Source organism: Elephas maximus, chromosome 1 (assembly GCF_024166365.1).
Source record: "Elephas maximus indicus isolate mEleMax1 chromosome 1, mEleMax1 primary haplotype, whole genome shotgun sequence".
NCBI lineage: Eukaryota > Metazoa > Chordata > Mammalia > Proboscidea > Elephantidae > Elephas > Elephas maximus.
The window spans coordinates 77,154,262-77,226,350 of NC_064819.1; the positions used below are offsets into that span (position 1 = coordinate 77,154,262).

General features: G+C 40.3%; 8 non-coding genes across 8 annotated transcripts; 3 read left to right on the plus strand and 5 right to left on the minus strand.

Moving 5' to 3' along the window:
* Positions 1-15,585: 15,585 nt before the first annotated feature.
* TRNAI-AAU (transfer RNA isoleucine (anticodon AAU)) lies at positions 15,586-15,659 on the minus strand. The gene has a single exon. It is a non-coding gene; the product is annotated as a tRNA-Ile (tRNA).
* A 7,137-nt stretch (positions 15,660-22,796) lies between these two features.
* On the minus strand, positions 22,797-22,869 carry TRNAV-UAC (transfer RNA valine (anticodon UAC)). The gene has a single exon. It is a non-coding gene; the product is annotated as a tRNA-Val (tRNA).
* A 605-nt stretch (positions 22,870-23,474) lies between these two features.
* On the plus strand, positions 23,475-23,547 carry TRNAV-UAC (transfer RNA valine (anticodon UAC)). The gene has a single exon. It is a non-coding gene; the product is annotated as a tRNA-Val (tRNA).
* Positions 23,548-31,868: 8,321 nt separating this feature from the next.
* TRNAV-AAC (transfer RNA valine (anticodon AAC)) lies at positions 31,869-31,941 on the plus strand. Its single transcript has one exon. It is a non-coding gene; the product is annotated as a tRNA-Val (tRNA).
* A 3,465-nt stretch (positions 31,942-35,406) lies between these two features.
* On the minus strand, positions 35,407-35,479 carry TRNAI-AAU (transfer RNA isoleucine (anticodon AAU)). The gene has a single exon. It is a non-coding gene; the product is annotated as a tRNA-Ile (tRNA).
* An 18,634-nt stretch (positions 35,480-54,113) lies between these two features.
* TRNAI-AAU (transfer RNA isoleucine (anticodon AAU)) lies at positions 54,114-54,187 on the minus strand. The gene has a single exon. It is a non-coding gene; the product is annotated as a tRNA-Ile (tRNA).
* Positions 54,188-61,501: 7,314 nt separating this feature from the next.
* On the minus strand, positions 61,502-61,574 carry TRNAI-UAU (transfer RNA isoleucine (anticodon UAU)). Its single transcript has one exon. It is a non-coding gene; the product is annotated as a tRNA-Ile (tRNA).
* A 606-nt stretch (positions 61,575-62,180) lies between these two features.
* TRNAV-UAC (transfer RNA valine (anticodon UAC)) lies at positions 62,181-62,253 on the plus strand. The gene has a single exon. It is a non-coding gene; the product is annotated as a tRNA-Val (tRNA).
* Positions 62,254-72,089: the final 9,836 nt, after the last annotated feature.

Sequence of the window (72,089 nt, forward strand, 5' to 3'; positions counted from 1 at the left end):
CGTTGCTCATGAGCACAATAAAGTGTTCTGGAATTCCCATCCTTCACGGTGTTATCCATAGATCGTTATGATCCACACAGTCGAACGCCTTTGCACAGTCAACAAAACACAGGTAAACAGCCTTCTGGTATTCTCTGCTTTCAGCCAGGATCCACCTGGCATCAGCAATGATATCACTGGTTTCACATCCTCTTCTGAATCCAGCCTGAATTTCTGGCAGTTCCCTGTCAATATACTGCTGCAGCCGTTTTGGAATGATCTTCAACATAATTTTGCTTGCATGTGATATTAATGACCTTGTTCTATAATTTCTGCATTCAGTTGGATCACCTTTCTTGGGGATAGGCATAAATATGGATCTCTTCCAGTCAGCTGGCCAGGAAGCTGTCTTCCATATTTCTTGGCATAGACGAGTGAGCACCTCCAGCGCTGCATCTGTTTGTTGAAACATGTCAACTGATATTCCATCAATTCCTGGAGCCCTGTTTTTCGCCAATGTCTTCCGAGCAGCTTGGACTTCTTCCTTCAGTACCATCGGTTCCTGATCATATGCCACCTCTTGAAATGGTTGAATATCGACTAATTCTTTTTGGTATAATGACTGTGTATTCCTTCCATCTTCTTTTGATGTTTCCAGCATCATTTAATATTTCCCCATGGAATCCTTCACTATTGCGACTCAAGGCTTGAATTTTTTCTTCAGTTCTTCCAGCTTGAGAAACACCGAGCATGTTCTTCCCTTTTGGTTTTCCATCTCCAGCCCTTTGCACATGTTATTATAATACTTTACTTTATCTTCTCAAGAGGCCCTTTGAAATCTTCTGTTCAGTTCTTCTACTTCCTTTTGCTTTAGCTGCTCGACGCTCAAGAGCAAGTTTCAGACTCTCCTCTGACATCCATCTTGGGCTTTTCTTTCTTTCATGTCTTTTCAGTGACCTCCGGCTTTCTTCATGGATGATGTTCTTGATATCATTCCACAACTCGTCTCTCCGGCAGTCACTAGTGTTCAATGCATCCAATCTATTCTTGAGATGGTCTCTAAATTCAGGTGGGATATACTTAAAGTCATATTTTGGCACTGGTGGACTTGCTCTGATTGTCTTCAGTTTCAGCTTGAACTTGCATAGGAGCAATTGATGGTCTGTTCCACAGTTGTCCCCTGGCCTTGTTCTGACTGATGATATTGAGCTTTTCCATTGTCTCTTTCCACGGATACAGTCAATTTGATTTCTGTGTGTTCCTTCTGGTGAGGTCCATGTGTGTAGTCACCATTTACGTTGGTGAAATAAGGTTATTTGCAATGAAAAAGTCGTCGGTCTTGCAAAATTCTATCATTCAATCTCTGGCATTGTTTCTATCCCTAAGGCCATATTGTCCAACTACTGATACTTCTTCTTTGTTTCCAACTTTTGCATTTCAATCGCCAGTAATTATGAATGCATCTTGATTGCATTTTCGATCAATTTCACACTGTAGCAGCTGATAAAAATCTTTTATTTCTTTATCTTTGGCCCTAGTGGTTGGTGCGTAAATTTCAATAATAGTCGTATTAACTAGTCTTCCTTGTAGACCTATGGATATTATCCTATCACTGACAGCATTGTACTTCAGGATAGGTTTTGAAACATTCTTCTTGACGATGAATGCAACACCATTCCTCTTCAAGTTGTCATTCCCAGCGTAGTAGACTATATGATTGTCTGATTCCAAATGGCCAATACCAGTCCATTTCAGCTCACTACTGCCCAGGATATCGATGTTTATGCATTCCATTTCATTTTTGATGATTTCCAATTTCGCTAGATTCATACTTCATACATTCCAGGTTGTGATTATTAATGAATGTTTGCAGCTGTTTCTTCTCATTTTGAGTTGTGTCACATCAGCAGATGAAGGTCCCGAAAGCCTTACTCCAACCACGTCATTAAGGTGGACTCTACCTTAAGGGGGCAGCTCTTCCCCAGTCATCTTTTGAGTGCCTTCCAACCTGGGGGCTCATCTTACAGTACTAAATCAGACAATGTTCCCCTGCTATTCATAAGGTTTTCACTGGCTAATGCTTTTCAGAAGGAGACTGCCGGGTCCTTCTTCCAAGTTTGTTTTAGTCTGAAAGCTCAGCTTAAACCTGTCCTCCATGGGTGACCCTGCTGGCATCTGAATACCAGTGGCATAGCTTCCAGCATCACAGCAACACACAAGCCCCCACAGTATGACAAACTGACAGACACTTGGGGGGGAGAGAGAAGTAGGAGCAAACAAATCGAGTGGAGGATTGTTAGGCCTGTCAGAGTGTAAAAATAAGGAAAATTTTCTAAGAAGAGAAATGATAGTTGCATTGCAGAGTAGGTAACAAAAACAACAACCCAAGTTGCGGTATCATTGGGAAGTGCTCCAAATTCTGAAAGAAGACAAGTGTTTTTATGCATGAGGACTGGGGACCACACATGGGATACTAAACCTCTTGTTGTCAATTTGATTCAGACTCATGGTGATCCTATAGGACAGAGTAGAACTGCCCCATAGGATTTCCAAGAAGGGGGCAGGTGGATTCTGACTGCTGACCTTTTGGCTAGCAGCAGAGTTCTTAACTGCTGTGCTACCCAGCCTCCATCAGATACATAGGAGGTGCAAATAAAACTTTCATGTCAGTTAATGATCACAGATTTTGGGGAGACAAATGGCTTACATAAACATCTTTTCGGTGAATATTTTCACCTTTCCCTTTATGGAATATGCTTATCACGTGCTTATGCGTAAGCCATGACGTTGTCATACATCAGTAACAAGTGTTCTTTCTGAGACCAATAGTATTTTTGTCACAATATCACTACATAGTTGTTCACTTAAGGTGGAGCTCACATATTTTAAAAGCAGAAGAAAAAAGGGATAAAGCACAAAGGGAAGTTTCACTTCAAACCTGTGTCAGTCACAGTCATGGCAGCAACCTCAGTTTTTTTTTTTTTTAATAATTTTTATTGAGCTTTAAGTGAATGTTTACAAATCAAGTCAGTCTGTCACATATAAGCTTATATACAGCTTACTCCATACTCCCACTCACTCTCCCCCTAATGAGTCAGCCCTTCCAGTCTCTCCTTTCGTGACAATTTTGCCAGTTTCTAATCCTCTCTACCCACCTATCTCGCCTCCAGACGGGAGATGCCAACACAGTCTCAAGTGTCCACCTGATACAAGTAGCTCACTCTTCATCATCATCTCTCTCCTACCCATTGTCCAGTCCCTTCCATGTCTGATGAGTTGTCTTCGGGAATGGTTCCTGTCCTGGGCCAACAGAAGGTTTGGGGACCATGACCGCCAGGATTCCTCTAGTCTCAGTCAGACCATTAAGTATGGTCTTTTTGTGAGAATTTGGGGTCTGCATCCCACTGATCTCCTGCTCCCTCAGGGGTTCTCTGTTGTGCTCCCTGTCAGGGCAGTCATCCGTTGTGGCCAGGCACCATCTAGTTCTTCTGGTCTCAGGATGATGTAAGTCTCTGGTTCATGTGGCCCTTTCGTCTCTTGGGCTCATAGTTATCGTGTGACCTTGGTGTTCTTCATTCTCCTTTGATCCAGGTGGGTTGAGACCAACTGATGCATCTTAGATGGCCGCTTGTTAGCATTTAAGACCCCAGATGCCGCATTTCAAAGTGGGATGCAGAATGTTTTCATAAGGGAATTATTTTGCCAATTGACTTAGAAGTTCCCTTAAGCCATAGTCCCCAAACCCCCGCCCTTGCTCCGTTGACCTTTGAAGCATTCAGTTTATCCCGGAAACTTCTTTGCTTTCGGTCCAGTCCATTTGAGCTGACCTTCCATGTATTGAGTATTGTCCTTCCCTTCACCTAAAGTAGTTCTTATCTACTAACTAATCAGTAAAAAACCCACCCTACGTCCCTCCCCCCCTCATAACCACAAAAGTATGTGTTCTTCTCAGTTTATACTATTTCTCAAGATCTTATAATAGTGGTCTTATACAATATTTGTCCTTTTGCCTCTGACTAATTTCACTCAGCATAATGCCTTCCAGGTTCCTCCATGTCATGAAATGTTTCACAGGTTCGACACTGTTCTTTATCGATGCTTAGTATTCCGTTGTGTGAATATACCACAATTTATTTAACCATTCGTCCGTTGATGGACAGCTAGGTTGCTTCCAGCTTTTTGCTATTGTAAACAGAGCTGCAATAAACATGGGTGTGCATATATCTGTTCGTGTGAAGGCTCTTATTTCTCTAGGGTATGTTCCAAGGAGTGGGATTTCTGGGTTGTATGGTAGTTCTATTTCTAACTTTTTAAGAAAACTCCAGATAGATTTCCAAAGTGGTTGTACCATTTCACATTCCTACCAGCAGTGTATCAGAGTTCCAATCTCTCCACAGCCTCTCCAACATTTATTATTTTGTGTTTTTTGGATTAATGCCAGCCTTGTTGGAGTGAGATGGAATCTCATCATAGTTTTAATTTGCATTTCTCTAATGGCTAAGGATCATGAGCATTTTCTCATGTATCTGTTAGCTGCCTGAATATCTTCTTTAGTGAAGTGCGTGTTCATATCCTTTGCCCACTTCTTGACTGGGTTGTTTTTTTTTTTAACTTTTATTGAGCTTCAAGTGAACTTTTACAAATCAAGTCAGAATGTCACATATAAGTTTATATACACCTTACTCCATACTCCCACTTGCTCTCCCCCAATGAGTCAGCCCTTCCAGTCTCTCCTTTCGTGACAATTTTCCCAGCTTCCAACTCTCTCTATTCTCCCATCCCCCCGCCAGACAGGAGATGCCAACACAGTCTCAAGTGTCCACCTGATACAAATAGCTCACTCTTCATCAGCATCTCTCTCCTACCCACTGTCCAGTTCCTTCCGTGTCTGATGAGTTGTCTTCGGGAATGGTTCCTGTCCTGGGCCAACAGAAGGTTTGGGGACCATGACTGCCAGGATTCCTCTAGTCTCAGTCAGACCATTAAGTATGGCCTTTTTGTGAGAATTTGGGGTCTGCATCCCACTGATCTCCTGCTCCCTCAGGGGTTCTCTGTTGTGCTCCCTGTCAGGGCAGTCATCCGTGTGGCCAGGCACCAACTAGTTCTTCTGGTCTCAGGATGATGTAAGTCTCCGGTTCATGTGGCCCTTTCTGTCTCTTGGGCTCATAGTAATCGTGTGACCTTGGTGTTCTTCATTCTCCTTTGATCCAGGTGGGTTGAGACCAATTGGTGCATCTTAGATTGCCGCTTGTTAGCATTTAAGACCCCAGACGCCACATTTCAAAGTGGGATGCAGAATGTTTTCATGATAGAATTATTTTGCCAATTGACTTAGAAGTCCCCTTAAACCATGGTCCCCAAACCCCCGCCCTTGTTCCGCTGCACTTTGAAGCATTCAGTTTATCCCAGAAACCTCTTTGCTTTTGGTCCAGTTCAGTTGAGCTGACCTTCCATGTATCGAGTGTTGCCCTTCCCTTCACCTAAAGCAGTTCTTATCTATTGACTAATCAGTAAAAAAAACCCTCTCCCACCCTTGTAACCACAAAAGTATGTGTTCTTCTCAGTTTATACTATTTCTCAATATCTTATAATAGTGGTCTTATACAATATTTGTCCTTTTGCCTCTGACTAATTTCGCTCAGCGTAATGCCTTCCAGGTTCCTCCATGTTGTTGTTTGTCTTTTTGTGGTTGATTTTTAACAGAATCACATAGATTTTAGAGATCAGGTGCTGGTCGGAGATGTCATAGCTGAAAATTCTTTCCCAATCTGTAGGTGGTCTTTTTAGTCTTTTGGTGAAGTCTTTAGATGAGCATAGGTGTTTGATTTTTACGAGCTCCCAGTTATCTGGTTTCTCTTCGTCATTTTGGGTAATGTTTTGTATTCTGTTTATGCCTTGTATTAGGGCTCCTAAAGTTGTCCCTATTTTTTCTTCCATGATCTTTATCGTTTTAGTCTTTATGTTTAGGTCTTTGATCCACTTGGAGTTAGTTTTTGTGCATGGTGTGAGGTATGGGTCCTATTTATTTTTTTACAAATGGATATCCAGTTATGCCAGCACCATTTGTTAAAAAGACTATCTTTTCCCCAATTAACCAACACTGGGTCTTTGTAAAATACCAGCTGTTCATATGTGGATGGATTTATATCTGGGTTCTGAATTCTGTTCCATTGGTCTATGTGCCTGTTGTTGTATCAGTACCAGGCTGTTTTGACTACTGTGGCTGTATAATAGGTTCTAAAATCAAGTAGAATGAGGCCTCCCACTTTCTTCTTCTTTTTCAGGAATGCTTTACTTATCCGAGGCTTCTTTCCCTTCCATATGAAGTTGGTGATTTGTTTCTCCATCACATTAAAAAATGTCATTGGAATTTGGATCGGAAGTGCATTGTATGTATAGATGGCTTTTGGTTGAATAGACATTTTTACAATGTTAAGTCTTCCTATCCATGAGCAAGGTACGTTTTTCCACTTAAGCAGGTCCTTTTTAGTTTCTTGTAGTAGTACTTTGTAGTTTTCTTTACATGGGTCTTTTACATCTTTGGTGAGATTTATTCCTAAGTATTTTATCTTCTTGGGAGCTACTGTGAATGGTATTGATTTGGTTATTTCCTCTTCGATGTTCTTTTTGTTGATGTAGAGGAATCCAAGTGATTTTTGTATGTTTATCTTATAACCTGATACTCTGCCAAACTCTTCTACTAGTTTCAGTAGTTTTCTGGTTGATTCCTTAGGGTTTTCTGTGTATAAGACCATGTCATCTGTAAACAGAGATAATTTTACTTCCTCCTTGCCAATCCGGATGCCCTTTACTTCTTTGTCTAGCCTAATTCCTCTGGCTAGGACCTCTAGCACAATGTTGAATAAGAGCGGTAATAAAGGGCATCCTTGTCTGGTTCCCGTTCTCAAGGGAAATGCTTTCAGGCTCTCTCCATTTTGAATGATGTTGGCTGTTGGCTTTGTATAGATGCCATTTATTATGTTGAGGAATTTTCCTTCAATTCCTATTTTGCTGAGAGTTTTTATCATAAGTGGGTGTTGGACTTTGTCAAATGCCTTTTCTGCGTCAATTAATAAGGTCATGTTAACCTCAGTTTTAAGGTACTCTTTCGTATATGTCCCTTCTGCTGATGGATCTTCACAGAGGTTTCTTGACACCATTGTAAGCGTGCTTTCTTTTCCATGGAGCCCTGGTGGTGCAGTGGTTAAGAGATTGGCTGCTAACTACATGATCAGCAGTTCCAATCCAACAGCTGCTCCCTGGAAACCCCATTGGACACTTGTACTCTGTTCATAGGGTTGCTATGGGTTGGAATTCACTGAACAGCAATGGGTTTGGGTGTTTTTTGTTTTCTTTTCTTTTGCATGGATGAACTCTGTGGATGTTTACTTCTGTACTTATAATATCATATACAGACCCCCTGCTTTACCATGCCATAACTCATATACTCTGCTTCTGTGATCTTCTGGTTGGGGGCACATACAGAGTAAGACCACATTTGGAGGAATAACTTGACATTTCCAAAACATTAACTGAAGGTTCGAAACTAGATTTCCCTACAAATTTGTTTAGGAAATTTTTTTTGTACATTGGTGGGAAAATGAGAGTTGGATTACAATCATTAAAAAAGTAGTGTATATGATTAAGATAATTAACCCAACCAGTAAGAAAGAACACAAATAAGAGCCAATATTATTAAAAATATATATATATATATTATTAGGTAACTAAAAAAAAATGAAGAAAAGGGATATCAGGCATAGGAGACACTGAATGAAGGTAAGTAACTTTTTGGTGAATTTTTCTGATATGTTGTTGCATTTCTCCCTGTAGTGTTTACCTAGTCATAATAAGAAGTATTCACAATGGCATGGGCTAATATTAAACAAAATCCTTAAAATTCAGTAACGTGCATAAGGTCTCATTCCTTGATCTTGGGAGGAGTTCTCTACTTCAGATATAGTCTGCTTCTGGCCACTGAGGCCCTTGGATATAATCTTTAACGCCCCAGAAGGATGGTATATCCAAAGAGATGTTTTTGGCTTTCTTAAATTGAGATAAAGAGATCCAAGGTTTAATTTTTGGAGTTTGGTTGTACATGGAATGGTGGGGAGAACTAACTATGGTCCTTTTCATAAGTACAATATGGTAAAATATATTGAAATATTATGGTCAAGCATTTTCAGGGAATTAGCAAAGTAAAATTTACTTGCAAATGTCAAACTTCAAAATGGTTATGGATGACTTTAATAATAATTCTAAAAAGTGATGGACATGATGGAAATTAAGCATATAACTAATATAGAATTAAACAATGTCAATTCAAAAAATCTTTAGATGAAAATATTGTTAAACATAATGAATTACCTGAATTTCAAAGAGCTTTAGATTTTTTTTTTTTTAGATATAACATATAATCATCTTAGAACATAATATTAGATAGTTAGGCTATACCAAGATTACTAAGTTTTTTAACATCTGAATAGTCACAAAAAAATTTCCTAGATAAACAATGTGAATTTCTCAGTTAAAACCCTTTCATGATATGTGGAATAGAACCTGTCCATATATATTTTCAGGATCTCAGGTTGCTTGGGGGGGTACTTTTCCCACTGAAAGTATTTGCTGCCCTCCAGTTGGGGCTTGATTAATGTTGAAAATAGGAGAGAAAAGTTCTTTGGCAAACATTCACTAAGGTAGGAAGTTTAGGTAAGAGACAGTTCTCCCACAAAGTGTGATTGGGTCATACTTCCTGGCATTTGTACAGCTTCGTAAGTCTTCCAAGAACATTTATGGCCTTTTTTTGTCAGTTTTAGAGCATTTTGGCAGCTTTAGATTTTGCGTGTGTGTCATATTTGAAAAACCAATGCAACCAAATGGACTTTTCTCATTTTTGAAAAGTGTTACTTTTGGGGGACATGTGTTACTCACAAATTATGTACCAAAATTTGTAATTCAAAACCTAAGTTCAGAAGGACTTCTTGATTCAACATGCCTTCCATTACTGAAAACACAAGGCATCAAAATTTTTTTCCAAAGGATAAAGTAATAGGGTCTTGATGATATTAGATTTAAAAGAAGGAATAACTGTAACTAAGTCAGAAATTGAAATGATAAAATTATAACACAAATTTTAACTCAGGTCAAATGTGGTAAAGTTCTCAGTATGACAATATATTTCATGTAATTCATAACATATTTCATAGAATTCTTAAGCATTTTTCTCTATGAAATGGAAACAAATCTTTTCTGGCTTTCTATGGTATTTGAAAATAGTCAGGATATTCAAATTATCATATTCAGGAACTTATTGCGTTACAACTCCTGCTTTTAAGGCAGATTGCACAAGAAGAAAATTAAATCTACAACCCAGTAAACAAGGAAAATTTTGTTTTATAACAATGAGAAACTCGTTTCTTTGTTTACTACGTTATTTGATATTCAATTTTTTTTTTAATTCTCATGGATTAACTCATCAAACTTTAGCTGCAGCAGTATAAAAACCCAGACTACATCAAACAAATTCCTTCTTTAAGAAAATTTTCAAATTTCTTGCCTTTGGGATGTATTTCTCATTTTATAATCCTTCAGTACACAAACACAAACCCTCAATACACATAGATACATGCTTTTTTCTGTGGCATACTAGCTTTCTATTTGACCTTCTTTCAACATTCTATAAAGCTGAACAATCATCTAAATTCTTTTTCCATCCTTACCTCTTTTTCATCTCGGTAATTTTCTACACCTTTCCTCTAGCCTTCTATAACTTTCTATATCCATCCAAATCCTTTAACTAAAGCACATTTCATATGTTTAATCCAGCCTTAGTTACTTAAGGAAATGTTGGAAACTGCTTTTAAATTCACTTATGATAAAACGTAAAAAATTGTGTCAGAGCAAGTTCCTTTTCATTAGTTCTTGGGAATATTAGGATTACTCAATTTCTGTAGGTGCTCATTTATCACCAAACCAATCAGAGTAAGTTCTTTGAAGAAATATTATAATTTAGTAATACCATACGGAGGCTGGAAATTATTGTATTTTCATAATGTTGTCTTTGGCATGCAGTATAGGATTTTTAGAGAAATAATTTAGAATAATTTGCCCTTTTTTAATGCTTATGCTACACCAATGAAAATAATTTATTTTTTTTTCAGGTGTGTTTTTAAACAGAGCCATTTATATCAAAGTTCCCTAGGATAGGTATTAAAAGCCTAGACTATGAAACAGGAGTAAGAGAGAAATGAGCTGAAATTTTAGAAAGCCCTATGAAAAAACTTTAAAGTGTTCAAGAGGAAACGTGTCACTTTGAGGACTAGGGTACGCCTGACTGAAGCCATGTTCTTTTCAATTGCCTCATATGCATGCTTAGATGGATGGATTTTATTTAGATTTTTTTCCTAAAGCTAAAAATTAAACAAAAGGTTGCCAAGAAGAAAGAAAAGACAAGGGCAAGTAGGAACTCATTTTCCCAAATTGACCACTGAAATTCTAAATTAGTGTATTAGGACAGATTTTAAAAGGCACTTGAAAGAGAGGTTTATTGCCTACTTTCATTGAAAAGAAAGTAAGTTCAATCAGCTTTCTTATCAGAACCAAAAGGAGGAGCAGCTGGCAATTCAACAGAGAGGGGTAGGAGTTGAAATTTAACTCTGCAATTTTTTATTCTCTTTAGCAACTTAGAGACAGTGTCTTGCAAGAAAGTAAAACCAAAAAACAAAAACTGTCTAGAGGGAGCTCAAATAAAAATCCAGATACAAACTTTGACTTGCAAGAATCAAAACAACAAGAACAAAAAACTAAACAAGAACCCAACAAACAATAAAAACTTCAAGAACCAGAAGAAACCTACACTAAAACTCAAAAAACTTTGATCCAAGAAAGCAGAGCTCGTTTTCAAGAAGTTATTAAGCAGACTCTGAGAAATCACGGCATTGGAGACCAGGGCCTGGGTCCTGACCATCTCAGGTGCCTAAAAGATAATGCACCATCAAATCCCACTTGTGACACCAGATAAGTAAAAGTGCAAGCTAACAAGAACTCTGTAAGGAGAGAAATGATAGATTTTACTGTAGAATAGAAAACAACCAAAGGAACAGCCCAGTTTGGAGGCAGCACTGAGAAGTGCCCCCATGTTGCAGTAGCACTGGGAGGTGCTCCAAACTCTCAAAAGGGAGGAAGGTTTTTATACGTGACGGCTGGGTGTTACACATGTGTCACACATGAGTCACAAGTAAAGTTTTCACAAGTTCAGTTAATCATCATGGACTTTCTGTGAGCAAACTGTGTACATAAACAGCTTTCTAGGGAGCATGTGGACATTACCTTCCTGGAACATTCTATTGCTTGCTTATTCATGAACTACGACTTTGTCATACATTAGTTACAAGTGTTCTTTCTAAGAACAAAACATTTATCATACTACCACTACATAGTTGTTCACTCAAGAGGTGGAGGGTACACATATGCTGAAAGAAGAGGACAAAGGGGACATAAGACAAAGAGAAGTTTGGATTCAAATCTGTGTCAGTTAGTCATGTCAAGTGTCTCAGTTTTAACATGTTCTTTCACAGGCCTTTTTTCTTTAATGTGAAAAGTGTATTTGTTTCTCCTTCATGCAGCCAATTGGAAACCAGCACTTTCTTCTTTTCTTTTTTATTGTGCTTTAGAATAAGGTTTACAGAACAAACTTGTTTCTCTTTAAACACTTAGTACACATATTTTTTTATGACATTGGTTAACAACCACGCAGCATCTCAACACTCTGCCTTCTCCACCTTAGGTTCCCTATCGCCAGCTTTCCTGTCCCCTCCTGCCATCTAGTCTTTGCCTCTGTGCTGTTGTGCCCCTTTAGTCTTGATTTGTTTCATGGGCCTGTCTAATCTTTGGCTGAAGGGTGAACCTCAGGTGTGACTGCATTACTGAGCAGAAAGGATTTCAGGAGACATACTCTCAGAGTTTCTCCAGTCTCTGTCAGGCCTGTAAGTCTGGTCTTCTTTGTGATTTACAATTTTGTTCTACATTTTTCTTCAGCTCTGTCCCAGAATCTCTATTGTGATCCCTGTCAGAGTAGTCAGTGGTGGTAACCAGGCATCATCTAGCTGTACTGGACTCAGTCTGGTGGTAGATGTGGTCCGTTAGTCCTTGGGGCTAATCAGTCTTGTTTTAGTCTTCTTCATTCTTCCTTGCTCCCAAAGGGGTGAGACCAGCAGTGTATCTTAGATGGCTGCTCACAGGCTTTTGAGACCCCAGATGCTAATACCCAAAGCAGAACATAGAAGATTTTCTTTATAAACTATGTTATGCCAATTTAGCTAGATGTAGCCGCAGACCATGGTTCCCACAGCCCTCAGGTCAGCAATTCAGTCCCTCAGGGAGTTTGGATTTGTGAGGAGCTTCCATGACCTTTTTACATGCCATTTTTTAAGTTCACTTTTATTCTGATAAAATGAGTGGATGATGGGTTTTAAGCAGTGAAGTAACTCCATGTGATTATGTTTTTAAAAGGTCCCTTTGCCAGTTCTGTGGAGAATGTTTTTTACAGTGGGAAGAATAAATACAAGGAAATTTGTTAAGTCCCTTTCCTCATGCTACATGTAAGAAATGACAATGGCTTGAATGTGACACCCCCCCCCCCAAAAAAAGTCAAACTCATTGCTATGGATTTGACTCAGCCAAGTAGTAACCCTATACGACAGAGCAGAACTGCCCCCAATAGAGTTTCCAAGGAGTGTTGGTGGATTCAAATTGCCAACCTTTTGGTTAGCAGCCATAGCTCTTAACCACTGCTCCACCAGGGTGCTGGACATGAGTCTAAAATTTATATAGGTTCCTTGCCAGAAGTAGCAAGGCTGAATAAAGTGTAGGGGCTAAAATCCATTTTTATACAAAAGTTTCTTAAGGGGTAGTAGTTAATGCTGGAATCTGTTTTGTGCGAACATTTGTTAAAATCATTATGAAAAGTTCCAGAAAGAAATGAGAGACAGCACACACAGAAACTTATCGTTTCCCATACGCAGGGGAGGGATGTCCCACCAAAGGTACTTTATCTAAGCCTACAAAGAGGCTATGCTATAGGGAAATTACGCTCTCACAAAGCAGCGTAGTGCAATTTCCTCTTGACTGACCTGACAACCCATTCCAAGTCACTAAAGCAAGAGTGGATGTTCCCAGGTTGTTCCCAATGAAACATCACCCTAGTAACTAAATGGGTATAAAGTCAAGGAAAAAAAAAAAAAAGTCAAGGAAGACTCCTTAAACCAATCATGTATTCCCATATGATATGTTTCTGGCCTTTGACAATAATGCAATTTTTCTTAATTTACTTCCCTCTGTAGTAGTATATTAGAGACTCCCTGATTGTGATTCAGTGGATTCTGTTAGTCTCTTGTGTCTGGTGCACACTGGCACGTCTCTCATTGAAACGATCACCTTTGTATTTGCTTAATAAATACCTCTTTTCACCAAAATTGATTCTGGGGTCTTTTTCTCCAATGCCAGACAAGATGGTGGCTGTCAAGAGTAGTAAGAAGTAGTCAGAGTTTGGATATATTTTGAAGATAGAGAGAAGGGAAATTCCTCACAAACTGGATGTGAGATATGACAGAGAGAATAAAATAAATGATGACTTCAAGGTCTTTTAGCCTGAAAGAGTGAAAGAATTGAGTTGCAATTAACAGAAATATGAAAGACTGTATATAGTAGGATTATTACAGAAAAATGGGAGTTCAGTTTTATACATGCTAACTTTTAAATGCCTAGTATAAAACTTTCAAGTGGTAATGTCAAAGAATCAGTTGTATATACAAGATGTGAGGTTCATGGAGTGGTCTAGAATACAGATACACATTTGTGAGTTGTAGGCATATAAACCAAAAAACCAAACCCGTTTTCATCAAGCGGTTAAGGGTTTGTCTGCTAGACAAAGGGTCACCAGTTCAAACCCACCAGTCACTCCATGGGAGAAAGATGTGGCAGTCTGCTTCCAGAAAGATGATAACCTTGGAAACCCTATGGGCCAACTCTACTGTGTTGATGATTGAAAGCATGAGAATGGGTGAGATTACCAGGGAGGGAGTACATACAGAGAAAATGTTCAAGGACCAATCTGTGGGACATTCTCCTATAGAATGGGTGAGGAGAGGTGAAACCAACAAAAACTATTGAGAAGAATGAGCCAGTGAGGTAGAAAGGCAGTCAGGACAGCAATGTCTTGGAAGTCAGGGAAAAAAAAAAAAAAGTCTTTACTGACATTGAGAAGTTGTCTTATTTCCTTTGGGCTATTTTTTTTTTTTTTACTGTTACAGGAATACCACAATTGTTTTCTTTAAGAAGCAGAAGTGTACTTTCTCACAGTGTAGGAGTCTGGAAGTCCAAATTCAGGGCACAGCTCTAGGGGAATTCTTTCTTTCTGTTGGCCCTGGGGGAAGATCCTTGCCTCAGTTTCCATAGCCTCAGAGTTCCTGGGGTCCTTGTTAACCCTCACATGTGCTTCTGTATTCCTCAGTTTGTCCTCCGTTGTTTTGTCACAGGGCCTAATCTGTTCTTTTTGTATCTCAAAAGTCATTACATTTAAGACATACCCTACACTGATTATGGCCTCATTAACAGAACAAAGAAAACTGGTTCCCCAATGGGAATAAATTCCCATGTATAGGGGTTTGGATTTCAACACAAATTTTAGGGGGACACAATTGAATCCTTAACAGAAGTCAAGGAAGAGATGGTCTTGAAAAAGTGAGAAGCAGTCATTGGTAATCTTGACAAGAAGTTTCCATGAACTGGTGGTGTCAAAAACCAGAATGTAGTGGATTTCAAAACTGAAGCTAGGAAATCTGGATAATTCTCTAGGGGATGTTATAAAGCCATCTGAGAAACAGGGTAGTAGCTAGAGGGATATGTTGGGTCAGGAGAAACCTTGTTAAGTTAGGAGACAGCACATGTGAATATTCGTGGAAATAACACAATAGTCAGGAGACTATCCAGAGGTTTCCCGTGCTCATCTGACTTTGGCACCGTTCTAGGTCTTGGGGATCCAGAAAAAGAAAAAAAAAAATCTGTCTTCATGGACAGAAATTGTGTCATGGACAGAAGCCAACTTGTAGGCTAAAAAAAATGGAAATATGCATTATATTTGACTGTCCTTATTTAATACGTAGAAACACCATGTTCAAGAGTAGGAAAGCGCATTATAAGGGATGAATAAACACTCAGGTAGAGGAGATAATCAGGTAGAGAACGTGCTTGACAGTGTCAAGGAGTCACAGCGAGCTGGACCCTGAAAAAGGCACAAGGAAAATGAGATGCTGAGATGCACAGCGGCCATCAGAGGCACACCCCATCTCCAAGACCATCCCCACTCTTACCCTGGTTTTCTTCACTCAAATTTCTATCTGAAGGCTTTATATCACTTGTTCCAAAAAACTGTGCCCCCCATCCCCCTTTAGAGGGGGAACAAAGAGTGTATAGGTGTTACTACTGAGGATTAGGGAAATAAAGTCGACAATTGACCTAGATTTGATGTCACAGAGGTTATTTTCAACGTGCAGCTGGGTGTACAGTGAGGACAGCAAGTTTTTTTCTTATTCAGAAAACTTTTCCCCTTGGCCAGTACGGGGATTGAACCCGCGACCTTGGCGTTATTAGCACCACGCTCTAACCAACTGAGCTAACCGGCCACCTCAGGGAGAAAATTTTTTTATGTTCACACACTAGGAAGATTTTTCACACCTTCTTCACTCATCCAAACGATACTTGCTTTTACATAATCTTAACTATGAATAAATGACACTCCTTTTTCAAGCTTCTCTGTATGTTTTTTATTTCCTCTTTCCTCTCTCCCGCAGAAACAGGCACAAAATCTCTACCTCCAGCAGAGATGAATTCGCTTCTCCTGTGGAAAATAAGAAGTTCTGGAGCCGTCGATTTCATCCCAACAGAAACATTACTAGAGAGGGCTCCTTCAGCCTACCCCAGGAAGCAAATCTTTGAGAACGATTCAGACACCTCAGGAGAAGGACCTGGTTGATTTGGTCCCTGCTGACGTCCTGAGAATTCCCCTCCTGACAAGAAGGAACGTCCCGGTGGATCTTCCTTGCCTGTTCCAAAATCCTGGGCAGATGACCCTTCTCTGTGTTCGAGAAAACGCCCTGCAGCGTGGATCTCTGTGGGTCCATTTTGCGATTTTATTGTCATTAACCGCTCAAGTCCCTCTTTCCTTTCCCTGAGGACCAGGACTGTGTTGTCTCGCTCTTCACTCCTCTAGGGTCCCAGGTGCCTGAACAGCATGGTTGGTTGGTCAATAATTTCAGTTCGAGAATTGGAAAAAGCGTACAGAATATCATCTTGGCTGATAATCAGGTTTTGGAAAAATAAACAAAGGCTCTAGATTTTGCTAACGGGCCAATATATTCTTGTAAACATTACCTGCAGTATTCAAACAGTGGAGGTCTTGACGCTCAGATTTTTTCGGAGGTTTCAAGCTGCTCTTTTCTAGCCACCCCCATAAAACGTGGACGCTGGACTGGAGAAGCACAGACACCACCATCTTCTCCCTACTGATCTGGGGGCACCTGCCATCATACACTAGATACTGAGTGTGTGGGTCCGCTATATTAAGCGATGCTTAAGGCAAAACCTGGAAAAAGGCGACTCCCTCCCTTTACCTAAGCAAAAAAGGGAATGTTAAGAGAAGATAGTGAAAACGGCAGGAAGAAGAAGTAAAGAAAAACATATCATTGTTTTCCTCCAGTAAATCAAGTAAATGCAACAAGAAACTGTAGACTAATTTAAAAGAACTAGGCATGTGTGAAGCCGAATATAAAGATGTGTGATGTCCCGGGGATGAACAATATGGAGTCCAGTCTTGCAAATCACCCCTCCCCTGTATCTGGCCTGCAGCTGGACATTCCGGGGTCATATCCCTGCAGCTAGCTGCCCGGCCCCTAGTGCGGACTCACGGGCTTCCAGAGTTCGGTCCTGAGGGTCTGGGGCTCTGGTTCCTAAAGGGTAATTTCTTTCCCTAGAGGGGCATACACAAGAGTAATTTCCATGGGACAATACTGAGGAGTTTCTTAAAATTAAATGCCCCTTCCTGTCGCCAGCCCGCCTGTGTTTGTAAAGGAATGGGGTCTATAAGGGAAGACTGTGATTGTTGTGAATAGTGGAGTTTGATAGGCAAAAAGTATGAGTGAAAGAAGTGTACTGTAACCGTGAGTATTTCCTGGAGGAAAAGATGACTTTGAGATTATCCAGCCTGGGGCATCTAGAAAAACTCTATTCTGTAGAGGGAATTTGAGACTGAAGGCCAGTTTCATCGTAATTGCGGTGATTGGGTTTGCCCAATATAGGAAAGGCCTTGCTTGCTATGAAACACGGTGGGAAAACATCATTTTCTGAGCTTAGAAATGTATTAATTTTGTACCGGAGATCCTTCCTCCTTACCGAACATATAAAAAGCAACCACCCATTGCCATTAACGGAACATAGAACATAGAAGAGAGTATATATTGTGACCAACGCAAGAACTCTCCTGCCCTCTCTGTTGGCCTGGGCTTGAAAGCAGTACATCATGTCCCTAGAGACGCTGACACTCAGGTCTTCGCCCACCCATAGCCGGTGCCAGCGCCTCCCCTGCCCGCTTCCTCTCTGTTTCCGAGGCTTCCAAGAGGGTGGAGGCGGGTCTCGAGAGAAGGCCCCGGCCCCAAAGATCCCCGTCTGCGTGGAGCCGGTGGACGTGGCTCCCTTCAGATTCAGAGCGTGGAATGTACAGGTTTTCTGTCAAGTGAGGACCTCAAAAGCTTATCCGCTTTGAAATCGACCCCTTGGGACTTCCGGTGTCAAAACAAATGTCATCAGGAGTCTCCATCAATTTTTTTCATCATTCCAAAGGTCTTGTTCATTTGGTTTAATCAACATGATGTCATTAATATGTTGATAATTCTTAAAAGGGAAAGACTTTAGGGGAATTATTTATATAACTAACGTAAGGCTAAATAAAGCAAATTTTAAAGTATTTTTAAACATAATGATTACCATTAATTTCAAAGAGCTTTCGACAGAACATCTAATAATCTTGGAATATTAAATAGTTAGGACATACCAAGAATATATCAAGATTATTAAGTTTTTTCTAACTTCTGAATAGTAATGAAAAATTTCATGGGTAAAAAATGTGAATTTCCCAGTTAAAACGCTTTCATGACACGTTGGAAAGAAAGTGTCCACAAACATTTTTGGGATCTTAGGATTCTTACTCTGTCCTACAGGGTCGCTGTGAGTCAGAATCAACTCCATGGCAATGTGGGTTTGGTTTTTTGTTTTTGGTTAGGATTCTTGGAAGGGGATTCTTCCACTGAAAGTATTTGCTGCCCTCTAGTGGGAGTTGGTGTAATGTTGAAAAATGAAAGAAAAGTTCTTTGGGGAATATTAGCTTAAGTATGAGACAATGCCTCCAGAAAGTCTGGTTGGGTCAAACTTTTGTCTTTTTTGGCTTTTGTACAGCAGGATAAGTCTTATAAGCACATTTACGATTCCTGGGTCATAGTTAGAGAGGCCTGGTGGCTTTGGGTTGTGCAAGTGTGTGTGTCTATGTTTTGGGGGGGGTGTGGAGTATTTGAGAAATCAATGCAACCACATGGATTTTGCAGCATGTTTGAAAAGTTTTACGTTTTTTGGAACATGTGTTGCCCACAAATTATGTATCAAAATGTATCAAAATTCATTATTTTCTGGCAGGAGACAAATGGGATATATGAATATTTATGGAAGTAACATGAAAGTCAAGAGAAAATTAAGAGGTTTCATACATTCACTCTGGCTTTGGCATCATTCTAGGTCCTGGAGATCCAGAAAAGGAAAAAACAACAAAAAAAAAAATCTCTCTTCATGGACAGAAATTAGAGTAGAAGTCATTTGATACCTTAAAAAAAAAAGAAAGAAGGAAGGAAAATATGCATTGTGTCTGACTGTGATTACTATAAATCTATAGGGATTAGTTTCAGCGGTAAGAAAGAGCAGTGCAAGGGCTGAGGTGACAATCAGGTGGCAGAGATAATCAGGTAGAGAAAGTACTTGACAGTCCCATGGAAACACAGTGTGTTGGACCCTGGAAAAGGGACGAGAACAAGGTGTCAGAAGGCAATGGCCTCCATGCACACTGCCCATCCCCAAGGCCATCCCCGCTCCTAGCCTCCTTTTCTTCACTAAAATGTCTATTTGTTCCAAAAATCTCTTTGTTCCTTCTCTTCACCATGCCTATTTTTGAGGGGGAGCAAAGAGGGTAGGTGTCACTACTGAGGATTATTAAAGACATACAGTTGACATTTGAACTAGATTTTATACCAGAGTGCCTATTTTCTCAGTTTATCTGGGTGTGAATTGAGTTCAAAGTTATTTGTGTGTTTATTTTTAATCAACAGAAATCTTGTTTTCCTGGCTGAAACATAGACCAAAGCTGGGAACTTGGCATTACTAACAGCACACTCTAAACAGTCTAACCAGACAACTATTTAAAAAAAAAAAAGTACTCTTTTACATTCACATAGATCTGTCTTTGTTGTCTTCCTCTTCACTCATCCAAAGGAGACTGTCATGTACATAATCTTAACTATGACTAAATGACACTATTTTTTCAAGCTTCTCTTTGTGCTTTCTATTTCCCCTTTCTGCACTCCTGCAAAAAGAAAAAGAAAAGAAACACAAAAACTACCTCCACCAGAAATCAGCTGCGCTCCTCCATTGCAAAATAAGACATTCTGGAGCTTGTCTATTTCTTCCCTAGAGAAACATTGACTAGAGAGTGCTCCTTCATCCTTCCCCAGGAAGCCTTTGAGAAGGGTACTGCAATCCCTGGAAAGGATCAGGTGGATTAGGACGTGAGGATTCCCTTCCAGACAGGAAAGAGGATCCCGATTGTATCCGCCCTGTGTGTGCCTATATCCTGGAGAAACGGCCTCTTCTTTGTGCTCCCTCAAAGGCTAAAGTTGATTAATTTCCAATTTAGGGCAAAATGTAATAGGCAGAGTACCTCTGTGAAAGCACCTAAAGAGACTTTTTATCTCCTGAGCCTTGTATGGTCCATGGATATTTAGATTCTCAGGGCACTTGTAGGGGATAACATTGGTTCACTATATTAATGACATATGATTCATTGCCATATGAATAGAGAATGATCCAGCTCCAAAATCCCATTCAATGTATGGTTTCTTGACCACTCCTGGCACAAGCTCTGTTCACGTGGATTAGATATTTGTGTGCGGGAAGTTTATTAGGGAATGATATGGGAACACCACCTGTAAAGGAGTGACGGAAGCAGGGTTAAAGGCGGAAAGTTGACAGGCAGCAAGAGAGGCCTGAGCTGATCCCATGAGGAGCCTTGGAAAAGGGAGGGCCCTTCAGAGTTAAGGCAAGAGAGTCAGACCTTTATAGGTATGTATTGAGCGTCCATTACTGTGGGCTGTTCAGAGAGGGAACATGGCCTTGACTGAGGCAATTCCTTTCAGCTGAGGGCAATTCCTAGAGAGGACCTCAACTTTGTGCCATGAGGGAGCAACACTTGTGGCAGCTGGGGAAATGAATGCCTTGGTCCTGAAAGGAGGGAACCTGGGTGTCACAACCCAGCACACAACACAGAGAACCAGGTTGGAGGCAGGCTTAGCAGGCAGTTGCTAACCAGCAGTAGGAAGGTTGTTAGCTTACTGCAGTAATTCAGGCAAGAGATGTAGATAGTTTGGGTCAGATTGGTAGCAGTTCAGGAGGTGAAAATTTTGTAGCATGTCGCAGGAGCACCAATAGGACATCCTAACAGGAAGAAATGTTGTGATGCCTAGGTAAGAAGTGCATTTCATTATTCAGCTTTTGATTTTAGAGGACACTTGAGTCATGAAACAATATTATATCCAATTTATGATTAATAGGCACATGAACCTTCATACTAAAAAGTAATGGAAACGAAATTAGAAATTCTACCATTGATCCAATTCTTGAAAAGCTCCCATAGGTAATAAAAATGGAAAAACATAATAGCTAAAATCATAATCATGCTATGACTATTTCTTTTATATAGAATTTTAAAATATGGAAGTTATTACTAGCTTAAAATAATAATTTTAGATGAATGTGGGATTAGATTAATTGATTACTTTGCCAAAGGCTTGCTCTCATTTAAAATGGTAAAGATTAATTTATATTTTTTTAAATGGCTTCTTTTCCCACAAGGAAGAATTAGTAATCTTTTGTCAGGGCCAGTGGTGTCAAGGAAATCCATGTGACTGTGGATGAAATCAATTTTGAAGACAGTGTCTAAAGCAGAATCAGTCCTAACAGGTTGTAGAACTCTGTGTCCCTAATGAACTATTTTAAAAATATTTTGAAGAATAAAACAAAGAAAAATATTCACAAAATTATGCTAGTAGTATTTTTTATGCCCTAAAATATTTATTTTAGAAAATGAGGTCAACTTCTCTGAATGAAAAGTAGGAATGGATTTTTTCCCCAAAGTTATTTAGCTAGTGAAAGTGAAGCATAGAATCTTCCAATTCATCACCAAGTGGTGGTTTCCAGTTCATAGCGACCCTTTTCAGAAAAACACCCAGGCAAATCAAGACAAAAAGGAAAGCCTTTTCAACAATTAGTGCAGGGACAATTGGATATCCACACACAAAAAGAAGAATTTAGAGCCTTCCCTCAAACCATACACAAACGTTAACTTGGAATCCATCATAGGCCGAAATGTAAGACTTCAAATTATGAAAGTTTTAGGTGTAAACACTGAAGAAAATCTTTGTGACTTTGGGTTAGGCAGAGTTCTTAGATATAACACCAAAAGCACTATCCATAAAGAAGAAAATTGACTAACAGGACTAAATCAAAATTTTGCACTTCGAAAGACACCACTAGAAAAATGAAAAGACAAACCATAGGCTGGGAGGAAATATCCGTGAATGAAATACCTCATGAAGGACTTGTATCCAGAATATGTAAAGAAATTTTATAAATCAATAATACTAAGATAAAGAACCAAATTTAAACACACAGAAGATTTGAATAGACATTTGTCCATAGAAAACATACAAATGGCTAATGAGCACATGAAAAGATGTTCAACATCATAGTTGTAAACCTAGAAAGAAAAAAGAAAAAAGCCCAAACTCTTTGCTGTCGAGTTCTAACACATAACCACCATATAGGAAAGTAGAAGTGCCCCATAGGGTTCCCAAAGAACAGCTGGTCAATTTGAACTGCAGACCTTTACTTAGCTGCTGTAGTACTTAACCACTATACAACCAGTGCTACTCACAGTCATCATGGATGTATAAATTAAACCACATTGACATAGCACTTCACACTTACTCTGTGCCTATACCAGAAAACATAGATAATAACCTGTGTTACTGATGATGTGGACAAATTTGTACTCTCATACAGTGCTGGTGGGAATGCAAAATGACACAGCCACTTTAGAAAACAGTTTGACTATTTTTAAAAAGATTAATAATAATTTTAACATATTGTTGTTACCAGTTGAATTGAATCCTCCAGAAATATCTGTTGAAAATTTTAACCCCTATATCTGTGTACGAAATCCCATTTGGCAATAGGATTTGTTTGTTCTGTCAGTGGGGCCATATCGGTGTAGAATGTGTCCTAAACCTACTAACGCTTGAGATGAAAACAGCAGATTAGACTCAGAGACAACGGAGCACACACTGGGTGGAAGATAGATGATACCAGAAGACAACGGACACAGGTGAATCTACGTAGAAGCACATAAAGCAGCACAGGAAGTAGGATTGCAGGCTGCTAAAAGGTTAAATTGGCTCCACTGGGGTTTGAACCCAGGATCTTCTGCATGTAAAGCAGATGTGCTAACCACTACACCATGGAACCACTACAAGTATAGTCCCATGGACATCCAGAACAACTAACAAAACTGTATTGGAAGAAGTACAGCCAAAATGCTCACTAGAACTGAGGATGGCAAGACTTCCTCTCACATATGACGTGATATCAGAAGGGATCAGCCCTTTGAAAAGGACATTCTGCTTGGTAAATGAGAGGGTCAGTGAAAAACAGAAAGACCTTCAATGAAATGGACTGACACAGCACTGCTACAATGGCCTCAAGCATAACAATGGTTGTGGGGATGGCACAAGTCCTGGCAGTGTTTTGTTTTCTTGTGGGGTCTGCTGTGAGTCAGAACCAGCTCCATGGCACCGAAAAACAACAAATCAAAAAGTTGAACTAGATGAGGAAGGACCTCCCCTCAGAAACACACATTGAAGTTGGCCTTCTAGCCTCCTGAACTGTGAAAAAGAAAGAAAAAAAAAAATCCTGTTCTTTAATCCACCCAAAGGACTGGTCCCTCCTGATAACAAGTGGAAAGCATCTAAGAAGAGGTCTCACTATCCTCGCTTCTAATGAGAATCCTGGCTGTACTTCTTCCAAGACATTTTGTTAGTTCTTCTGGCAGTCCGTGGGACTGTACTTGTTGTGGTTGCATGGTGTAGTGGTTAGCGTATCTGCTTTACATGCAGAAGATCCTGGGTTTGATCCCCAGTGGAGCCAGTGGTATTTCAGTCACAGCAGCACTAAGAAACTAAGACATCGTTATGTCAGGGAATACATCTGTTCTGTTACCTTTGTATTGGCAGAGATTGGCACACAATAGTACATCAATACCTGTTGCCATCAAGCTAATTCACTGTTCCATAGGGTTTCTGTGGGGCAGCTGCTAACACTTTAGTTAGCAGCTGAGCTCTTAAAGTCAATGCCACCAGGGCCCTTCTATATCAATGTATGTGCTACATGTTGGGGGAAATCCTTCAGCTGTCTTGGGAAGGTGAGGCAGGCACACAATTTTAGTGTGATGTGAGGTCCACGGAGCTATGGCTAGTCTAAAGATTAAATCTTTCCCTCGGGAGCAATTCTCGGGGGGTCAAGCATTGTCCAATATTCTCTCAGAATCAGTTCCTCACTGATTTGAAAGTCCATTGAACTAAACTTGTCTTTGGTCTGGGATAGTGACAACTGGACCAATGACCAACATCATGATAAATGGAGAAAAGATTGAAGTTGTCAAGGATTTCATTTTACTTGGATGCACAATCAATAGCACTGGAAGCAGCAGTCAAGAATTCAAAAGATGCACTGCATTGGGTAAATCTGCTGCAAAGGACCTCTTCAAAGTGTTGAAGAGGAAGAATGTCACCTTGAAGACTAAGGTGTGCTGACCCAAGACATGGTATTTTCAATCGTATCATATGCATGTGAAAGCTGGACCATGAATAAGGAAGACTGAAGAAGAATTGACGCCTTTGAATTATGGTGTTGGTGAAGAATATTGAATATACCATGGACTGTCAAAAGAAAGAACAAATCTGTCTTAGAAGAAGTACAGCCAGAATGCTCCTTAGAGGCAAGGATGGCGAAACTGCGTCTTACATACTTTGGACATGTTGTCCGGAAGAATCAGTCCCTGGAGAAGGACACCATGCTTGGCAGAGTAGAGTACAGGGCCGGCGGAAAAGAGGAAGACCCTCAATGAGGTGGGTTGACGCAGTGGCTGCAATAATGAGCTAAAGCATAACAACGATTGTAAGGATGGCTCAGGACCAGCCAGTGTTTCGTTCTGTTGTGCATAGGGTCGCTATGAGTCAGAACCAACTCAACACCACATAACAACAACAACAACAGTGACATTACCCCAAAAGTATGAAGGATAAGTAGTTAAGCTGTTGGATTGAAAACCTAGCACCATCTCGATGGAGTTATGTTTGTATATGGCTATTTATCTTGTCTGGAAATGCAGAAATAAATCCTTCATACTGAATTGTTGTGAAACACAAACCTTTCAGAAGGATGGTGGGCCATCCCAAGTTTTGTATTGAGTTCCTGTGCTAATCAGGCCTCCTTATCCTCATTCACCTCTGAAATGAGCTCAATCTGTTCAAACTGTATTTCCAGCACCCTTAAAACTTTGACACTTTTATTGTGTACTTTTAGGTCAAAAAATCTGTGAGCTCCCAATGTACAGGGTGCTAATTCAGCCTAGCCTCCCCACATAGTAGAGCCTTCATGTTCAGAAATGCTGGCTGTGGTATGATGAAGTTGTTACACTTGATAGCTGCTGATGGGAAAGCTGACCCCAAACAGTGTGAAGGTTAAAAAAAGTTAAAACTCTCTTTCTGATAATAGAAACTAACCTGCAAGTGAGGGATGTCCTGGGCTGAAATCATCACAAAGTTATAATAAAGCGAGAAGAAAGAGTATTCCGCAAATGTTCAAAGGGGCAAAACTGGAAAATAGACAAGCATACTGCCAGAGCCATGTGTGCCAGAGTTCAAGGAATGTTACATAATTAAGCATATATTAACATTACAAATGGGTAATATCATTAAAAGTTTCACCTTTTCAAACTGGCTAAAAACTGCTAAATATACATGATTCTACATTTTCAATTGTCTTTCTTCAGAAGCATTGGTTCAGATTTGAGTAATGGCAGTCAGGAAGGTCTTCACTGGGTGAACAAATCTTACTATTTACTAAATGCTAAAAGACAAAGAAAAGAGTGGAAAATACGTGGATCTTTTGTGCTCTGTTTAAGATTGTTTATATGAAATTTTCCTTAAAAGATGCTTTCTAGGTTTTCCTAGCTATTGTTTTTATACCTCAGGAGCCAGTTGATGTATCCTTGTGAGTCCAGCTCCAGCTAGGTCACTTTATACTCACGGACAGGGAATAATGGCCCCAATTTGAACTCCTAGGTCACTAGGACCGTGTCCCTTCACCTCTTCCGCCAACACACTTATTGGAGGTCAATACCCTTGGTATAGTAGAAGGAACCCGGGGTATGACATCCAGTTACATCTGTTTCCATATAATATTTATTACATTGTTACAGAAAGGGGAAAATCAGTGATCTTTCTAGATCTCATTTTCATCATTTGCTAGTTGAAAAATTAAGCCAGAATACTCCTCAGAAGGGAAGATGTTGAGACTTTGTCTTATATGTTTGGACATGTTATCAGGCGGGACCAGGCCCTGGAGAAGGTCACATGCTAGGTAGAGAGTCAGAAAAAAGAGGAAGACCCTCAATGATGTGCATTGACACAGTGGCTGCAACAAAGAGCTCAAACATAGCAATGATTGTCAGGATTGTGCAGGACTGAGCAGTGTCTCATTCTGTTGTACATGGAGTCACTATAAGATTGCACCTAACAACAACTACATTCTGTGCCAGGCATGGTTTTAGTAACAAATGCTACAGTAGTAAACAAACAAAAAAAGTCTTTTGAGTTTTCCCTCAATGTAGAACAAAACCGGCATTCCTAACCAAGACCAGATTTACTGAACTGATAGAGACTAGAGGAATCCCTGAGACTATTGCCCTAAGACACCCTTTTAACTTGGAACTGAAGTCACCTCCAGAGGCCTCCTTTCAGTCAAATAATAGATTGGCTTAGAAAATAAATATCACCTGTGAGGAATGTGTTCCCTTAAACAATCAACTATATGAGATCAAATGGTCAACATTGACCCAAACACAAGAAGGCAAAGAAGGGTAGGGAAGCTAGATAAATGGACATAGAACAAACAGAATGGAAATAATGAGAATGCTGACACATTGCAAAAACTGTAGCCAATGTCACGGAACAATTTGTACAGAAATTGTAAAATGGGAACCTAATTTGCTGTGTAAAATTTCACCTAAAACACAGTAAACATTTTTAAAAACACACAAAAAAGTCTTTTCCCTACAAGCCTTACATTCCAGTGACAAAGAAAGGCAGAATGCAAACTAATTATGTAAATTACATAGTTTATTAGATGTACATAAATATATTCACAAAAAAATCAGGAATGAGGATAAGGTGTTCAGGAGTAGTGAAACTCTGGAAGTTCACGGTGGGTTCACTAATAATGTGATATTTGAAGAAGATGAGTTAGTGCACATATCTGGAATAGAGTGTTGAAAGCAAAGGCAGTGGCTAGTGCAAAGGTCTTGAGGCAGAAAGATGTCTAATGTATTTAAAGGACAATGACAAGGTCAATAATAACTTCAGCAGAGTGAGCAAGGGGGAGAGCAGTAGGAGAATAGGTCAGAGAGGAAATTGGGTAGGGAGCAGGGACATTATATAGAGCCCTGTACATTATTATGAGGATTTTGTCTTTTTTTTTTTTTCTCTGAGTACAGTAAGGATCCACTGATGCGTTTTTAGTACAGAGAACAATAAGGAGTCATTGTCGGGTTTTAAACATTCCTGAGACAGTATCTTGTTAAAGTAAATGGAAGCAAACTCAAGACATAATGAGAGACATTGATAATATTCTGGACCCCTGGTGGTGCATGGTTAAGAGCTCTTTGGCTGCTAACCTAGAGGTCAGCAGTTAGAATCCACCAGCTACTTGGAAACGCGATGGGGCAGGTCAGCTCTGTTCTATAGAATTATCTTGAGTTGGAATCAACTCCATGGCAACAGGTAATAATATTCTACATTAGAGAATATTATGGCTAAAGCCAAGCTAATAGTAATGGAAGGATCTAAGAACTGGCCATATTGCAGATATATTTTGAAGATAAAGCAAGGACAATTTTCAGAGTGACTGGATATGCTGAACAGAGCAAAAATGGAGTCAATGAAGATCCCAAATTCTTAGTCCTAAACAGCTGGAAGGATGAAGTTGCAGTTAAATGAGATAGAGATCAATATGTTTGGAACAGTTTCAGAGGATAGATATGAATTCCACTTTGGGATATGTTCAGGTTAAGATGCTTACTGTAAGACTTCTAAGAGGAGATAATCAGTTGGCTAGAGATACACAATGGTACTCGAATGAAAACAATGGAAGATGTAAACCATGAGATGATGGGCTTAGCCAGGGAATGACAACAAAAAACAGAAGAGGCATGAGGATTAAGATCTGAGACTTTACAATGTTTACCCAAAAGCCAAAGAGGTCAGGTAAAGGAGTTAATCAGGTAGAGAAAGTGCTTGACAGTCATATGGATATAGTGCACTAGACCCTGAAAAAGGGATGGGGAGAACAAGGTGTCAGATGGACAGTGGCCATCAGACACACAACCCATATCCAAGGCCATCCCCACTCCCTGCATCATTTTCTTCACTGAAATTTCTATCTTAAGACTTTATGTCACTTGTTTCAAAAACCTATTTCTTCTTCTCCCCACCCACCCCTTAGAGGTAGAGCAAAGAGGGTAGGTGTCACTATCTAGGATTAAAGAAATAAAGTTGACGTTTGATCTAGGTTTTATGTCAAAGAGGCTCTTTCCAATAGTTCAGCTGGGTGTGAGGTGAGTACAGCAATGTCTTCTCTTGACCCAGTACGGGCATCAAACCAGGGACCTTGTCTTTATTACTACCACCTGACCACCTGAACTAGCCCGCCACCGGTAAAAAAGTTATTTTACATTTAGGAACTGCTAAGTATGTTGGCTCCCTCATCACTCATCAAACAAACCCTCTCATTTACCCAATCTTAACTGTTACTAATGACACCATGTTTTCAAGTTTCTCTTTATGTTTTCTATTTCCCTTTTCCACACTCCTGCAAAAAGAAGAAGAAACACAAAAACTGTACCTCCAGCAAAAAGACGTTCTGGAGCTCATGGAATTCATCCGAGAGAAACTTTCACTAGAGAGGGTTCCTTCATCCTACCCCAAGAAGCCTTTGAGAAAGTTTCAGAGACCCCTGGGAAGGATTTGTTCAATTTGGCCCCAGCTCAGGACATGAGGATTCCTCTCCAGAATGTCCCAGGTGGATCAGCCCCACCTGCTACTAAATCCTGGGGAGATGCCCCTTCTCTGTGTTCTGGGAAGGCTAAAGTTGATTAATTACAATTTAGGGCAAAATGTAATAGGTAAAATACCTCTGTGAAAGTATCTAAAGAGACTTTTCTCTCATGAGCCTTATATTGTCCATGGCTAGTAAGAATGTCTGGACATTTGTAGAGGATGACATGGGGTCACTATATTAATTGCCACAGGAATACAGAGCGATCCAGCTTCAAAATCCCATTTAGTGTATGGTTTCTTGGACCACTCCTGGCACAAACTGTATTCAAATGGGTTAGATATTTGTACACAGGAAGTTTATTAGGGAATGCTATTTTTTTTGTGGGAACAACACCTGTGAGGGAGTGAGGGAAGCACGATTACAAGGGGAAAAGTTGACAGGCAGCAACAGAGGACTGAGCTGATCCCTTGAGGAGCTCTGAAAATAGGATGGCCCTTCAGAGTTGATGCAAGAGAGTCAGTCCTTTATAGGCATGCATTAGTCATTACTGTGGGCTGCTTTCAGAGACAGGACATGACCTTGATAAAGGCAGTTCCTTTCACCTCAGGGCAATTCCTAGAGCAGGCTTCAAATTTGTTCCATGAGGGAGCAACGCTCCTGGCAGCTGGGGAAATGAATGCCTTGGTCCTGAAAGGAGGAAACTTGGGTGGCACAACACATCACAGAGAACAAGGTTGGAGGCAGGCTTAGCAGGCAGCTGATAACTAGCAGGAGGAAAGTTGTTAGGCTACTACAATAATTCAGACAAGAAATGCAGGTAGTTTGGGCCAAATTCGTAGCAGTTCAGTAGTTGAGAATGTTGTATCATTTTGAAGTAGCGCCAACAGGACATCCTGACAGGAAGAAAGGTTGTGATGCCCACTTGAGAAGTGTATTTCTTTTGATTTTACTGAATACATGAGTTCTAAAATAATATATCCAGTTTGTGATTAATATGCACACGAACCTTAATACTCAAAAATAATGGAAATGAAATTAGAAATTCTACCATTGATCCAATTCTTGAAATGCTCAGAAGTAATGAAAATAGAAAAATATAATCCCTAAGAATGCAATCATGCTATAACTATTTCTTTATGTAGAATGTTGAAATATGGACGTTATTTGCTATATTAAGATGATGATCTTAGGTACACGTCATACTAGAGGAATTGACTACGGTGCAATTGGCTTCCTCTCATATAAAATGCTGAGATAATAAGCTGATTAAACCCAAGATAATGATCTTAGATTTTATGATATTAGAATAAATAGAGAAGAGGAGAAGTCTGAGGTCTGAGTTCTGAGGCTGTCCAATGTTTACCCAAAAGCCAAAGAAGCCTTGGGATCCAAATGGGCAACGTTGTGTTCCTCTTTAAAGCAGTCACTTCTTTCCTACTCATCATATTCAGATTGAAATCTAACCTCCATATTGTACAGGACCTTCCCTCACCTCTCTGTTCTTGCACCTGTTATTCCACTTACCTTCTCTTCTCTGAGGGCTCTGATTCAAACCTACACCTGAAGCTCTCTGTACTCCACTTACTCTCTATCCTCTTTACCCAAGATCAGAATCCCCCTTCCATTCAACTGCTCTTCAACCAACTCATTTTTTTTTTTTTTAATTAACTGAAGTGTTGTTTAGCCACCAATTTCGTGATCATTAGGACTGGGGGTGATGCCCCTTTTCTGTGCTCCTCTGAGAAAACCCTGTGATTTTTATCAGTTGTTCTACTCACCAATTTTACTGTAACTAAATAACTATGGGAGAATTTCTCATAATGATCACTTTAGGTGCCCCTTTCCTCCTTCTAGCATTTCATTTCCCTAAGGCCAGCTGGTACTTCTATTCACCAGCATGAGATTGGGCTGCTCAATAATTTCTTCAAAATAAGTATTAAGGCAAATTTTTGAGAAAGGTTAATGAACAAACATAGGTGTTGAATGGAATCGCTGTCTAACCTGCCGATCGGATCTGAAAATAGTGTCAAGCTTGAGATTGTGCTAATAAGAAACATGCTTTTTGCCTCCTTTACCCCCAGTATTTTCATCAGGTTGTTTTTTAGCTGCCAAAGAAGGAGACATAAAGTGATCTTTCTCAGAGACTGAGAAATCTTTCTAGTCAAAAATTTCTAATACTTGGGAACAAGCACATTTTCGATGCTGAACACCTTGACCTAGACTCCACCGTTGGAAAGTTTAATTTTAGAACCCTGGTGGTGAAGAGGTTAGGCTGGGGCTGCTAATCAAAAAGATGAGCAGTTCAAATCCACCAGGCGCTCCTTGGAAACTCCATGGGGCAGTTCTACTCTGTCCTGTAGGGTCCATGTGAGTCAGAAACCACAGGGCTGCACTTGACAGGAACAGCAGAAGGAAGATTGCTTCCTGTCTCCAAGGGAAGGACAGTGATTCAAGACAGCTGAAATGAAATGAATAAGAAATAAGAGTCAGGTACATCACAATGGTCATCTTCCTGCTATAAAACAGATTTAAGGGTTTCGGACACAGAGTTTACACGTTCCAGAACAGAAAATATGAGTGATACAGAATAGAACTTCCTTTGATGCTCAGAATAGAGCTTCATTTGACGTCTAATAGATTCACTCGCCACAGATTACACTTCCATAGATCCCCACCACCCTCACGACCCTCGGATAGCAGAAAACTGGCCACAGCCAGACACCCGCACCCTCTGCTCCTCGGTCTTTCTCGCTAGTGCCCAGGCACAAATTGCCGAGGGCCTACTGAAACCAGCCCTTTCGTACTATTTTTTAAGGGTTCACGTTCAGTCATCGGGAGATGAAGATCATTGCGTCTTGCACCAGCAGAGAAATGAGATCAGAATTTATCAAGAAATTTCTTGAAACTTGCTCGTGATTTTCCTGGTGCTTGTAATTTTTTTTTTTTTGTAAAGGAATTGGGACCCTGGGAGTAGCATTTGCTTGACTATGATTTCTCGAGTTTTGATACTGCTGATTATAAGAATGGGAAAGTACAAGGGGAAAAAATATTTCTCAACCTGAAAATATCCTGAAGGAAAGCACATATTTCCTATTAATCAATTACAAACGGGAAAGCAATGTAGCAAGCGAGTTTCCGTAGTGTAGTGGTTATCACGTTCGCCTAACACGCGAAAGGTCCCCGGTTCGAAACCGGGCGGAAACAAACTGGGCATTACTTCTGTGAGTTCTGAATTTCACTGCACAAACTCTTAATCCGAACATGCTTCAACGAATCCCCTAACCTTCGCTTTCCTTTTGTAGCACCTGACTTTAAATTAAAAGAATAATGTGCTTGACTTGCCTCCTCGCCCGCCCCCGGACGCTTGTCAGGTTTTCCATTTCCCACTGGGTTACAAAAGTTTCTGCACCCGGTAGAAAAGCGAGGTCTCCATCGTTCTCTGGCACAGGATTCAAAGTGAAGAGTCCTGAGACAATAGAGTGGCTGCTGTATACAAAAAAAAAAAAGTTGCTGTCAGGTCACTTACGACTCACAGAGAAATATGGGACTCAGCATAACGGCCCCATTAATCTTCCTACAGTAGATCTTAGACACAAACTGCTGACATTTCAGATAACAACCAAGCTGTTAAGCAAATCGCCACCAAGGCTCTGGACATGAAATAAAACAAATTAAAAAAAAAAAAAGCCCATTGCCACGGAATCAATTCTGACTCATAGCAACCCCATACAACAGGGTAGAAATGCCCCCACAGAGTTTCCAAGGAGCACCTGGTGGATTCGAACTGCTAACCTTTTGCTTAGCAGTCATAGCAGGTTTTCTGGACATGAAATTAAAAAATGATAATAATAATAGGGGGTCTTAAAGGTATGTACGTGCTTGGCCAAAAGTAGTGAGGCTGAAGCAGGCTGCATAGACTAAAATCTATTTTTATTTTCAAGTTTGGTAAGCGGTCGTAGTTAATGCCGGAAACCACTATGTGTGAGTGTTTGTTAAAATCAGTATGGAAAGTTCCTGAAAGGAATAACAGTACAAGCTGAAACTCATTATTTTCATTGTTTCCCTACCTAGGGGTGGACTGTTCCATGAAGGGTACTGTATCTTAACCAGCAAAGAACTGCGCCACAGGGAAGTTATGCTCTCACAAAGGAGCTTATTGTAATTTCCTTTTGCCTGCCCTGAGAACCTGTTGAAAGTCACCAAACCAAGAACAGATGTTGCCAGGCTGTTCCCAAGGAAGTGGACTCTAGCCAACAAAGATTCCTTAAATCAATCATGTATTCCCATAGGTGATGTTTCCCACCTTTGCCAATCATGTAACTTTTCTTAATTTACTTCCTTCTGTAACAGTATATTGGAGACTCCCTGACTGTGAATCAGTGGCTTCTGCTAGTCTCTTGTGCCCAGTACACACTGGCAAAGTCCTCGTGGCAATGATCATCTTTGTCCTTGTCCTTGCTTAATAAAAGTCTCTTTAGATTACATTTGACTGTGGGGTCATTTTCTCCTATGACAGACAAGATGGTGGCTGTCAAGGGAGTGAGAAATAGTCACAGTCTGGATATATTTTGAAGATAGAAGAAAAATTTCTGACATACTGGGTTTGAGGTATGAGAGAAAGAGTAAAATAAATGATGAATTCGAGGGTTTTTTTTGCCTCAAAGACTAGAAGAACTGAGCTGTCATTAACTGAAATGGTGAAGCTTGGATGTAGTAGGATTATTAGAGAAAAGTGGGAGCTCAGTTTTAGGCTTGCTAACTTTTAGATGCCTAGTACAAAACATCCAAGTGGCAATGCCAAGGAATCAGTTGTATATACCAAACACAAGGTTAATGGAGTGGTCTAGACTGCAGATACAAATTTGTGAGTTGCAGGCATATAAACCAAAAAGCCAAACCCATTTTGATCAAGAAGTTAAGGACTCAGCTGCTAGCCAAATGGTCACCAGTTCAAACCCACCACCCACTCCATGAGTGAAAGATGTGGCAGTCTGCTTCTCTAAAGATCATAGCCTTGGAAACCCTATGGGGCAGCTCTACTCAGTCCTATAAGGTTACTAGGAGATGATGTAGGCATACAGATGATTTCAACTATGAGAATGGATGAGATTCCCAGGGAGTGAGTGTACATAAATTACAGGTTCGAGGACCAACCTGTGGGACTTTCTACTATAGAATGGGTGAGGAGAGGCCAAAGAAACAAAGGACATTGAGAAAGTTGAGCCAGCGAGGTAGAAAGATAGTCAGGACAGTACTGTTTTGGAAGCCAAATTTAAAAAAAAAGAAAAAAAATTATAAGACAGTAAATATGTTTATTGACACTGAGAAGTTGTCTTAATTTCTTAGTGCTGCTGTAACAGAAATACCACACGTGGTTTTCTTTAAGGAATAGAAATTTATTTTCTCACAGTTTAAGAAGCTGGAAGTCCAAATTCAGGGCACTACTGTAGGGGAATGCTCTCTCCCTCTTAGCCCTGGGAAAAAATCTTTCTCTTGGTTTCCATAGCCCCAGAGTTCCTGGTTCCTTAGTAATCATCAGGTGTGTTGCTCTCTTCCTCAGTTTGTGCTCTCTTATCTCAGCGCCAGTCTGTTCTTTTTGTATCTCAAAAGTGATTAAATTTAAGACATACCCTACACTGATACCGCCTCATTAACATGAAAATAAAACTGATTCCAAAATGGGATTATATCTCCCGGTACAGAGGTTTGGATTCTATGATGTATTTTGGGGAGACATAAATGAATCCGTAACTGAAGTCAAGGAAGATAAGGTCTTGAAAAAGTAAGAAGAATTCATTAGTAATATTGACAAGGAGAATCCATGAACTGATGGTGTAAAAAAAAAAAAAAAAACCAGAATGTAGTGGATTTAAAAACACAAGGAGAGGAATTGGAGACAGTAAATCTGGATAACCCTTTAGAAGTGATTTTTGTAAGGCCATCTGAGAAACAGGGTAGTACCTAGAGGGGTATGTTGGGTCAAGAGAAACCCTTTTAAGACAGGAGACAAATAGCATATTTGATTGTTCATGGGAATGATACAATAGGCACAAATTGAGAGGTTTCACACATTTAATCTGACTTTGGCACAATTCTAAGTAATGGTAATCCAGAAAAAAAAAAATCTGACTTTGCGGACAAATATTATGGTGAAGGCCAACTGGTAGACAATATTTTAAAAAAGAAAAATATGCATTAAGTCTGACCGCGATTATTTTAACAGCGGAAAGTATCAATTTCAACATTATGAAAGGGCAGTGCAAGGGATGAGTTGTGAGTCAGGTAGAGGACATAATCAGATAGAGAAAGTGCTTGAGGGCCACATGGTAGACAGTGGGCTGGACACTGAAAAAGGGACAAGGAGAATGGGACGCTCTTATGGACAGCGGCCATCAGGCGCACACCCCATCCCCAAGACCATCCTCACTCCTAGCCTGGTTTTCTTCACTAAGATTTCTACCTTAAGGCTTAATGTCACTTGTTCCAGAAAACCGTTTTTTCTCGCCCCACCCCGCTTTAGAGGGGAGCAAAGGGGGTATAGTCGCCATTACTGTGGATTAAGGAAATAAAGTCGAAGTTGGATCCAGAATTGGTGTCACAGAGGTTATTTTCAAACTGCAGCTAGGTACACCGCAAGGTTTTTTTAAATCAAAAACGAACTCCTTTCTTTGGCCCGTACGGGGATCGAACCCGCCACCTTGGCGTTATTAGCACCACGCTCTAACCAATGAGATAACCGGCCGCTTGCCGAAAAGATTCCTTCTTATTTGAAAAGATCGAAGATTGCTCACTCCCTCGCCATCCATCCAAAAGATACTCACTTTTACACAATGTTAACTGTGACCAAATGACACTGTGTTCAAACTTCTCTTTAGGTTTTCCGTTTTCCCTTTCCTCACTCCTGCAAAAAGAAAAAGGAACAAAAACTCTACCTCCAGCAGAAATGAATTCCTCCTCCTATGGAAAATAAGACGTTCTGGAGCTCGTCGATTTCGTCCCGACGGAAATATTCGCTTGGGAGGGCTCCCCATCCTACCCCAGGAAGCCTTTGAAAAGGATGCAGGCACCCCAGGAGGGTGGATTTGGTCCCCGCTCAGGGCGTGAGGATTTCTTTCCACACGGGAAGGAACATCCCCCGTGGATATCACCAGCGTCTCCCTATATCCTGTGGTGATGCCCCTTCTTTGTGTACTGTGAAAACGCCCTGCCGCGTGAATCTCTGTTGGTCTATTTTGCGATTTTATTGTCATTAACTGCATATGTTCTTTTTTCCTTTCCTTGAGGACGACGACTGTGTGGTCTCATTCTTTCGTCCTCTGGTAGTCCCTGTGCCCGCACAGCATGGTGGTTGACTCAGTAATTGAAGTTCACGAACGGGAAAGAGCGTACAGAAAATCATGTTTGCTGATGATCAAGTCCTAGAAAAATTAAAAGGCTCTAGATTTTGCTAACCTGAAAATACATTCTTTCAATCATTACGTGTAATATTCAAACAGTGGAGTTCAAGACGCTCAGATTATTTCGGAGGTGTCAAGCTGCTCTCTCTGTCCCAGGCACCCCCAGAAAAAAAGGGACTCTGACATGAAGAAGCACAGACATCATCACCATCTCCCACTGCTCTGGGGACAACTGCCATCTCTAAACTCAACCAAAGTTTGTGGGTCCACCATGCCAAGTGATGCTTAAGGAAGAACCTGGAAAAAGGCAGCTAGCTTCTAGCTAACCAAAAGAAGAAAAGAAATGTTAGGGGAAGATAGTGAAAAGGGAGGGTACAAGAAAGAAAAGAAAAATATATCAGAGTTTTCATTCTTACCCAGTAAATCAAATAAGTGGTACAAGAAAACTGCAGACACAATTCAAAGAATTAGGCATGTGTGGGGCAAAATCTAAGGAAGTTTGTCATCCCAGAGATGGACGATATAGAGGCCCGTCTAGGAAACCACCCCAACCCCATGTATCTGGCCCTGCAGCTTCACATTCCCAGGTCATATCCGTCCAGCTGCCCAGGCCCAAGTGTGGACCCACAGACCTCCAGAGTTCAGTCCTGAGGACCTTGAGCCCTGCTTCCTAAAGGCTCATTTTCTTTCACTAGAAAACATACACAAGAGAAACTGCCAAGGGACAATATTGAGGACTTTCTCGAAATCAAATCCTTCGCTCTTGCCAGCCTGCCTGTGTTTGTAAAGGAATTGGGGACTTGAGTGAAGACTTTGACCGTTATGAATAATGGTGTTTGGTTGTTAATTTTAATACACAAATAGTATGAGTGAAAGAAACATACCATCACCACGACAATTTCCTTGAGGAAAAGACGGCTTCAAGATTATCCAGCCCGGGGTATCCAGAAAAACTCTATTTTATCCTGTCGAGGCAATTTGTGACTGAAGACAAGCTCCATTGTAGATGAGGTTATAGCCTTTGCCCAATGCAGGAAAGGCCTTGCTTTGAAAGCAGGTGGGAAAATGCCTGTTTTTTCAAAGTTAGAATTGAATTGGTTTTGTATGGGAGATTTTCCCTCCTACCCCAACATGTAAGAGTGAATATATTTTGACCAACATTCAAAAAAGCTCATGCTGTTCCTGCACTCCTGGGCTTGAAAGCAGGGCTTTGTTTCCCTAGAGGCCTTCACACCTGGGTGTTCACCCCACCTCCAGTGTGGACCAGCCTCTCCCCTCCCCCATTTCTCTCTGTTTCTGTGTATTCCAAGTGGGTGGAGGCAGGTGTCAATGGAATGAGGTGCCTGCCCCTTAAACCCCAGTCTGCAAGGTAAGGTGGATCAGGCTCCCTTCAGAATCCAGGGAGTGGGATTTACTGCTCTCTGGCAAGTGAAGATTTCAAATTCTAGAAGGAAAGGGCTCCTCTTCCAAACCGAACGCTACGACCTTCAGGGTCAAGACAAATACCATTAGAACTCTCCCTCAATTTTTATTTTCTTGCCAAAAGTCTTGTTCATTTGGTCTAATTAACATGATGTTGTTAATATAGTGAGCAAGACGTCTGGTGTATTATGTACTAGAATGATGTCTGTGTATTTAAAGTAGAGCAAGAAATTCAATAGTAACTGCAGCAAAGTGCAATGGGGAGAGTCCTAGGAGAAAAGGTCAGAGAGGAAAATGAGTGGGGAGCAGGGAGATTGTGTAGAGATTTGCAGGTCATTATAAGAATTTTAAGTTTTTCTTTCTTTTTTATTTTATTTTTTTTTTGAGGGCAATAATGAGCCATTGCTGGATTTTAAGCAGTGAATACAATAAGGAGTCCTTCTGGGGTTTTAAAAAGGACCCCTTAAACGTTCTGTAGAAACCATCATGTTAAAGGAAATGGAGGAAACCACAAAACACATTAAGAGACACCAGTAATACTCCACATCAGAGAATATTATGGATTGGGGAATGTTAGTGAGAGTTAAAGTGTGGAGAAGTGGCCAAACTCCAGATATATTTTAAGGATAAAGCAATGAAAGTTTTCTGAGTGATTGGATGGGGGAATAGAGCAAAAATGGAGTCAGTGAAGATGCCAAATTCTTAGTCCTAAACAGCTGGAGGAAGAGAGTTGCAGTTCAGTGAGATATGGATTGATATGGTTGGATCCTTTTCAGAGGATACATACGAATTCCAGTTTGGGATATGTTAACTATAAAATGTTTATTCTGAGACTTCAAAGAGGAGATATCCAGTAGGCTAGAGGCACACAGTGGTCCTCAGATGAAGACCATGTAAAATGTAAACCATTAGATGTTGCCTCGCCAGGTGATTAGAATCAATAGAGAAGAGAAGAGGCCTAAGAACTGAACTCTGAGAGATGTTCCAATGTTCCTGCAAAGGCCAAAGCAGTCTTTGGATCAAAATGGGCGATGTCATGTTCCTCTTTAAAACAGTCACTTCTTCCCTACTCACCACATTCAGATCAAAATTTAACCTCCCTACTGTCCAGAACCCTCCCTGACCTCCCTGATCCTGGACATGTTATCCCACTTACCTTCCCTCTCTGCACAGTCTGACTGAAACCTCCAAGTGCAGCTCCCCACACTCCACTTCCTCTCTATTCCATTTTCACCCAAGGCCAGAATCCCCCCTCCGTTCAACTGCTCTTCAACCACTTTACTGATTTTATTAATCAAATAAAGTATAGATTAGCCACCAATTTCCCCAGCAAGTCGGGATCCTTAGGACTGGTGTTGATGCCTCTTTTCTGTGCTTCTGTGAGGGAACCCTGAGATTTTTATGTGTCATTCTACTCAGCAATTTTATTATAACTAAACTACTGTGAGAACAGTTGTCATAATGATCAGTTGAGGTGCACTTCCCTCTTTCTAGTTTGCCATTTCCCTAAGCACATCATGTACTTCCAGTGACCACCATGAGATTGGGCTGCTCAATAGTTTCTTTGAAATAAATATTAAAGCAAAGTTTTGAGAAAAGTTAACAAATTAACATATGTGTTAAATGGAATCTCTGTTTATCCTGCTGATCTTATCTCAAAACAAAATAGACTCAGGCTTGAGATGGTACTAATAAGAAAGAAACATGCTTTTCCCCTCCTTTACCCACCATATTTTCATCAGTTTGTGCTTTAGCTGCCACAGAAGAAGACATTAAGTGACCTTTCTCAGAGGCTGAGAAATGTCTCTTGTCAAGACTTTCTAATACTTCCCGGACAAGCATATATTCACTGGCCAGCACTTTGGCCAGGACTCTGCCTTGGGAAAGTTTAATTTAGAATCTAGTGGAAAGCCCATTGTTTCCAATACCGGGAGTTAGGACAGTGATTTAAGACAGTAAAAATGGAATGAAGAAGAAAGAAGAGTCAGGTACATCATAAAGGTCATTTACACGCTATAAAACAGATTAAAAGGTATGGGACACCGAGTTTATCGGATATGAGTGATACAGAACTGAGGAGAAGTTCATTCGAGGTCTAGTAGACTCACTCGCCACAGGTTTCACTTCCACGAAGTCCACACCACGCCCACGACACAGAACTGGGCACAGCTTGAGACCCGTACCCCGTGGCCCTCAGTCCCTTCCGCTACTACCGGGGCACAAAGTGCGGAAGCCCTACTGAGTTCAGATGGTTTCTACTAGTTCCTAAAGGTTCAAGTTCGGTCACCGGGAGATGAAAATGATTGCGTCTTGCACCACCAGAGAAATGAGCCTAGAATTTCTCAAGAAATTCCTTGGAACTCGCCCGAAATTTTTCTTCCTGGTGCCTGTGAAGGAATTGGGTCCCTGGGAGTAGCATTTGCTTGGCTATGATTTATCTTGTTTTCATATTGTTGATTGTAAGAATCGGAAAGTGTAAGTGGAAAAAAAAAATGCTCTTCATCCATGAACACATCCTGGAAAAAAGGCACAGATTTCAGATGAAGCATCTCTGAAGCCCAAAAGCTTTATCACAAAGAAGTTTCCTATGTGTAGTGGTTACCACATAGGGTTGTGGTTATCACGTGGTGTCGTGGTTATCACGTAGTGTAGTGGTTATCAAGACAGCCTAATACCGGAAAGATTCCTGGCTGAAAAAAGGGCGGAAAAAAAACTGGTCGTACTTTTCGAGAATTCTGGATTTGCTCCAGAAACTCTTCATCTGTATACCCTTACGTTTCAACCAAGCCCCTAACCTTCCCGTTGCCTTTGCAGTCCCAGACTTTAAATTCTCAGAATAGCGTAGCCAACTTGCCTCTTTGTCCGCCACAGCAGGCTGTCAGGTCCTCGGTTATCTACTGGGTTAGAAAATATCTTACACCCGCTGCAGTAGGTAGCCATAGGAGGAGGCGAGAACCCCATTAGTTCTCAGCACAGCATTCAGAGTGAAGGGTCCTGAGACTGCAGTGTGGCTGCTGTATGCAAGGAGGATCAAGAAGCCAATTGTAACTGCAGCAGAGTGAGCAAGGTGCACAGAGAACTGTTGTTGTTGTTAGGTGCCGTCAAGTTGGTTCCGACTCATAGCGACCCTATGCACAACAGAACAAAACACTGCCTGGTCTTGCACCATCCTCACAATCGTTATACTTGAGCTCATTCTTGCAGCCACCGTGTCAACCCACCTCCTGAGGGTCTTCCTCTTTTCCGCCACCATGTACTCTGCCAAGCATGATGTCCTTCTCTGGGGATTCATCCCTCCTGACAGCATGTCCAAAGTATGTAGGACGCAGTCTCGCCATCCTTGCCTCTAAGGAGCATACTGGCTGCACTTCTTCCAAGACAGATTTGTTCCTTCTTTTGGCAGTCCATGGTATATTCAATATTCTTCGCCAACACCACAATTCAAAGGCGTCAACTCTTCTTCAGTCTTCCTTATTCATTGTCCAGCTTTCACATGCATATGATATGATTGAAAATACCATGGCTTGGGTCACACGAACCTTTGCTCTTCGACACTTTGATGAGGTCCTTTGCAGCAGATTTGCCCAATGCAATGCGTCTTTTGATTTCTTGACTGCTGCTTCCATGGCTGTTGTTTGTGGATCCAAGTAAAATGAAACCCTTGACAAATTCAATCTTTTCTCCGTTTATCACGATGTTGTTGCTCATTGGTCCAGTTGTGAGGATTTTTGTTTTCTTTATATTGAGGTGTAATCCATACTGAAGGCTGTGGCCTTTGATCTTCCTTAGTAAGTGCTTTAAGTCCTCTTCACTTTCAGCAAGCAAGGTTGTGTCATCTGCATAATGCAGGTTGTTAATGAGTCTTCCTCCAATCCTGATGTCCCGTTCTTCTTCATATAGTCCAGCTTGTCATATTATTTGTTCAGCATACAGGTTTAATAGGTATGGTGAAAGAATAGCACCCTGACACACACCTTTCCTGACTTTAAACCAATCATTATCCCCTTGTTCTCTCCGAACAACTGCCTCTTGATCCATGTAAAGGTTGCTCATAAGCACAATTAAGTGCTCTGGAATTCCCATTCTTTATGGTATTATCCACAGATTACTATGTTCCACACAGTCGAATGCCTTTGCATAGTCAGTAAAACACAGGTAAACATCCTTCTGGTATTCTCTGCTTTCAGCCAGGATCCATCTGACATCAGCAATGATATCCCTGGTTCCATGTCCTCTTCCAAATCCAGCCTGAATTTCTGGCAGTTCCCTGTCGATATACTGCTGCAGCCGTTTTTGAATGATCTTCAGCAAAATTTTGCTTGCATGTGATATTAATGATATTGTTCTACAATTTCTGCGTTCAGGTGGATCACCTTTCTTGGGAATAGGCATAAATATGGATCTCTTCCAGTCAGCTGGCCAGGAAGCTGTCTTCCATATTTCTTGGCATAGATGAGTGAACACCTCCAGCGCTGCATCTGTTTGTTGAAACATCTCAATTGATATTCCATCAATTCCTGGAGCCTTGTTTTTCGCCAATGCCTTCTGAGCAGCTTGGGCTTCTTCCTTCAGTACCATCGGTTCCTGATCATATGCCACCTCTTGAAATGGTTGAATATCGACTAACTCTTTTTGGTATAATGACTCTGTGTATTCCCTCCATCTTCTTTTGATGTTTCCTGCATCCTTTAATATTTACCCCATGGAATCCTTCACTATTGCAACTCGAGGCTTGAATTTTTTCTTCAGTTCTTTCACTTTGAGAGATGCTGAGTGAGTTCTTCCCTTTTGGTTTTCCATCTCCAGCTCTTTGCATATGTCATTATAATACTCTACTTTGTCTTCTCAAGCTGCCCTTTGAAATCTTCTGTTCAGTTCTTTTACTTCATCAATTCTTCCTTTTGCTTTAGCTGCTCGATGCTCAAGAGCAAGTTTCAGAGTCTCCTCTGACATCCACCTCGGTCTTTTCTTTCTTTCCTGTCTTTTCAGTGACCTCTTGCTTTCTTCATGGATGATGTCCTTGATGTCATACCCCAACTCGTGTGGTCTGTGGTCACTAGTGTTTAATGCGTCTAATCTATTCGTGAGATGATCTCTAAATTCAGGTGGGATATACTTAAAGTCATATTTTGGCACTGGTGGACTTGCTCTGATTTTCTTCAGTTTCAGCTTGAACCTGCATATGAGCAATTGATGGTCTGTTCCACAGTCAGCCCCTGGCCTTGTTCTGACTGATGATATTGAGCTTTTCCATTGTCTCTTTCCACAGATGTGTCAATTTGATTTTGGTGTGTTCCATCTGTCGAGGACCACGTGCATAGTCGCCGTTTATGGTGGTGAAAGAAGGTATTTGTGACGAAGATGTCGTTGGTCTTGCAAAATTCTATCATTCGATCTCTGGCATTGTTTCTATCCCCAAGGCCATATTTCCAACTACTGATCCTTCTCCTTTGTTTCCAATTTTTGCAGTCCAATCCCCAGTAATTATCAATGGATCTTGATTGCATATTCGATCAATTTCAGAGTGTAGCAGCTGATAAATGTCTTCTATTTCTTCATCTTTGGCTGTAGTGGTTGGTGAGTAAATTTGAATAATAGTCGTATTAACTGGTCTTCCTTGTAGGAGTATGGATATTATCCTATCACTGACAGCATTGTACTTCAGGATAGGTTTTGAAATGTTCTTCTTGACGATGAATGCAACACCATTCCTCTGCAAGTTGTCATTCCCAGTCTAGTAGACTATATGATTGTCTGATTCAAAATGGCCAATACCAGTCCATTTCAGCTCACTACTGCCTAGGATATTGAAGTTTATGCATTCCATTTCATTTTTGATGATTTCCAATTTCGCTAGATTCATACTTCATACATTCCAGGTTCTGATTATTAATGAATGTTTGCAGCTCTTTCTTCTCATTTTGAGTCGTGCCACATCAGCAAATGAAGGTCCCGGAAGCTTTACTCCATCCACGTCATTAAGGTCGACTCTACTTTGAGGAGGCAGCTCTTCCCCAGTTATCTTTTGAGTGCCTTCCAACCTGGGGGGCTCATCTTCCAGCAGTGTATCAGACAACGTTCTGCTGCTATTCGTAAGGTTTTCACTGGCTAATGCTTTTCAGAAGGAGACTGCCGGGTCCTTCTTCCAAGTTTGTTTTAGTCTGAAAGCTCAGCTTAAACCTGTCCTCCATGGGTGACCCTGCTGGTATCTGAATACCAGTGGCATAGTTTCCAGCAACATAGCAACACACAAGCCCCCACAGTACGACAAACTGACAGACACGTGGGGGGAGAGACAGTAGTAGGAGCAAACAAATCGAGTGGACAATTGTTAGGCCTGTCAAAGTGTAAAAATAAGGAGAATTTTCTAAGAAGAGAAATGATAGTTGCATTGCAGAGTAGGTACAAAAACAACAACCCAAGTTGGGATATCATTGGGAAGTGCTCCAAATTCTGAAGAAGAGAAGTGTTTTTATGCATGGGGCGGGGGGGACCACACATGGGATACTAAACCTCTTGTTGTCAGTTTGATTCAGACTCATGGTGACCCTATAGGACAGAGTAGAACTGCCCCATAAGATTTCCAAGGAGGGGGCTGGTGGAATTCTAAGTGCTGACCTTTTGGCTAGCAGCAGAGTTCTTAACTACTGCGCCACCCAGTCTCCATCAGATACATATGAAGTACAAATAAAACTTTCATGGCAGTTAATGATCACAGATTTTTGGGGGACAAATGGCATACATAAACATTTTTTGGTGAATATTCTCACCTTTCCCTTTATGGAACATTCTTATCATGTGCTTATGCGTAAGCCATAACGTTGTCATACATCAGTAACAAGTGTTCTTTCTGAGACCAATAATATTTTTGTCATAATATCACTACATAGTTGTTCACTTAAGGTGGGGCTCACATATTTTGAAAGCAGAAGAAAAAAGGGATAAAGCACAAAGGGAAGTTTCGGTTCAAACCTGTGTCCATCACAGTCATGGCGGTAACCTCAGTTTTAAGGTGATCTTTCGCATATGCCCCTTCTGATGATGGATCTTCACAGACATTTCTTGACACCATTATAAAAGTGCTTTCTTTTCCCTGGACCCCTGGTGTTGCAGTGGTTAAGCGTTTGGCTGCTAACTACATGATAAGTAGTTCCAATCCAACAGCTACTCCTTGGAAAACCCATCGGGCAGTTGTACTCTGTTCATAGGGTTGCTACGGCTTGGAATTCACTGAACAGCAATGGGTTTGGGTGTTTTTCGTTTTCTTTTGCGTGGATGTACTCTATGGATGTTTACTTCTGCACTTATCATATCCTATACAGACCCCCTGCTTTACCATGCCATAACTCTTATACTCTGCTTCTATGATCTTCTGGTTGGGGGCACATACAGAATAAGACCACATTTGGAGGAATAACTTGACATTTCAAAACATTAACGCAAGGTTTGAAACTAGATTTCCCTACAAATTTGTTTAGGAAATTTTTTTTGTACATTGGTGGGAAATGGGAGTTGGATTACAAACATTAAAAAAGTAGTGTATATGATTAAGATGATTAACCCAACCAGTAAGAAAGAACACAACTAAGATCCAATATCATTAGGTAACTAAAAAAAATTAAGAAAAGGAATATCAGGCATAGGAGGCACTGAATGAAGTTAAGTAGCTTTTTGGTGAAATTTTCTGATATGTTGTTGCATTTCTCTCTGTAGTGTTTACGTAGTCATAATAAGAAATATTCGCAATGGCATGGGGTAATAGTAAACAAAATCCTTAAAATTCAGTAACGTGCATGAGGTCTCTCCTTGATCTTGGGAGGAGTTGTCAGGTTCAGGTATAGTCTCCTTCTGGCCACTGAGGCCCTTGGATATAATCTTTAAGGCCCAAGAAGGATGGTGTATCCAAAGGGATGTTTTTGGCTTTCTTAAATTGAAATAAAGAGATCCAAGGTTTAATTTTTGGAGTTTGGTTGTACATGGAATGGTGGGGAGAACTAACTATGGTCCTTTTCATAAGTACAATATGGTAAAATATATTGAAATATTATGGTCAAGCATTTTCAGGGAATTAGCAAAGTAAAATTTACTTGCAAATGACAAACTTCAAAATGGCTATGGATGACTTTAATAATAATTCTAAAAAGTGATGGACATGATGGAAATTAAGTATATAACTAATATAGAATTAAACAATGTCAATTCAAAAAAATCTTTAGAATAAAATATTGTTAAACGTAATGAATTACCTGAATTTCAAAGAGCTTTTTTTTTTTTTTTAGATATATAATCATCTTGGAACATAATATTAGATAAGATTACTAAGTTGTTTAACATCTGAATAGTCAGAAAAAATTTCCTGGATAAACAATGTGAATTTCTCAGTTAAAACCCTTTCATGACATGTGGGATACAACCTGTCCGTAAATATTTTCAGGATCTCAGGTTACTTGAGAGGGTACTTTTCCCACTGAAAGTATTTGCTGCCTTCCAGTGGGGGCTTGATTAATGTTGAAAATATGAAAGAAAAGTTTTTTGGCAAACGTTCACTACAGTAGGAGGCTTAGGTAAGAGGCAGTTCTACCACAAAGTGTGATTGGGTCATACTTCCTGGCTTTTGTACAGCTTCATAAGTCTTCCAAGAACATTTATGGCCTTTTTTGGTCAGCTTTAGAGCGTCTTGGCAGCTTTAGATTTTGTGTGTGTGTCATGTTTGAAAAACCGATGCAACCAAAAGGACTTTTCTCATTTTAGAAAAGTGTTACTTTTGGGGGACATGTGTTACTCACAAATGATGTATCAAAATTTGTAATTCAAAACCTAAATTCAGGACTTCTTGATTCAACATGCCTTCCATTACTGAAAACACAAGGCATCAAAATTTTTTCCAAAGGAAAAAGTAATAGGGTCTTGATGATATTCGATTTAAAAGAAGCAATAACTGTAACGAAGTCAGAAATTGAAATTATAAAATTATGACATAAACTTTAACTCAGGTCAAATGTGGTAAAGTTCTCAGTATGACAATATATTTCATGTAATTCATAACATATTTCATAAAATTCTTAAGCATTTTTCTCTATGAAATGGAAACAAATCTTTTCTGGCTTTCTATGAGATTTGAAAATAGTCAGGATATTCAAATTACCATATTCAGGAATTTATTGTGTTACAACTCTTGCTTTTAAGGCAGATTGCACTACAAGAAAATTAAATCTACAACCCAGTAAACAAGGAAAATTTTGTTTTTTTTAACAATGAGAAACTCATTTCTTTGTTTTCTATGTTATTTGATATTCAATTTTTTTTTTTAATTCTCATGGGGAGGCGTGGCCAAGATGGCTGACTAAGGCGACACTACCTCGGATCCCTCTTGCAACAAAGACTCAGAAAAATAAGTGAATCGATCACATACATGACAATCTACGAACCCTGACCCTCAAACACAGATCTAAAGACTTGCCCTGAGTGACAGAGACTGAGAACTAACAACCAAGGGGGAAGCCTGGTGCACACAACTATCACCACTGCTTCTCTAGGTGGACCCAAAATCAGATTCTACCTAAGAATAGTGAATGGACTCAGGCTTATATATCTGATAACAGCCCAAACCAGCTGGTAATAGGACATAAGTGAGTCAAGGGCTACAACAATCAAGACAGCTCAATCTAGTAGCCCATCTATGTATATTGAAAGAAAACAAAACAAGAGAAGACTCAGTGAGCAAATATAGAATAAATCACTACAATATCTTAGTGATGGCTCGGAAATGGCAGTCGATATCAAACCACATAAAGAAGCAGACCATGACTGCTTCTACAACTCCCCAAATTAAACAATCAAAATCTTTCCCAAATGAAGATACAATCCTGGAATTGCCACATACAGAATATAAAAAACTAATTTACACAATGCTTCAAGACATCAGAGATGACCTCAGAAATGAAATAAGGCAATCTACGGAAAAAACCAGGGAAAACACTGATAAAGCAGTTGAAGAACTCAAAAAGATTATTCAAGAACATAGTGGAAAAATTAATAAGTTGCTAAAATCCATAGAGAGACATCATTCAGAAATACAAAAGATTAACAATAAAATTACAGAATTAGACAATGCAATAGGAAGTCAGAGGAGCAGACTCGAGCAATTAGAATGCAGAGTGGGACATCTGGAGGACCAGGGAATTAACACCAATATAGCTGAAAAAAAAAATCAGATAAAAGAATTGAAAAAAAAGAAGAAACCCTAAGAATCATGTGGGACTCTATCAAGAAGAATAACTTGCGTGTGATTGGAGTCCCAGAACAGGGAGGGACAGCAGAAAACACAGAGAGAATAGTTGAAGATCTATTGGCAGAAAACTTCCCTGACATCATGAAAGACGAAAGGATATCTATCCAAGATGCTCATCGAACCCCATTTAAGATTGATCCAAAAAGAAAATCACCAAGACATATTATCATCAAACTTGTCAAAACCAAAGATAAAGAGGAAATTTTAAAAGCAGCCAGGGATAAAACAAAGGTCTCCTACAATGGAGAATCAATAAGAATAAGTTCAGACTACTCAGCAGAAACCATGCAGGCAAGAAGGCAATGGGATGACATATACAGAGCACTGAAGGAGAAAAACTGCCAGCCAAGGATCATATATCCAGCAAAACTCTCTCTGAAATATGAAGGCGAAATTAAGACATTTACAGAAAAACACAAGCTTAGAGAATTTGCAAAAACCAAACCAAAGCTACAAGAAATACTAAAGGAAATTGTTTGGTCAGAAAACCAATAATATCAGATACCAGCACAACACACGGTCACAGAACAGAGCATCCTGATATCAACTCAAATAGGGAAATCACAAAAACAAATTAAGATTAATTAAAAAAAAAAAATGCTCAAAACAGGGAATCATTGAAGTCAATACGTAAAAGATCACAATAATTTTAAAAAAGGGACTAAATACAGGTGGCACAGAACTGCCATATGAAGAGGGATACAAGGCAATATAGGACAATACAAGTTAGGTTTTTACTTAGAAAAATAGGGGTAAATATTAAGGTAACCACAAAGAGGTATAACAACTCCATAACTCAAAATAAAAAGCAAGAAAAACGTAATGACTCAGCAAACATAAAGTCAAATACTATGAAAATGAGGAACACACAATTTGCAAAGAAAAACGTCTCAGCACAAAAAAGTAAATGAAAAATGAAATTGTCAACAACACACATAAAAAGGCATCAAAATGACAGCACCAAACACATAAAAAACACATACTTATCTATAATTACGCTGAATGTAAATGGACTAAACGCACCAATAAACCGGCAGAGAGTCTCAGACTGGATAAAGAAACACGATCTGTCTATCTGCTGCCTACAAGAGACGCACCTTAGACTTAGAGACACAAACAAACTAAAACTCAAAGGATGGAAAAAAATACATCAAGCAAACAATAAGCAAAAAAGAAGAGGAGTAGCAATATTAATTTCTGACAAAACAGACTTTAAAGTTAAATCCACCACAAAGGATAAAGAAGGACACTACATAATGATAAAAGGGATAATTGACCAGGAAGATATAACCATATTAAATATTTATGCACCCAATGACAGGGCTGCAAGATACATAAAACAAATTCTAACAGAACTGAAAAGTGAAATAGACACCTCCACAATTACAGTAGGAGACTTTAACACACCACTTTCGGAGAAGGACAGGACATCCAGTAAAGTAAGAAGCTCAACAGAGACACGGAAGACCTAATTACAATAATCAACCAACTTGACCTCATTGACTTATGCAGAATTCTCCACCCAACTGCTGCAAAGTATACTTTTTTTTCTAGCGCATATGGAACATTCTCTAGAATAGACCACATATTAGGTGATAAAACAAACCTTTGCAGAATCCAAAACATCGAAATATTACAAAGCATCTTCTCAGACCACAAGGCCATATAAGTGGAAATCAATAACAGAAAAATTAGGGACAAGAAATCAAACACTTGGAAACTGAACAATACCCTCCTGAAAAAAGACGGGGTTATAGAAGACATTAAGGAGGGAATAAAGAATTTCATAGAATGCAATGAGAATGAAAATACTTCCTATCAAAACCTCTGGGACACAGCAAAAGCAGTGCTCAGAGGCCAATTCATATCGATAAATGCACACATACAAAAAGAAGAAAGAGCCAAAAGCAGAGAACTGTCCCTACAACTTGAACAAATAGAAAGTGAAAAACAAAAGAATCCATCAGGCACCAGAAGAAAACAAATAATAAAAATGAGAGCTGAACTAAATGAATTAGAGAACAGAAAAACAATTGAAAGAATTAACAAAGCCAAAAGCTGGTTCTTGGAAATAATTAACAAAATTGATAAACCATTGGCTAGACTGACTAAAGAAATACAGAAAAGGAAAGAAATAAGCCGAATAAGAAACGAGAAGGGCCACATCACAACAGAACCAACTGAAATGAAAGGAATCATATCAGATTATTACGAAAAATTGTACTCTAACAAATTTGCAAACCTAGAAGAAATGGATGAATTCCTGGAAAAACACTATCTACCTAAACTAACACATTCAGAAGTAGAACAACTAAATAGACCCATAACAAAAAAAGAGATTGAAACGGTAGTCCAAAAACTCCCAACAAAAAAAAAGCCCTGGCCTGGAAGGCTTTACTGCAGAGTTCTACCAAACTTTCAGAGAAGAGTTAACACCACTACTAATAAATGCATTTCAAAGCATAGAAAATGACGGAATACTGCCTAACTTATTCTATGAAGCCACCATCTCCCTGATACCAAAACCAGGTAAAGACATTACAAAAAAAGAAAATTACAGACCTATATTCCTCATGAACATAGATGCAAAAATCCTCAACAAAATTCTAGCCAATAGAATTCAACAACATATCAAAAAAATAATTCACCACAATCAAGTGGGATTTATACCAGGTATGCAAGGCTGGTTTAATATCAGAAAAACCATTAATGTAATCCATCACATAAATAAAACAAAAGACAAAAACCACATGATCTTATCAATCGATGCAGAAAAGGCATTTGACAAAGTCCAACACCCATTTATGATACAAACTCTCACCAAAATAGGAATTGAAGGAAAATTCCTCAACATAATAAAGGGCATCTATGCAAAGCCAACAGCCAATATCACTCTAAATGGAGAGAACCTGAAAGCATTTCCCTTGAGAAAGGGAACCAGACAAGGATGCCCTTTATCACCGCTCTTATTCAACATCGTGCTAGAAGTCCTAGCCAGGGCAATTAGGCTAGACAAAGAAATAAAAGGCATCCAGATTGGGAAGGAGGAAGTAAAATTATCTCTATGTGCAGATGACATCATCTTATACAAAGAAAACCCTAAGGAATCCTCCAGAAAACTACTGAAACTAATAGAAGAGTTTGGCAGAGTCTCAGGTTATAAAATAAACATACAAAAATCACTTGGATTCCTCTACATCAACAAAAAGAACACCGAAGAGGAAATAACCAAATCAATACCATTCACAGTAGCCCCCAAGAAGATAAAATACTTAGGAATAAATCGTACCAAGGATGTAAAAGACCTAAACAAAGAAAACTACAAAGCTCTACTACAAGAAATTTAAAAGGACATACTTAAGTGGAAAAACATACCTTGCTCATGGATAGGAAGACTTAACATAGTAAAAATGTCTATTCTACCAAAAGCCATCTATACATATAACGCACTTCCGATCCAAATTCCAATGTCATTTTTTAAGGTGATAGAGAAACAAATCACCAATTTCATACGGAAGGGAAAGAAGCCTCGGATAAGCAAAGCATTACTGAAAAAGGAGAAGAAAGTGGGAGGCCTCACTCTACCTGATTTCAGAACCTATTATACAGCCACAGTACTCAAAACAGCCTGGTACTGGTACAACAACAGGCACATAGACCAATGGAACAGAATTCAGAACCCAGATATAAATCCATCCACGTATGAACAGCTGATATTTGACAAAGGACCAGTGTCAGTTAATTGGGGAAAAGACAGTCTTTTTAACAAATGGTGCTGGCATAACTGGATATCCATTTGCAAAAAGATGAAACAGGACCCATACCTCACACCATGCACAAAAACTAACTCCAAGTGGATCAAAGACCTAAACATAAAGACTAAAACGATACCGATTATGGAAGAAAAAATAGGGACAACCCTAGGAGCCCTAATACAAGGCATAAACAGAATACAAAACATTACCCAAAATGACGAAGAGAAACCAGATAACTGGGAGCTCCTAAAAATCAAACACCTGTACTAATCTGAAGACTTCACCAAAAGAGTAAAAAGACCACCTACAGACTGGGAAAGAATTTTCAGCTATGACATCTCTGACCAGCGCCTGATCTCTAAAATCTACATGATTCTGTCAAAACTCAACCACAAAAAGACAAACAACCCAATCAAGAAGTGGGCAAAGGATATGAACACACACTTCACTAAAGAAGATATTCAGGCAGCTAACAGATACATGAGAAAATGCTCTCGATCATTAGCCATTAGAGAAATGCAAATTAAAACTACGATGAGATTCCATCTCACTCCAACAAGGCTGGCATTAATCCAAAAAACACAAAATAATAAATGTTGGAGAGGCTGTGGAGAGATTGGAACTCTTATACACTGCTGGTGGGAATGTAAAATGGTACAACCACTTTGGAAATCTATCTGGCGTTATCTTAAACAGTTAGAAACAGAACTACCATACAACCCAGAAATCCCACTCCCTGGAATATACCCTAGAGAAACAAGAGCCATCACACAAACAGATACATGCACACCCATGTTTATTGCAGCTCTGTTTACAATAGCAAAAAGCTGGAAGCAACCAAGGTGTCCGTCAACGGATGAATGGTTAAATAAATTGTGGTATATTCACACAATGGAATACTATGCATCGATAAAGAACAGTGACGAATCTGTGAAACATTTCATGACATGGAGGAACCTGGAAGGCATTATGCTGAGTGAAATCAGTCAGAGGCAAAAGACAAATATTGTATAAGACCACTTTTATAAGATCTTGAGAAATAGTATAAACTGAGAAGAACACATACCTTTGTGGTTACGAGGGGGGGAGGGAGGGAGAGAGGGGTTTTTCATTGATCAATTAGTAGATAAGAACTGCTTTAGGTGAAGGGAAGGACAACACTCAATACATGGAAGGTCAGCTCAATTGGACTGGACCAAAAGCAAAGAAGTTTCCAGGATAAAATGAATGCTTCAAAGGTCAGCGGAGCAAGGGCGGGGGTTTGGGGACCATGGTTTAAGGGGACTTCTAAGTCAATTGGCAAAAAAATTCTATTATGAAAACATTCTGCATCCCACTTTGAAATGGGGCGTCTGGGGTCTAAAATGCTATCAAGCGGCCATCTAAGATGCATCAATTGGTCTCAACCCACCTGGAGCAAAGGAGAATGAAGAACACCAAGGTCACACGACAACTAAGAGCCCAAGAGACAGAAAGGGCCACACGAACCAGAGACCTACATCATCCTGAGACCAGAAGAACTAGTTGGTGCCCGGCCACAATCGATGCCTGCCCTGACAGGGAGCACAACAGAGAACCCCTGAGGGAGCAGGAGATCAGTGGGATGCAGACCCCAAATTCTCATGAAAAGACCATACTTAATGGTCTGACTGAGACTAGAGGAATTCCGGCGGCCATGGTCCCCAGACCTTCTGTTGGCTCAGGACAGGAACCATCCCCGAAGACAACTCATCAGACATGAAAGGGACTGGACAATGGGTAGGAGAGAGATGCTGATGAAGAGTGAGCTAATTATATCAGGTGGACACTTGAGACTGTGTTGGCATCTAATGTCTGGAGAGGGGATGGGAGGATAGAGAGAGTGGGAAGCTGGCAAAATTGTCACGAAAGGAGAGACTGGAAGGGCTGACTCATTAGGGGGAGAGCAAGTGGGAGTACGGAGTAAGATGTCTGTAAACTTATATGTGACAGACTGACTTGATTTGTAAACATTCACTTGAAGCTCAATAAAAGTTAAAAAAAATGAAAATATGCATTATATTTGATTGTCTGTATTTAATAAGTAGAATCACCATGTTCAAGAGTTGGAAAGCGCATTATAAGGGATGAATAAACACTCAGGTAGAGGAGATAATCAGGTAGAGAAAGTGCTTGATGGTGTCAAGGAGTCACAGTGAGCTGGACCCTGAGAAAGGCACAAGGAAAATGAGATGCTGAGATGCACAGCGGCCATCAGAGGCACACCCCATCTCCAAGACCATCCCCACTCTTAACCTGGTTTTCTTCACTCAAATTTCTATCATAAGGCTTTATAACACTTGTTCCAGAAGACTGTCCCGCCTCCCCCCCTTACAGGGGGAACAAAGAGGGTATAGGTGTCACTACTGAGGATTAGGGAAATAAAGTCCACAGTTGATCTAGATTTGATGTCACAGAGGTTATTTTCAACGTGCAGCTGGGTGTACAGTGAGGATAGCAAGATTTTTTTTTTAATCAAAGAACTTTTTCCATTGGCCCATACGGGGATTGAACCCGCGACCTTGGCGTTATTAGCACCACGCTCTAACCAACTGAGCTAACCGACCACCTCAGGGGTAAAAATTTTTTATGTTCAGACACTAGGAAGATTTTTCTCACCTTCTTCATTCATCCAAACGATACTCGCTTTATATGATCTTAACTATGATTAAATGACACTCCTTTTTCAATGAGTATGTTTTTTATTTCCCCTTTCCTCACTCCCGCAAAAAGAAAAACAAAATCTCTACCTCCAGCAGAGATGAATTCGCTTCTCCTATGGAAAATAAGACGTTCTGGAGCCGTTGATTTCGTCCTAAGAGAAACATTCACTAGAGAGGGCTCCTTCAGCGCACCCCAGGAAGCCTTTGAGAAAGATTCAGACACCTCCCGGGGAAGGACCTGGTCGATTTTGTCGCCTCTCACGTCCTGAGAATTCCTGGTGGATCTTCCCTGCCTGTTCCGAAATCCTGGGCAGATGACCCTTCTCCGTGTTCAAGAAAACGCCCTGCGGCATGGATCTCTGTCGGTCCACTTTGCGATTTTATTGTCATTAACCGCTCATGTCCTCTTTCCTTTCCCTGACGCCGAGGACTGTGTTGTCTCATTCTTCTACTAGTGTCCCGGGGGCCCGCACAGCATTGTAGGTTGGCCAATAATTTCAGTTCAAGAATTGGAAAAAGCGTACAGAATATCATCTTGGCTGATGATCAGGTTTTGGAAAAATAAACAAAGGCTCTAGCTTTTGCTAACTGGCCAATATATTCTTTTAATCATTACCTGCAATATTCAAACAGTGGAGGTCTTGATGTTGAGATTATTTCGGAGGTTTCAAGCTGCTCTCTCTGTCCCAGCCACCACCCAGAAAAAAATGGCCTCTGGGGTGGAAGAGCGCAGGCTCCGCCATCTTCTCCCTACTGATGTGGGGCAACTGCAATTTCTAAACTAAGTACTGAGTGTGTGGGTCGGCTATACTAAGCGACGGTTAAGGCAAAACCTGGAAAAAGGCGACTCCCTTCTACCCAAGCAAAAAAAAAGGAATGTGAAGGGAAGATAGTGAAAACGGCAGGAAGAAGAAAGAAAGGAAAAATATATCACAGTTTTCATTCTCCTCCAGTAAATCGATTTTTTTTTTTTAGGCCTGTGTGAAGCCGAATATAAAGATGTGTGATGTCCCAGGGATGAACAATATAGAGTCCAGTCTTGAAAATCACCCCACCCCATGTATCTGGGCTGCACCTTGACATTCCGAGGTCATATCCCTGCAGGTAGCTGCCCGGCCCCTAGTGCGCACTCATGGGATTCCAGAGTTCGGTCCTGAGGGCCTGGGGCTCTGGTTCCTAAAGGGTAATTTCTTTCCCTAGAGAGGCATACACAAGAGTAATTTCCATGGGAGAATACTGAGGAGTTTCTTAAAATTAAATGCTCCCTTCCTGTCGCTAGCACGCCTGTGTTTGTAAAGGAATGGGGCCTGAGGAAAGACTTTGATTGTTGTGAATAGTGGAGTTTGCTTGGTCGTTTTAATAGGCAAAAAGTATGAGTGAAAGAAGTGTACCGTCACTAGGAGAATTTCCTGGAGGAAAAGACGGCTTTGAGATTATCCAGCCTGGGGCATCTAGAAAAACTCTATTCTGTACAGGGAACTTGAGACTGAAGGCCAGTTTCATCGTAATTGCAGTGATTGGGTTTGCCCAATACAGGAAAGGCCTTGCTTGTATGAAACACGGTGGGAAAACATCTGTTTTCTGAGCTTAGAAATGAACTAATTTTGTACCGGAGATCCTTCCTCCTTACGGAACATATAAAAAACAACCACCCATTGCCATTAACCGAACATAGAAGAGCGTATATATTGTGACCAACGCAAGAACTCTCCTGCCCTCTCTGTTGGCCTGGGATTGAAAACAGTACATCTTGTCCCTAGAGACGCTAACACTCAGGCCTTCGCCCACCGGTAGCCAGTGCCAGCGCCTCCCCTGCCCCGTTCCTCTCTGTTTCCGTGGCTTCCAAGAGGGTAGAGGCGGGTCTCAAGAGAAGGCCGCTGCCCCAAAGATCCCCGTCTCCGTGGAGCCGGTTGACCTGGTTCCGTTCAGATTCAGAGCATGGAATGTACAGGTTTTCTGTCAAGTGAGGACGTCAAAAGCTTATCCGCTTTGAAATCGACCCCTAGGGACTTCCGGTGTCAAGTCAAATGTCATCAGGAGTCTCCATCAATTTTTTTCTTCTTTCCAAAGGTCTTTTTCATTTGGTTTAATCAACATGATGTCATTAATACGTTGAGAATTCTTCAAAGGGAAAGACTTTAGGGGAATTATTTATATAACGAATGTAAGGTTAAATAAAGCAAATTTTAAAGTATTTTTAAACATAATGATTAACATTAATTTCAAAGAGCTTTCGACAGAACATCTAATAATCTTGGAATATTAAATAGTTAGGACATACCAAGAATACATCAAGATTATTAAGTTTTTTTAACTTCTGAATAGTAATGAAAATTTTCATGGGTAAACAATGTGAATTTCCCAGTTAAAAGGCTTTCATGACACGTTGGAAAGAAAGTGTCCACAAACATTTTGGGGATCTTAGGATTCTTACACTGTCGTATAGGATCCCTATGAGTCGGAATCGACTCCATGGCAATGTGGGTTTGGTTTTTTGTTTTTGGTTAGGATTCTTGGAAGGGGATTCTTCCACTGAAAGTATTTGCTGCCCTCCAGTGGGGGTTGGTGTAATGTTGAAAAATGAAAGAAAAGTTCTTTGGGGAATGTTAGTGTATGAGGCAACGCACCCAGGAAGTCTGGTTGGGTCAAACTTTTGTCTTTTTTGGCTTCTGTACACCAGGATGAGTCTTATAAGCACATTTACGGATTCCCGGGTCATAGTTAGAGAGGCCTGGTGGCTTTGGGTTGTGTGTGTGTGTGTGTGTGTGTGTGTGTCTGTGGGGTATTTGAGAAATCAGTGCAAGCAAATGGATTTTGCAGCATGTTTGTACAGTTTTACATTTTTTGGAACATGTGTTGCCCACAAATTATGTATCAAAATTCATTATTTTAAGGTAGGAGAAAAATAGCATATATGAATATTTATGGCAGTAACATGAAAGTCAGGAGAAAAATAAAAGGTTTCATACATTCACTCTGGCTTTGGCATCATTCTAGGTCCTGGAGATCCAGAAAAGGAAAAAAGAAAAAAAAAAATATGTCTTCATGGACAGAAATTAGAGTGGAAGTCTATTGATACCTTAAAAAAAAAAAAAGAAAGAAAGAAGGAAAATAGGCATTGTGTCTGACTGTGATTAGTTTCAGCGGTAAGAAAGAGCAGTGCAAGGGCTGAGGTGACAATCAGGTGGCAGAGATAATCAGGTAGAGAAAGTACTTGACAGTCCCATGGAAATACAGTGCGTTGGACCCTGGAAAAGGGACAAGGAGAACGAGGTATCAGATGGACAATGGCCTCCATGCACACAGCCCATCCCCAAGGCCATCCCCACTGCTAAACTCCTTTTCTTCACTAAAATTTCTATCTTGAGGCTTTCTGTCACTTGTCCCAAAAATCTCTTTGTTTCTTCTCTTCACCATGCCCATTTTTGAGGGGGAGCAGAGAGGGTAGGTGTCACTACTGAGGATTATTAAAGACATACAGTTGACATTTGAACTAGATTTTATATCAGGGTGCCTATTTTCTCAGTTTAGCTGAGTGTGAATTGAGTGCAAAGTTATTTGTATATTTATATATTGATTAATTTATTTTAATTTTTATTGAGCGTCAAGTGAACATTTACAAATCAAGTCAGTCTGTCACATATAAGTTTATATATACCTTACTCCATACTCCCCCTTGCTCTCCCCCTTGCTCTCCCCCTAATGAGTCAGCCTTTCCAGTCTCTCCTTTCGTGACAATTTTGCCAGCTTCCAACCCTCTCTATCCTCCCATCCCCCCTCCAGACTGTATATTTATTTTTAATCAACAGAAATCCTGTTTTCCTGGCCCAAACATAGACCAAAGCTGGGAACTTGGACTTATTAACACCACACTCTAAACAAACAAGCTAACCAGACAACTGCTTTTTAAAAAAAAAAGTACTCTTTTTACATTCAGATAGATCTCTGTTTGTTGTCTCCCTCCTCACTCATCCAAAGGAGACTGTCATATACATAATCTTAACTATGACTAGATGACACTATTCTTTCAAGCTTCTCTTTATGTTCTCTATTTCCCCTTTCTGCACTCCTGCAAAAAGAAAAAGAAAAGAAACACAAAAACTACCTCCACCAGAAATCAGCTGCGCTCCTCCATTGCAAAATAAGACATTCTGGAGCTTGTCTATTTCTTCCCTAGAGAAACATTCACTGGAGAGTGCTCCTTCATCCTTCCCCAGGAAGCCATTGAGAAGGGTACTGCGACCACTGGAAAGGATCAGGTGGATCAGGGCATGAGGATTCCCTTCCAGACAGGAAAGAGGATCCCCGATGGATCCGCCCTGTACGTTCCTATATCCTGGAGAGACGGCCTCTTCTTTGTGCTCCCTCAAAGGCTAAAGTTGATTAATTTCCACTTTAGGGCAAAATGTAATAGGCAGAGTACCTCTGTGAAAGCACCTAAAGAGATTTTGATCTCCTGAGCCTTGTATGCTCCGTGGATATTTAGATTCTCAGGGCACTTGTAGGGGATAACATTGGTTTGCTATATTAATGACATACGATTCATTGCCATATGAATAGAAAATGACCCAGCTCCAAAATCCCACTTAGTATATGGATTCTTGGCCACTCCTGGCACAAGCTGTATTAATGTGGATTAGATATTTGTGTGCAGGAAGTTTATTAGGAAATGATAGGGGAACAACACCTGTAAAGAAGTGAGGGATGCAGGGTTAGAAGGGGGAAAGTTGACAGGCAGCAAGAGAGGCCTGAGCTGATCCCATGAGGAGCCTTGGAAATGGGAGGGCCCTTCAGAGTTAAGGCAAGAGAGTCAGACCTTTATAGGTATGTATTAGGCATCCGTTACTGTGGGCTGCGTTCAGAGAGAGAACATGGCCTTGACTGAGGCAATTCCTTTCAGCTGAGGGCAATTCCTAGAGAGGGCCTCAACTTTGTGCCATGAGGGAGCAACAATTCTGGCAGCTAGGGAAATGAATGCCTTGGTCCTGAAAGGAGGGAACCTGGGTGTCACAACCCAGCACACAACACAGAGAAGAAGGCTGGAGGCAGGCTTAGCAGGCAGTTGCTAAGCAGCAGTAGGAAGGTTGTTAGGTTACTGCAGTAATTCAGGCAAGAGATGCAGGTAGTTTGGGCCAGATTGGTAGCAGTTCAGGAGGTGAGAATTTTGTAGCATGCCGCAGGAGCACCAACAGGACATCCTGACAGGACGAGATGTTGTGATGCCTAGGTAAGAAGTGTGTTTCATTCGCCAGCTTTTGATTTTAGAGGACACTTGAGTCATGAAACAATATTATATCCAATTTATGATTAATAGGCACATGAACCTTAATACTAAAAATAATGGAAATGAAATTAGAAATTCTACCATTGATCCAATTCTTGAAATGCTCATAGGCAATGAAAATGGAAAAACATCATAGCTAAAATTATAATCATGCTATGACTATTTCTTTTGTATAGAATTTTAAAATAGGGAAATTATTACTAGCTTAAGATAATAATTTCAGATGAATGTGGGATTAATTGATTACTCTGCCAATGGCTTGCTCACATTTAAAATGGTAAAGATTATTTTATATATTTTTTAATGGCTTCTTTTCCCTGAAGGAAGAATTAGTTATCACTTGTCAGGGCCAGTGGTGCCAAGGAAATCCATGTGACTGTGGATGAAATCAATTTTGAAGACAGTGTCTAAAGCAGAATCTCTCATACCAGGCTGTAGAACTCTGTGTCCCTAATGAACTATTTTAAAAATATTTTAAAGAATAAAACAAAGAAAAATATTTACAAAATTATGCTAGTACTATTTTTTATGCCCTAAAATATTTATTTTAGAAAATGAAATCAACTTCTATAAATGAAAAGTAGGAATGGATTTTTTCCCCAAAGTTACTTAGCTAGTGAGAGTGAAGCTTAGAATCTTCTAATTCACAGCCAAGTGGTGGTTTCTGATTCATAACGACCCTTTTCAGAAAAATACCCAGGCAAATCAAGACGAAAAGGATAGCCTTTTCAACAATTAGTGCTGGGACAATTGGATATTCACACACAAAAAGAAGAATTTAGAGCCTTCCCTCAAACCATACACAAACCTTAACTTAGAATCCATCATAGACCGAAATGTAAGACTTCAAATTATGAAAGTTTTAGGTGAAAACACTGAAGAAAATCTTTGTGACTTTGGGTTAGGCAGGGTTCTTAGATATAACACCAAAAGCACTATCCATAAAGAAAAAAATTGACTAACAGGACTAAATCAAAATTAAAATCTTTTGCACTTTGAAAGGCACCGTTAGGAAAATGAAAAGACAAACCATAGGCTGGGAGGAAATATCCGTGAATCGAATATCTCATCAAGGACTTGTATCCAGAATATGTAAAGAAATTTTATAAATCAATAATACTAAGATAAAGAACCAAATTTAAACACACAGAAGATTTGAATAGACATTTGTCCAAAGAAGACATAAAAATGGCTAATGAGCACATGAAAAGATGTTCAACATAGTAGTTGTAAACCCAAAAAAATAAAGGAAAAAGAAAAAAGCCCAAACTCTTTGCTGTCGAGTTCTAACACATAACCACCATATAGGAAAGTAGAAGTGCCACATAGGGTTTCCAAAGAACAGCTGGTCAATTTGAACTGCAGACCTTTACTTAGCTGCTGTAGTACTTAACCACTATAGAACCAGTGCTACTCACAGTCATCAAGGATGTATAAATTAAACCACATTGACATAGCACTTCACACTTACTCTGTGCCTATACCAGAAAACATAGATAATAACCTGTGTTATGATGATGTGGACAAATTTGTACTCTCATACAGTGCAGGTGGGAATGCAAAATGACACAGCCACTTTAGAAAACAGTTTGACTGTTTTGAAAAAGGTTAATAATAATTTTAACATATTGTTGTTACAGGTTGAATTGAATCCTCCAGAAAGATCTGTTGAAAATTTTAACCCTTATATCTGAGTATGAAATCCCATTTGGAAATAGGATTTCTTTGTTCTGTCAGTGAGGCCATATCGGTGTAGAGTGGGTCCTAAACCTACTAACGCTTGAGATGAAAACAGCAGATTAGACTCAGAGACAAGGGAGCACACACTGGGTGGAAGACAGCTGATACCAACAGACAACGGACACAGGTGAATCTACGTAGAAGCACATAAAGCAGCACAGGAAGTAGGATTGCAGGCTGCTAAAAGATTAAGTTGGCTCCACTGGGGATTGAACCCAGGATCTTCTGCGCATAAAGCAGATGTGCAAACCACTACGCCATGGAACCACTACAAATATAGTCCCATGGACATCCAGAAGAACTAACAAAACTGTATTGGAAGAAGTACAGCCAAAATGCTCACTAGAACTGAGGATGGCAAGACTTCCTCTCACATATGACATGATATCAGAAGGGATCAGCCCTTTGAAAAGGACATTCTGCTTGGTAAATGAGAGGGTCAGTGAAAAACAGAAAGACCTTCAATGAAATGGACTGACACAGCACTGCTACAAAGGCCTCAAGATAACAATGGTTGTGGGGATGGCATAAGAGCGAGCAGTGTTTTGTTCTCTTGTAGGGTCTGCTGTGAGTCAGAACCAGCTCCATGGCACAGAAAAACAACAAATCAAAAAGTTCAACTAGATGAGGAAGGACCTCCCCTCAGAAACACACATTGAAGTTGGCCTTCTAGCCTCCTGAACTGTGAAATAAAAGAAAGAAAAAAAAAATCCTGTTCTTTAATCCACCCAAAGGACTGGTCCCTCCTGATAACAAGTGGAAAGCATCTACGAAGAGGTCTCACCATCCTCGCTTCTAATGAGAATTCTGGCTGTACTTCTTCCAAGACATTTTGTTAGTTCTTCTGGCAGTCCATGGGACTGTACTTGTTATGGTTGCATGGTGTAGTGGTTAGCATATCTGCTTTACATGCAGAAGATCCTGGGTTTGATCCCCAGTGGAGCCAGGGGTATTTCAGTCATAGCAGCACTAAGAAACTAAGACATCGTTATGTCAGGGAACACATCTGTTTTGCTACCTTTGTATTGGCAGGGACTGGCACACAATAGTACATCAATACCTGTTGCCATCAAGCTAATTCACTGTTCCATAGGGTTTCTGTGGGGCAGCTGCTAACACTTTAGTTAGCAGCTGAGCTCTTAACGTCAATGCCACCAGGGCCCTTCTATATCAACGTATGTGCTACATGTTGGGGGAAATCCTTCAGCTGTCTTGGGGAGGTGAGGCAAGCACACAATTTTAGTGTGATGTGAGGCCCACGGAGCTATGGCTAGTCTAAAGATTAAATCTTTCCCTCGGGAGCAATTCTCGGGGGGTCAAGCATTGTCCAATATTCTCTCAGAATCAGTTCCTCACTGATTTGAAAGTCCATTGAACTAAATTTGTCTTTGGTCTGGGATAGTGACAACTGTACCAATGACCAACATCATGCTAAATGGAGAAAAGATTGAAGTTGTCAAGGATTTCATTTTACCTGGATGCACAATCAATAGCACTGGAAGCAGCAGTCAAGAATTCAAAAGATGCACTGCATTGGGTAAATCTGCTGCAAAGGATCTCTTCAAAGAGTTGAAGAGCAAAGATGTCACCTTGAAGACTAAGGTGTGCTGACCCAAGCCATGGTATTTTCAATCGCATCATATATATGTGAAAGCTGGACAATGAATAAGGAAGACTGAAGAAGAATTGACGCCTTTGAATTGTGGTGTTGGTGAAGAATATTGAATATACCATGGACTGTCAAAAGAACGAACGAATCTGTCTTAGAAGAAGTACAGCCAGAATGCTCCTTAGAGGCAAGGATGGCGAAACTGCGTCTTACATACTTTGGACATGTTGTCAGAAAGGATCAGTCCCTGGAGAAGGACATCATGCTTGGCAGAGTAGAGTACAGGGTCAGTGGAAAAGAGGAATACCCTCAATGAGGTGGGTTGACTCAGTGGCTGCAATAAAGACCTAAAGCATAACAACGATTGTAAGGATGGCTCAGGACCAGGCAGTGTTTCGTTCTGTTGTGCATAGGGTCGCTATGAGTCAGAACCAACTCAACACCACATAACAACAACAACAGTGACATTACCCCAAAAGTATGAAGGATAAGTAGTTAAGTAGTTGGGTTGAAAAACCAGCAGCATCTCAATGGACTTATGTTTTTATATGGCTATTTATCTTGTCTGGAGATGCAGAAATAAATCCTTCATACTGAATTGTTGTGAAACACAAACCTTTCAGAAGGATGGTGGGCCACCCCAAGTTTTATATTGAGTTCCTGGGCTAATCAGGCCTCCTTATCCTCATTCACCTCTGAAATGAGCTCGATCTGTGCAAACTGTATTTCCAGCAAGGACAATTTTCAGAGTGACTGGATATGCTGAACAGAGCAAAAATGGAGTCAGGGAAGATTCCAAATTCTTAGTCCTAAACAGATGGAAGGATGAAGTTGCAGTTAAATGAGATAGAGATCAATATGTTTGGAACAGTTTCAGAGGATAGCTATGAATTCCACTTTGGGATATGTTAAGTTTAAGATGCTTACTGTAAGGCATCTAAGAGGAGATAATCAGTAGGCTAGAGATACACAGCGGTACTCCAATGAAGACCACAGAATATGTAAACCATGAGATGATGAGCTTAGCCAGGGAACGACAACAAAAAACAGAAGAGGCCTGAGGATTGAGCTCTGAGACTTTACAATGTTTACCCAAAAGCCAAAGAGGTCAGATAAGGAGATAATCAGGTAGAGAAAGTGCTTGACAGTCATATGGATACAGTGCACTGGACCCTGAAAAAGGGACAGGGAGAACAAGGTGTTAGATGGACAGTGGCCATCAGACACACAACCCATATCCAAGGCCATCCCCACTCCCAGCATCATTTCTTCACTAAAATTTCTATCTTAAGGCTTTACGTCACTTATTCCAAAAGCCTATTTCTTCTTCTCCCCACCCACCCCTTAGAGGTAGAGCAAAGAGGTTAGGTGTCACTATCTAGGATTAAAGAAATAAAGGTGACGTTTAATGTAGGTTTTATGTCAAAGAGGCTATTTTCAATAGTTCAGCTGGGTGTGAGGTGAGTACAGCAATGTCTTCTCTTGACCCAGCACAGGCATCAAACCAGGGACCTTGTCTTTATTAGCACCACCTAACCACCTGAACTAGCCCGCCACCAGTAAAAAAGTTATTTTACATTTAGAAACTGCTAAGTATGTTGGCTCCCTCATCACTCATCAAACGAACCCTCTCATTTACCCAATCTTAACTATTACTAAATGACACCATGTTTTCAAGTTTCTCTTTATATTTTCTATTTCCCTTTTCCACACTCCTGCAAAAAGAAGAAGAAACACAAAAACTGCACCTCCAGCAAAAAGACGTTCTGGAGCTCATGGAATTCATCTGAGAGAAACTTTCACTAGAGAGGGTTCCTTCATCCTACCCCAAGAAGCCTTCGAGAAAGATTCAGAGACTTCTGGGAAGGATTTGTTCGATTTGGCCCCAGCTGAGGACATGAGGATTCCTCTCCAGAATGTCCCAGGTGGATCAGCCCCACCTGCTACTAAATCCTGGGGAGATGCCCTTTTTCTGTGTTCCGGGAAAGCTAAAGTTGATTAATTACAATTTAGGGCAAAATGTAATTAATAGGCAAAATACCTCTGTGAAAGTATCTAAAGAGACTTTTCTCCCAAGAGCCTTATATTGTCCATGGCTAGTAAGACTGTCTGGACATTTGTATAGGATAACATGTGTTCACTATATTAATTGCCACAGGAATACAGAGCGATCCAGCTTCAAAATCCCATTTAGTGTATGGTTTCTTGGACCACTCCTGGCACAAACTGTATTCAAATGGGTTAGATATTTGTACACAGGAAGTTCATTAGGGAATGCTATGGGAACCACACCTGTGAGGGAGTGAGGGAAGCACGATTACAAGGGGAAAAGTTGACAGGCAGCAACAGAGGCCTGAGCTGATCCCTTGAGGAGCTCTGAAAATAGGATGGCCCTACAGAGTTAACCCAAGAGAGTCAGACCTTTATAGGCATGTATTGAGCAGTCATTAGTGTGGGCTGCTTTCAGAGATGGGACATGACCTTGATAGAGGCAGTTCCTTTCACCTGAGGGCAATTCCTAGAGCAGGCTTCAAATTTTTCCCATGAGGAATCAACACTCCAGGCAGCTGGGGACATGAATGCCTTGGTCCTGAAAGGAGGAAACCTGGGTGGCACAACACATCACAGAGACCAAGGTTGGAGGCAGGCTTAGCAGGCAGCTCATAACCAGCAGGAGGGAGGTTGTTAGGCTACTGCAATAATTCAGACAAGAAATGCAGGTAGTTTGGGCCAAATTCGTAGCAGTTCAGTAGTCGAGAATGTTGTATCATTTTGAGGTAGCGCCAACAGGACATCCTGACAGGAAGAAAGGTTCTGATGCCCACATGAGAAGTGTATTTCTTTTGATTGTTGATTTTACTGGAGTATTTTTTTATTTTTATGAGTCCTAAAACAATATATCCAGTTTATGATTAATATGCACATGAACCTTAATACTCAAAAATAATGGAAATGAAATTAGAAATTCTACCATTGATCCAATTCTTGAAATTCTCAGAAGTAATGAAAATACAAAAATGTAATCCCTAAGAATATAATCATGCTATGACTATTTTTTTATGTAGAATTTTGAAATAAGGACCTTATTTGCTATATTAAGATAATGATTTTAGGTGAGTGTCATATTTGATGAATTGACTACAGTGCAATTGGCTTCTTTTCACACAAAATGCTGAGATAATAAGCTGATTAACCACAAGATAATGACCTTAGCTTTTATGATATTAGAATAAATAGAGAAGAGGAGAAGTCTGAGGACTGAGTTCTGAGGCTGTTCAATGTTTACCCAAAAGCCAAAGAAGCCTTGGGATCCAAATGGGCAATGTTGTGTTCCTCTATAAAGCAGTCACTTCTTTCCTACTCAGCATATTCAGATTGAAATCTAACCTCCATACTGTACAGGATCTTCCCTGACCTCCCTGTTCCTGCACCTGTTATTCCACTTACCTTCTCTTCTCTGAGGGCTCTGATTCAAACCTACACCTGAAGCTCTCCTACTCCACTTAGTCTCTATCCTGTTCACCCAAGATCAGAATCCCCCCTCCATTCAACTGCTCTTCAACCAACTCAATTGTTTTTTTTTGTTTTTTTTTTGTTTTTAATTAACTGAAGTGTTGTTTAGCCACCAATTTCGTGATCATTAGGACTGGGGGTGAGGCCCCTTTTCTGTGCTCCTCTGAGAAAACCCTGTGATTTTTATCGGTTGTTCTACTCACCAATTTTAATGTAACTAAATTACTATGGGAACATTTCTCATAATGATAACTTTAGGTGCCCCTTTCCTCCTTCTAGCATTTCATTTTCCTAAGGCCATCTGGTACTTCTATTTACCAGCATGAGATTGTGCTGCTCAATAGTTTCTTCAAAATAAGTATTAAGGCAAATTTTTGAGAAAGGTTAACGAACAAACATAGGTGTTGAATGGAATCGCTGTCTAACCTGCCGATCGGATCTCAAAATGGTGTCAAGCTTGAGATTCTGCTAATAACAAACATGTTTTTCGCCTCCTTTACCCCCAGTATTTTCGTCAGGCTGTTTTTTAGCTGCCACAAAAGGAGACACAAAGTGATCTTTCTCAGAGACTGAAAAATCTCTCTCGTCAAAAATTTCTAATACTTGGGAACAAGCACATTTTCGCTGCTGAACACCTTGACCTAGACTCGACCTTCGGAAAGTTTAATATTAGAGCCCTGGTGGTGTAGTGCTTAGGCCGGGGCTGCTAATCAAAAAGGTTAGCAGTTCAACTCCACCAGGCGCTTCTTGGAAACTCTATGGGGCAGTTCTACTCTGTCCTATAGGGTATCTATGAGTCGGAATCTACTCGACAGCAAGGGGTTTGCCTTTTTGGTTTGGTGGTGTAGTGGTTAAGAGCTCAGCTGCTGACCAAAAACTCGGCAGTTCCAATCCACCAGCGGCTCCTTGGAAACCCTATGGGACAGTTCTACTCTGTCCTACAGGGTCTATGTGAGTCAGAAAGGACAGGAACAATAGAAGGCAGATTGCTTCCAGTCTCCGAGGGAAGGACAGTGATTCAAGACAGCTCCCATGAAATGAATAACAAATAAGAGTCAGGTACATCACAATGGTCATCTTCCTGCTATAAAACAGATTAAAGGGTTTCGAACACAGAGATTACACGTTCCAGAACAGAAAATATGAGTGATACAGAATAGAACTTCCTTTGATGCTCAGAATAGAGCTTCATTTGAAGTCTAATAGACTCACTCGCCACAGATTACACTTCCATAGATCCCCATCACCCTCACGACTCTCGGATAGCAGAAAACTGGCCACAGCCAGACACCCGCACCCTCTGCTCCTCGGTCTCTCTGGCTAGTGCCGAGGCACAAATTGCCGAGGGCCTACTGAAACCAGCCCTTTCGTCCTGTTTCCTAAGGGTTCATGTTCAGGCATCGGGAGATAAAGATCATTGCGTCTTCCACCAGCAGAGAAATGAGATCAGAATTTATCAAGAAATTTCTTGAAACTTGCCGGTGATTTTCCTGGTGCTTGTAAAGGAATTGGGACCCTGGGAGTAGCATTTCCTTGACTATGATTTCTCGAGTTTTGATACTGCTGATTATAAGAATGGGAAAGTACAAATGTTTCTCTACCTGAAAATACCCTGAAAAAAAAGTTTTTTTTTTTTTGAAGGAAAGCACATATTTCCAATTAATCAATTACAAACGGGAAAGCAATGTAGAGAAGTGAGTTTCCCTAGTGTGGTGGTTATCACGCTCGCCTAACACGCGAAAGGTCACTGGTTAGAAACCCGGGGGAAACAAACTGGGCATTGTTTCTGTGAGTTCTGAATTTCACTGCACAAACTCTTAATCCGAACATGCTTCAACGAACCCCTTAACCTTCGTTTTCCTTTTGTAGCACCTGACTTTAAATTAAAAGAATATTGTGCTTGACTTACCTCCTCACCCGACCCCGGATGCTTGTCAGGTTTTCCATTTCCTTCTGGGTTACAATAGTTTCTGCACCCGGTAGAAAAGCGAGGTCTCCATCGTTCTCTGGCACAGGATTCAAAGTGAAGACTCCTGAGACAATAGAGTGGCTGCTGTGTACAAAAAAAAAAAAGTTGCCGTCAGGTCACTTACGACTCACAGAGACGCTATGGGACTCAATATAACAGCCCCATTAATTTTCCTAAAGTAGCTCTTAGATTCGAACTACTGACGTGTCGGATAAAAACCAAGCTGTTAAGCAAATCGCCACCAAGGCTCTGGACATGAAATAAACCAAAAATAAAACAAATTTTAAAATTAAAAAAAAAAAAAAACTCGTCGCCATGGAATCAATTCTGTCTCATAGCAACCCCATACAACAGGGTAGAACTGCCCCACAAGGTTTCCAAGGAGCGCTTGGTGGATTCGAACTGTCAACCTTTTGCTTAGCAGTCATAGCACCTTACTACACCACCAGGTTTTCCGGACATGAAATAGGGAATCTTAAAGGTAGGTACGTGCTTGGCCAAAAGTAGTGAGGCTGAAGCAAGCCACATAGACTAAAATCTATTTTTATTTATAAGTTTGGTAAGCGGTCATAGTTAATACTGGAAACCACTATGTGTGAGTGCTTGTTAAAATCAGTATGGAAAGTTCCAGAAAGGAATAACAGTACAAGCTGAAACTCAATATTTTCACTGTTTCCGTACCTACGGGTGGACTGTTCCATGAAGAGTACTGTATCTTAACCAACAAAGAACTGTGCCACAGGCAAGTTATGCTCTCACAAAGGAGCTTATTGCAATTTCCTTTTGCCTGCCCTGAGAACCTGTTGAAAGTCACCAAGCCAAGAACAGATGTTGCCAGGTTGTTCCCAAGGAAATGGAATCTAGCCAACAAAGATTCCTTAAATCAATCATGTATTCCCAAAGGTGATGTTTCCCACCTTTGACAATCATGTAACTTTTCTTAATTTACTTGCTTCTGTTACAGGTTTTTTTTTGTTGTTGTTGTTACAGTATATTGGAGACTCCCTGCTTGTGATTCAGTGGCTTCTGCTAGTCTCTTGTGCCCAGCACACACTGGCAAAATCCTCGTGGCAATGATCATCTTTCTCCTTGCTTAATAAAAATCTCTTTTGATTAAATTTGACTGTGGGGTCATTTTCTCCTATGACAGACAAGATGGTGGCTGTCAAAGGAGCCAGAAATAGTCACAGTCTGGATACATTTTGAAGATAGAAGAAAAATTTCTGACATACTTGGTGTGAGGTATGAGAGAAAGAGTAAAATAAATGATGACTTCGAGGGTTTTTTTGCCTCAAAGACTAGAAGAACTGAGCTGTCATTAACTGAAATGCTGAAGCTTGGATGTATTAAGATTGTTAGAGAAAAGTGGGAGCTCAGTTTTAGGCTTGCTAACTTTTAGATGCCTAGTAAAAAACATCCAAGTGGCAATGCCAAGGAATCAGTTGTATATACAAGACACAAGGTTAATGGAGAGGTCTAGACTGCAGATACAAATTTGTGAGTTGCAGGCATATAAACCAAAAAGCCAAACCCATTTCATCAAGAACTTAAGGGCTCAGCTGCTAGCCGAAAGGTCACCAGTTCAAACCCACCACCCACTCCATGAGTGAAAGATGTGGCAGTCTGCTTCTCTAAAGGTCATAGCCTTGGAAACCCTATGGGCAGCTCTACTCTGTCCTATAAGGTTACTAGGAGATGATGTAGGCATACAGATGATTTCAACTATGAAAATGGGTGAGATTCCCAGGGAGTGAGTGTATATAGATTACAGGTTCGAGGACCAATCTGTGGGACTTTCTAATATAGAATGGGTGAGGAGAGGCTAAAGAAGCACAGGACATTGAGAAGGGTGAGCCAGAGAAGTAGAAAGATAGGACAGTAGTGTCTTGGAAGCCAAATTAAGAAAAAAAAGAAAAAACTTTTAAGACAGTAAGTATGTTTATTGACACTGAGAAGTTGTCTTAATTTCTTAGTGCTGCTGTAATAGAAATACCACACGTGGTTTTCTTTAGGAATAGAAATTTATTTTCTCACAGTTTAAGAAGCTGGAAGTCCAAATTCAGGGCACTACTGTAGGGGAATGCTCTCTCCCTCTTAGCCCTGGGAAAAAAACTTTCTCTTGGTTTGTATAACCCCAGAGTTCCTGGTTCCTTAGTAATCATCAGGTGTGTTTCTGTCTTCCTCAGTTATGCTCTCTTATCTCAGTGCCAGTCTGTTCTTTTTGTATCTCAAAAGTCATTAGATTTAAGACATACCCTACACTGATACCGCTTGATTAACATGAAAAAGAGAACTGATTCCAAAATGGGATTAAATCTTCAGGTATGGAGGTTTGGATTCTATGACATATTTTGGGGGGACATAACTGAATCCATAACTGAAGTCAAGGAAGATAAGGTCTTGAAATGTGAGAAGAATTCGTTAGTAATCTTGAAAAGGAGTTTCCATGAATTGATGGTGTAAAAAAAAAAAACAGAATGTAGTGGATTTAAAAACACAAGGAGAGAAACTGGAGACAGTAAATCTGGATAACCCTTCAGAAGTGATTTTTATAAGGCCATCTGAGAAACAGGGTAATACCTAGAGGAGTTTGTTGGGTCAAGAGAAACCCTTTTAAGACAGGGGACAAATGGCATGTTTCAATGTTCATGGGAATAATACAATAAGCACAAATTGAGAGGTTTCACACATTTAATCTCACTTTGGCACAATTCTAAGTAATGGTAATCCAGAAAAAAAAAATCATAATCTGACTTCGTGGACAAAAATTATGGTGAAGGCCAACTGGTAGATATAATTAAAAAAAGGAAAATATGCATTATGTCTAACTGCAATTATTTTAACAGCTAAAAGTATCAAGTTCGACATTATGAAAGGGCAGTGCAAGGGATGAGTTGTGAGTCAGGTAGAGGACATAATCAGATAGAGAAAGTGCTTGAGGGCCACATGGTAGACAGTGCGCTGGACACTGAAAAAGGGACGAGGAGAATGGGATGCTCTTATGGACAGCGGCCATCAGGCACACACCCCATCCCCAAGACCACCCTCACTCCTAGCCTAGTTTTCTTCACTAAGATTTCTATCTTAAGGCTTGATGTCACTTGTTCCAAAAAACTTTTTTTTCTCCCCTTCCCCTCTTTAGAGAGGAGCAAAGAGGGTATAGTCGCCATTTCTGTGGATTGAGGAAATAAAGTCGACGTTTCATCCAGAATGGGTCTCACAGAGGTTATTCTCAAATTGCAGCTCGGTATACCGCAAGATTATTTTAAATCAAAAATGAACTTCTTTTCTTGGCCCGTACGGGGATCGAACCCGCGACCTTGGCGTTAAGTCAAAGATCCTGTCATATTCATAAAGTTCGAAGATTGCACACTCTCTTGTCATTCATCCAAGGGATATTCTCTTTTACGCAATGTTAACTATGACCAAATGACACTGTGTTCAAGCTTCTCTTTAGGTTTTCCGTTTTCCCTTTCTTCACTCCCGCAAAAAGAAAAAGGAACAAAAACTCTACCTCCAGCAGAAATGAATTCCTCCTCCTATGGAAAATAAGACGTTCTGGAGCTCGTGGATTTCGTCCCGACAGAAACAGTCGCTGGAGAGGGCTCCCCATCCTACCCCAGGCAGCCTTTGAAAAGGATGCAGACACCTCCGGGAGGGATCTGGTGGATTTGGTCCCCGCTCAGGGCTT